Raw genomic sequence first — 72,089 nt, 5'->3', positions numbered from 1 at the left:
GGAAGACTGCTCTGACAAAACATAACAAGAAACCAATAGACTGGAATTGCATTTTTTAAAAGCACACACAGCTAAGAAAGAAAAAAACAACGTGTGGCTAAAAGAGGCTGAAATGCACATGAGAGATTATATACATATGCATATACATTTGGTTCACATGTATATAAGCATTCACATCATATAAGAATATCTGTGGATTATTTGCTTCTATGACACCTCCAGATTTTGTCAAATGAAAATGCAGACACTTTTTCCTTGTAAGTTATCAGTCTCACAAGAATAACACACACACACATTCCTCACTGAAAATTTTGCTTCCTTTGATGCAGTAGAAGGAACAGTAGTAGGCTACTAATGATTTGAGTTCTAGGTTTCTAAAACTCACATATTTATACATGGATTGATATACATATACTTTTCTTTTACAAAGAGATGTTGGGAGGATTTGATCTGAAATAAAAAATTGGGATACTAAAAGAGAGTATTAAATTCTTTCAATTAAGATCTGTACTACTCAATATGCCTTTCCCCTCTCCAGTATGTCGGACTCTGAAGGTCTTGTATAGGTTTTGAAACATGTATGCCATGGTCAATCTTGTGATACTGAAAGTACCTTTGAACCAATGTTATCTCATATTAAGTTATATATCAGAGGTAGGCATTTTAAGTTGTTAAAGTGCAACTTCCAGCATTCATCATCACTGGGCACACTGACTAGTAAGAGATTTGCATTTCAACAACACTGGAAGGACTGTGAGATTCCCACTATGTTCTAAACCAACTTCATATACCTTATAGCAGATTCCCAAATTGAACCTCCAGGTGTTCTGGACTCCAGCTCCCAGAATCCTTGATAATTGACCAAGATAGCTGACCCTTTAAGGAATTGAAGTCAAAACCTCTGAGAAATATAGTTTGGGAAGCATTGCCTTACAGCAGGTCTACTAGTGGAAGCTTTAAAATGTTAATGAATGCATATTTTTCTTTCAATTATCATGCTGCACTTCTAAATTGGCAATAAGAAACTTTGACTTGTATGTAGTTTAGTTATAGTGCATTAGACACAATAGCTTGTATCATTGTGGTGAAGGTTTGAGATAAAAGCCCCCTCTCACCATTAGGAGAGGGAAGCAGCAGGGAGAAAATCAGCAAACAGGGAAGATATTCCTTACTCATTTTCTTATCAAAGAGGCAAAGTTTAACAATTTCCTTCTCTGTATGACAGTCTTTAAAGACTACAAACACATTCTGGGTTTTAGATTGAATTTTAATAGAGCTTTCCAAGATGCTAAGCCACTAACGGACATCATAGTAGCAGTAGCAGCAGAAGTAATGCCAAGTTGTATGGTTGTCTATAGTCTCTTTCCCTTACCCAAAAATGGGTTATTTTGCATGACTTTGTGCATGATTCGTGATCATAAATATGTTTCAGATTCCCTTTTCGGGGGACAAAGATATCTGTATCTTTCGTAGCACTCCATTCAACCATTTCTTGTGTTATCAACCACCACTGAATTTCTGGGAAAGATTTACATTTAAAATTGCTTCTATCTCCTTTCCCACTTCTTCTTTCCTTCTACATACTAAGCAGAAACTTGCATTTGCCATATCTTTTGCTGTGTATATATACTGTGTATGTTTCTGTGTGTATTGGTAATGTGCAAATTCGTTAGTCATCGTAACTCATATCAAATTTATTAAATTTGTACTTATGATGACATGCGGACATGACCCGCATCAAAAACTTAAAAATCGAAACTTAACCAATTTTATAAATTTCTGAAACCTCCCAAAGTCAGTTTCATTTTCAGTGCAAGCAAGCACAGCAAAGCCAAAAAGGCAGCCTTTCCTTTTAAAAATTAATGACCTCTCGCCATTAGGCGAAGAGAAGCAGCAGGGAGAAAGGGAGTTCACTGGGAAAGAGACTGAGAAAGCAGAGAATTATGGGAAATGTAGTTTGGGAAGACAAGGAGTCCTATGTCAGAGAATTCAAAAGGCCCTGCCCTAAACTACATTTCCCAGAATTCCACTCAGTATTAGAAAACCCCAATAAGAATAGGGGAGAGATTTATCCCTCTGTAGCAGCAGCCAGCCAGAGTTCCCATAAATTGTTGAAATTGCAAACAGGAGGATTGACTGATACTTCTAGTAAGTAAATCTCTGGGCTGGGCTGGGCTGGGAAGAAATCCCAAAATTGAAGTTCTATTGGTTAATATGAGAGACATTCAATGTCATTTTGTGTCATTTTATAGAAAATTCAAGGAGATAGCTCTTGTTGTTTTTTTTAAAGTCGATTATTAAAAAAAATGAAAATTCCCCAAAACTAATGGATAAGTAAAATGTTCTGAAACTTGATGCACTGACAGGGATAAACTTGTTCTATCATTGAAGCAAGTTTCACCCCAATAGCTATAAAAATGAGGGAGAAAAGAGCCCCTAAAGTTTCCCCACTTGCACAATTGCTATAACGAAAAAGTAATGAAATTTCTTTACTCTCGTTATAGTAACAACATTTTCACTAATTACACTTTAGAAACATGTTAGAAATGAAACACAGCACCTCCTAATTTTGTAATAACTTTTGAAACACTTATTTTATTGATAGCACAGCCCTAATGCATGTGTATGTACATATATACCAGTACAGGAATGCTTTCTTCAGAATACGAATAAGATGGATTCCAGCATAACTTTTTAGGTCTACTTTCCATCAATCTGAGTACAAACCAGAATAGCTTTTCTGGTTTTCCCCTTCTCACTTTTTCATTGTCTGAATGCTGGTAGGACATACTTCCTTAATTTGAAAATAAAAACATTTAGCAAGGTACAGAATAGAAAAAATTTGCACTGCTTTATTGTAATAGGTACTTGTTTAAAATGTTTTAAAGTGCTTTTCAACACTAACAAGTAGAAAGAAAAGTTACAACTATATGTTCTTTTCTGACAATAACAGAGTAAGTAAAATCTGAATGCTAGCTCCAAAATGAAAGACTGGGGCCACACAAGACCATTTTGTCTGTACTTTGTCTCATAGCATTTACAAGACATAAAAGCCCTTGACTGTGTTTGAACTATTGTTAAGCCTTTTTATCATATCAAAGGGGGAGGTCTTCTTTGACAAACCAGAATAAAGCACTTCTGCATTTTTTCACCAAGATTTAGAAAAAAGTTGGTGTGTCAGTGTTCAGCACCTTTTAGATTACTATAGCATTATCAGATAAGCTTGAAACTTGGCATATAGGAAGTCATGTCTGAAGATCTGAGAAATAATGAATGTCAAGTTTCAGATTATGTTATTTATTTTTAACAGTTGAAGCTGAATTAATTTTTGCCATGTAAAGTAACTGTGAACCAGGAGAGAACCCAAGTGAACTACCCCTTTCTTCCAATCCTTGCCCCTTCTGTCTACAGACACCAAGAACTGGGAAGCCCTGGCCCTTGAGCTCTCTAACTGGAGGTCAGCTGTGGTCCAGCAATGCTGCAGAATTCAAAGAGGCATGAATGGAGTACAAAAGGGAAAAACATGCCAAAAGGAAGGTGCATCAAACCAACTCTGACCAGAACCGCCTTCCACCTGGAAACCGATGGTCTCATTGTGGAAGAACATGTGGATCAATAATAGGGCTCCACAGTCACTTATACTTGGAAGACACTATACTTGGAAGGCCACCATACTCAGACAACAAGAGATCGCTTAAGTAAGTAAGTAAGTAAGTAAAGTACCAGTCAATCAGGCATTGTCATATATAAACAGTTTCAGACTGTATGACTATTATAACACTAAACAAGAGAAATAAGGAAATTAATGCATTGCCACCAATATTAATAATTGAAACATTGCATTTTTTCATTAACTTGGCTAATCTTCCCATTTGACTGCAGAGCTTTATGGAAAAGAGAGTTAAAAAAAACCTGCCACATGGAACATGGCATTTCTACTTATCCTGCAATCACAATATGAAAATTGGCACTCTTGATGAGTTGGAAACCTCTATAACACATTGAATAACATGTAGAAATTCTAACAGACCATCATATGTGTCATCTGTAGTGCCATGTTATCACATGTAATTTATCACTAAATATGGTTGTCATCTGATATATGAACTAACCCAATGGTGAAACTTAACATGCAGATTTGCATCCTAGAACAATTATTATTTCTTTCTTGACAATTAGAAAGGAGCTGTAGTGGTGGCATTATGTTTCATAATAATATGAAGCATGAAACTGGGTTTTTTCCCAAATTGTATGCTATGTTGAAAAAAAATTGTCGTTTATAGAGTATTAAATCCACTTTGATGCCTATGGACACAGACTATAGGAAAGTGAATGAAGTCAATACTTTATGTTCTTTAATTAAAATAGAATAGTTATATTTCCTCAGGCTATAAAATTCAAAGGAGTACAGGTATTTCCATTCAAGATGTATTTGATCATGGAACTAGCCATGTCTACCTACAGCTAAATAGTGATGATATAATTGACCTAAGGTGCGCCATTGCCAGAGTCAGCAAATGTTAATGTGTGAATGCCCTTAGCCATATTTTTCAGTGACTTGCAGATGTTAACTCCCTCTCACTTATCTAATTAAAAACCAGTCAATTTTCCCAGGTCTCGCTGCTAAATTGTAAAACATTAAACAGGTCTTCATTACTATCTCCATGAATGAAAGTGATAATAAAGATAGACAAAGATTTATCCAAATGCTTAACATACTATGAGGATGACAGAGTTGTCAAAATCTCTACATCTACTCTTTAGTAAAGAACAACACAACAAAACAGGGAAAGAATTGTGTATGTAGTTCTCATAAAAATGAACAATATCTGAAAAGACACCAAATAAACATACCTTATTTATCAGTGCAGTTTAGTTAGTTATTGTTTTAGTTCCTAGGGTTTACATGCCTAACAATGGAGCACTGTTCTATGTCTTGGCACTGAAATCAGCATTTCACATTGAAATGTCTCACATTTTGTAATTTTATAGAAAATGTGTGTAAAATGTTTTAATATTTTGTAACACACTCTACCTGGGGCTGCCTTTGAAGAGTGTTTGAAAACTTTGGCTGATCCAAAGATTTGTGGCCAGATAGTTAACTGGGACCAGCTATGAGGAGTGCACAACCACCCATGTTACAATAGCTCCACTGGTTTCCATGTTGTTTCTGGGCACAATTTATGGTTCAGGGTAAGGCTACATGGCACATTCTATCTCCCTATAGGAGTCTGCCCAGGCACTGAGATCCCCAGGAGAAGCCCTTCTCTTGCAAGCTTGGTTGGTGGGAACAGGAGAGGGCCTTTTCTTTGCTGCCCCTAGGCTCTGGAACCCTCTACCTAGGGCCCATCCAAAAAGTACCTTTATTGTGGTAACTCCCAGAGTAAAGAAGGTGCTGACCAGAAAACGTTCTGGACACTCTCAAATTAATTCACCACAAACCAGGAAAACCCTGGTTAATTAGATAATGGATTTATTCCATGCCTTATAGTCTAGAAAACTGTGGGAATACCCACCCCCTCCCACACAGCCCCCAAACCCCTTTGAAAAGTAAAATAAACTTACCCAGCCTCCATTACAGCCAATAGAGCATGGGGGGGGGGAAGGAAAATCAGTGTCCCCCCCCCCCGCGCTCTCCTGGCGCATCATTTTTATACACCGGGAGAGCTGCTCCAAGACAGTTTACTTTTCAAAGGGGTCTGGGTGCTTCTAGGGAGAGGGTAGGGCCTCCAGATGTTCTCACAGGCCAGTCCCACAAGAGCATCTGAACACCCACCCCAGAAAGCACTCGCTTTCTGCGGTGAGTGTGAACAGGCTCCCAGGAAGATCAGTTTAAAAAATGTGGATTCTCCTGGGATAAAGGCCTGTCTGGAACCACCTCTAGAGATGCCAAAATGGCTCCCTCCTTTCTGTCCTTCTGACAGACTTTTAAAGAAGAATGTTCTGTAGAGAAAGCCAGAAGGGTGCTGTAGGATATTTGCTTATTTCAAAAGCCTTTCAATGTTTCATAGGATTTTAATTGATTATTTGTTTGATTCTATTTTAATACTTGTATGTTGTGGATTTAAAATGATTTTTAATTATGTGAGATTATATATATATAGTGATCCCCTGTAGCCCATGGATTATGGTCCTCCAAGTGTAGTGTCTTAGCGGTGGGTCTGTAACTGACTGTGGAGCCCTATTCTTTATCTGCCTGTTCTCCCTTTCGCCCTCCATTTGCACCTCTTCGAATTCTGCAGCACTGCTGCTCACAGCTGACCTTTAGTTAGATCACTAAAGGGCCAGAGCTTCCCAGTACTTGGTGTCTATGCCAGTTTTTAAGATTGGCTTTAAGCCCATCTTTCAATCTGTTTTTCTGCCCACCAACATTACATTTCCCATTCTTGAGTTGGGAGTGTAGTAACATCTTTGGGAAACGGTGATCGGGTATTTGGACAATGTGGCCAGTCTAGCATAGTTGATGGCATAAGAGCATCCTTTCAATGCTGGTAGTCTTTGCTTATTCCAGCATGCTGACATTTGTCTGCCTGTCTTCCCAAGTGATTTGCAGGATTTCTTTTGGAGGCAACACTAATGGAATCATTCCAGGAGTTGAATATGACCTTAATAGACAATCCACATTTTGCAATTATATTTTATTGTGTGTGCAATGTATCTAAACAATTTCATATAATTTGTAAGATTTTTTTAAACCAAATACACAAATTGGTGGTCATTGTCTAGAGAACTATTAGCATGTGTGTCACACTGAACACATATAAACAAATTCTGGTCTGCCAGTAAATGTGCCAAAACTGTATTGATGTCATGACTCCACAGATATTTAAGATAGTTGTCAAAACTGCAGCTCCTAGAGTCATTAAATTTATCCTGCCACTGAATTTAGAATAAGCCTTCCATCAACTCTAGAGATTTATATAATCAATAGGCTTGAATAAGCAATTGAAGAAGGAAATCTGTATAATAATTCGAACAGCAGCAAAAGTTCACTAGAGATGCATTCTTTGCATCACAATTAGGAAGTGTCCTTTGCTTTAAAGATTTCATGGTGTACCCATTATGGATCCAGAATTGTATATTTCTAGGAAGTCCTTCTTGAAGTAATTTTATAGCACTGAAACCACTTAAAGCAAGCTTTATTTTGACATGAAAAGGCGAATGTCCATTTTGAATATTTATAAACTGATTTAAAACTAATTATATAAAAATTTGTTTTGGGAAAACCTTGCCCTATTTCTATATCAGTCTGTGCTTTTAAAATTCCTAGTATATTTCTACCATAGTGTAAATTTATTATTGGCTGAAAGCAAATGGACAGAGTTCTTGGGGTGCTGGGACATATATCATTTATTTTATGCCATTTCAAAAATATTTTCAAATTGTTTTGTGTATCCCTCTCCACCCAGTCTTAACACAACTTCAGTAAGGTGGTCCTTTTACTGGTACTTCAGCAGCATATCTCTGGTGTGAGCATGGGATTTCTGAGTTAATTATCTTGCAATAGCTAGGCAGGCTCCTCAAGCACACCAGCTGCTTTCAAACAGAATCAGATTTTGAGTGGTGCCACCTAGATGGGAACATTAGCATAATGAGATCTATAGAACTAAATAATGTGAGATGATCTATTCTAATTCTTTTAAAAATGTCAACATGATAGGATCCTGCTGAGTTGGAAAGGAAACGTTTGTTTTTCTAGTTTCCACAAAACAGAATTAAATTCCCAAAGAGCCTTCCAATTGAATGAACAACGCTTTGCAAGGCATACGTTTAGACAGCTTCCAGAAATCATATCCATTGTTGATTAACTGGTGTCACAAATTCACATAGTTTACATGGAAGGATTAGATTGTGTTATGAATATGAACACTGCAGTAGTTTCCAATTGGCTTTGGGAATGAAGGTCAAAAACTACATGCTGCATATAAGCATGCTGTTACAAAATTTGCAAATCCAATGTAACTTCTTTGTATTTTAAATGCTGAATCCATATTTATGACCATAATGTTTCTAAATATTGAGAAAAGGTTGTCATTGGTTTTTAAATGCATTCATTCCAGTGCTGGCTTCTCTTAATTCCTTAATTTTTCCATTTATTTAACCCCCCCCCCCCAAAAAAAAAAAAAAGAAAAAGAAAAAGATCACGCCAAACTGCATTTCTGGAACAGTGTGGTCTTTCAGAAGCTTAAAAACTACAGACCTTTGCAGAAACATAAATACTGAATGTAAAATTTACTTCCTGTGGTTTTACATATCTTTGAAGGTCAGGCTTGGTGCCATTGCTTTTTTTCAAAGGCCAGAAATACTCTCATTCATTCTTTGTCTCAAACGTATGTGCCTTGTCTTTTCATAAAATGTTAAAAATGGTTAACAAAATGTAAAATTTATGCAACATTAACAGCAGAGTCATGTAGGTGTTAAAATGTTACTTAGAGCAACTTACATTATAAGAATCGGAATGTGACTTGTATTATATGGAGTAGGGAAATGAGAGTAAATGAGAGACATCCAAGTTAGCCTATCCTCAACAACCCTGTTCAGGTCTTGCAGATTCATGTCTTGATTGAGCCTATCCATTGGCTATGAAGTCTTCCTCTTTCTTCCTCCACTCTACCTTAACAAGCATTATCACTTTTTCTACTGAGGCATGTCTTCTCATGATATGAAAGTACGTCGGCCTCAGTATGGTAATCCTAGGTTTTAGGGAAAGTTCTAGTCTGACTTACTCTAGGACTCATTTATTTGTCCTTTTAGTAGTTCACGGTATCTGATGAACTTTTTTACAGCATTATTGACAATACATTGATTTTCTTCATATTAGTGTTTTTCACTTCCAGCTTTCACACTCATATATTGAAATGGGAAATATGATGTCTTCGGCCATTCAAATTTCAGTATTCAAGATATAGCTTTACCTTTCAGAATGTTATCTAATTCCTTCATAGCTGCCTTTTCAAGTCCTAGTCTTCTGAATTCATGACTACAGTCTCAACTGAAATTTTGACAAAGTATAAAAAATCTTGAACCATTTCAATATCTTCCTCATCTACTTTAAATATACGCAAATTATCTGGGTTTAGTTTTTTAATGTTTAATTATAAATCTGCCTTTATACTTGATTGTTGAAAGACTTTGCTATCATCTGCCAATAGCATGGTGTTATCTGGACATTTTTAATTGTTGATCCTACCTAACAAAAGGGCCTAACTCCCCTGTTGGAAACCCAAATCTGTTCTACAATTGTAGCATGTTTCATCCCAATAGCTCTAACAATGAGGGAGAAAGGAGTCCTTTAAGTTTCGCCATTGGCACAATTACTTAATGAAAAAGTAACAAAAAAGTGTTATATCAGTATAGTTATGATGTGGACCCATTACGATATTTTAGAAACACTTGACAAATGATTACCCCCTCCCCCCAAAATAGTAATGAATATTGAAACTTTTTTTTTCATTTATTGCACAGGCCTAAAAGATATGTGTTCCTTATTTTGGATAGGCAGACCTTCCAAGGTATGTCAGATACTAGATTCAGAGATGTTAGGGAAAAGAAACACATGAAATATAAATTGCAGGTGATATATGACACACGGAGTAATCTTCTTTAAGATACCACACAAAAGGGCATAGAAGTCTTGGTTTACTTTCAATGACTGTCCATTTAAACCCCTCAACCAGATTAGATCTGGAAGAAAACAGAAAACAGAATACAATTTTTAGACAACTATTTCAAAGTTCCCAGAAACAACTCTACTACAGACTGCCATTGTTGTTGTTCATTCGTTCAGTCGTCTCCGACTCAGACTACTAATATTAAATAAACATCACCCTATCTTGGTTTGACTTTGCAAACACTTTACGCTTCTCTTAATTGTATGGAAAACTACAAATGCAGGTGAAGTCATGCAATAGGGTGGAAAAATATCTATTTAGTTTCCATGCAGCAGAATGCTTTATCAATCAATCCTCCCTGTACCATAAATAAAGGAGTAGATGTGAATTCTAATTCACTGGTGTGTGTGAATAATGAGTGAATTTAGTATGCCAGACCACAATATCTGAGGAACACCATTTTTACATGCAAGTAATGTCAATGCAAAATCCCCCGGTGTTACAGAAGCTGTGCTCTGGTGACAGCTGGGCGACAAGCGGTAATTGAACATATTTAAAAATCCACCCCATGTACTGAACAGCTTTGAATGTCTGCTTTGTTTAAGATCCACTGAATTGTGAAATGGTTGCTTCATTCACACAGATGTTAATATCTCCGGGCTCTTCTCTGCTGCTCCTCATTTAAATACTTGCAAGCAAGTTTGCCATTCAGGAAGTGAAACACTGAATCTTGTCACTATTCTTGGCTGGAATAATGCATGTCCCAGACAAAACAACGAGAAACTGTAATTACACCTCATTAAGGTTTAAGGAGAAAAAATAATAAGGAACATACCAATAGGTGTTCAGTCACTGGTGCTTCATTAGTTCCTTTTCTGTTTAAATACAGGGAGCTGATGAATATAAATGACTTAGTGAAAAACAATAGCATATTGGATTGCTTTTGGTCGTTTCCTCTCTTTCCATCTATGAAAACATTTGAAAGTAATGATGTAAATGAGTGTTGAAAAACTATATGATGTGATCTATGCCAGGAACTCAGAGATATTGGTCTTTGAAGAATCTGTCCTACATAAGTAGGGGCAATGAAGTCTTCTGGTTCTGAAGTCAATAAAGTTTCTGAATCCAATCTCTTAGATAGACCTAGGATAGCTTCTTTTATTGTTTAAGCAACTTGTGAAATAGATTCACTGCTCCATAACAGCTATCACTGGGTAAATATCCCCAGTCATGAATGTGCACTCTTTAAGGTTACCTTTTATTTGGGAATGCCCAAAAAGTATGGTGAAAAACGTGGTAGCTTACAGAAACACAGAATGCATCTATACTATAGAATTTATAGATTGATGCCACTTTAACTGTCATGGTTCATTATAATTTTACAATATCTTTAGCTTTCTCTGCCAAAGAGTGCTGTTGCCTCCTCAAACTATGAATTGCAGGATTTAATAGCATTAAGTCATGGTAGCTGAACTAGTGTCAAACTGGTTCTACAATGAAGATGCACCAAAATAAAGGTTTTTGGTGGAAGAGACATTCAGCATAAGGAAGGAATGACCATGGCTGAATGTAATAATCTTGATTAAAGTAGCATTTTTTAAATCTTAATGTTGGAGGAGACTGTATGGGCCATCTAGTCCAACCCCTTGTCATGAACAAAAAGCACAATCAAAACATGTTGTGATCAATCCTTAACCCCTCCAGATTTATTGTTACACCTTAAGCATTTAAATATTCATGAGAACAAGAAGTATAACCAAACAATGTGTGTGATGATTGCAGATGGCTGTTAGCAATTAGAGTCATTCACAAGGAAATCATGCATTTTAATGTCAGATTACTACTATACAACAAAGTAACAAATCAAGAAAACATGGGAACATTCCCAGTTCAATTACCCCTAAAGCCCCACCCATCAGCTCCCAAAGGAACCTCCTTACAGCCTCCAGGTCTTCCAGACTGAATCAGTTCATCTTACCAGGCCCTTTTCCATACAGAGCTCCAGATGTCTCCACTCCATTTTCCTTTCTTGAACACACCAGATACAGAGTCCATGACAATGTATGCTGCCTACTCAGAAATAAGTCCTATTTAGCTTGATAGGACTTATATCAAATGCTAAGAATAAATGTAATGTGCCTTTATCTCCATTTTCCTTCTGAGACCTTACTGTACCTCTGTCTTAATGTCACCCATCCTTCTCCTCCAGTTCATAATAGTAAACTGTCTATGTAGGTGGCAAAAGCAAGACAAATCTGTGCAGCTGGCTTTGCTAGATTTCCCACTGATTATTTGAAATGTTTCAAAAGGCAGTTTTCAGCTGGATGGGGGAGGAAAACCCATTTGTATCATTTATGCCTGAAATGAGGCTAAATTATAGAAGAAGAACTTGCTTGGAACAAAAAAGAGATAATTTCACTTCACCTGCCGAAACCTTTCCTCCAGATCATGCTGGTATATATGAATCATCATAGTCTGGTATTGGAATGCATGGACTTTTTGACATCTTAGGCTAGATCTACACTAAAATACAACACAGTTTCAGAATTCATTTTAAAAGCATTGAACTGGATTATATGGCTGTGTAGACTCATATAACCCATCTCAATGCAGTTTAATCTGCATTCTCAAACTGCCTTATATAACAAGGTAGATCCAACCTTAGATATCTGTATTTCATAGCATAAGAGTTGTATCTCCATTTTGAGGGGTGGGGTGTTAAGATTCTCTCGAATAATAGTCGCATCCTTAAGTCAGGCAGCCTCCTTGTTGTAAACAGCCATCTGTCCATCGTCCCACCTGCCCAAAGACTCACACACCTACTTTACACACTCACCCACTCTGCCTGCCCAACCACTCTCCAATCCATTCACCAACCCAAAAATCCACTCACCGATGCATACACTCACTCACTTAGACACCTGTCCCTTTGCCGCCCACCCCCTTCTAGGATTGCTGCTTGAAGGTGATTCATTCTACATTTTTTTAAGATTCCAGAAAAAGAAGGTGGTGGCACATAAGAAGGCATGGAACATTTGATGCAAAATTTGGTATGGTATGGTATGGTATGGTATGGTATGGTATGGTATGATTCAAATCACCTTGTGAACTGTTGCACTGGCTTCGCTTAGTTGATGGAAAGCTGTATATGTATCCACAGAATGATATTTGCATGTTCCTGTTGACTATTGGTGATTTTATTTTTTGTGGGGTGTACTGAGTTTTACTCCAGACTTGACCTGTGAACTATTTACTTATCTGTAGCTGGGATATATTGCTCATTGTAATATTTTTTGGGATTAAATTCCAGCCATAAAAGTCATATCTCCTGTACCTCTTATCAATTACACCCCATTTATTATTCATATTTTTGCCTTGTATAGCTCTACTGTGCAGCATAAATACCTAATTCCACAGCAGCAAATGATGCATTACACTTTTTTCTGAAGCAATATCTGTGTAAAACAATGTGAGTTACACAGTTCTTGGACAATAAAATTAGTCTAAGATTAACTGCTTTATTTCCACCACTAAGAGAAAAAAATGGATGATTGATTGATTAAGTGATTAGCTGATTGATGGATAAAGTGTGAAAGAAATTTAAAATCAACTATTCTTTTCATTAGATTAATTTTAACTTCCTAACTTTAAGTCTTTACCAGAACTTGCTTTAATTTGCTGTAGGTTTTCTTGCTAAAATTAATACGGACAAGAGCAAATAGTAGTTTAATAATTCACCAATAAAAAAGAGGATAAAAGAATTGTAGTTGGCTTCAACTTTCGCCAATTAAATTGATTTTCTTTTACTTTGTGAAGTCTTAAAATACAATATTACTGATTCATTTGATTCCACCCTCCCTTTTGGAGTCACAAAATCAGTGCCTGTGTAATTGCTGTTCCCATGGACTCTCTAGAAAATAGACTCATCTCAAGATAATCAGTTTCTGATAAGAAGGAAGACTTACTACGAATTGCTTTGCTGTCCCCAAAGGAAGATGGCTTATCTAATTAGAAAGAGTGTGCAGAATCTTGGTTCTCATTTTGTTCATTGGCACACAAATAATTTTCTGAACACTGTCTACCACAACAAAAAAATTGAAAGCATTGATGGTAGAAACCTCCCAAATTAACATTCAGTCTTGAATTTGCAGCTGTAGCTTTCCGAGAGTAACAAGGAAGGAGGAGCCAGAAATGATGCAATGAACATTGGACTGAAGAAAGTTAGTAATAATAATAATTTTTAAAAAACTTTATTTGTAGACCACCCTATCTCCAGTTTCCAACACATATATGGCAAACATTAAATGCCAACAAAGACACACATTAGCAGCAATTACTCTGGATTTTGGTTCATGTGTGAGAGTATATAGTGTGAAACTCCTGCTTTTCTAAGTAATACTGCTTTTTAAAATCATTTTCATTCTCTAATATAGATCTCAGTATAGATTTAGGATGACTGTCAACACTTTCTTCAAAGGGCCAAAAGTCACATTATGCCACTTACGGGAAAATCTATCAGTTGCAATATTTCCGACATTCAAACTTACTGAATATCCAATTCCTGTTGGATTTCATGAAGAAATTCTGAAAAAAAAATTTAAAAATCATAAACAAGTAAATGAAATTTCTCAAGCAACTGCACAGGCCTAACTTCAAATAGGAAAAGTTATTCTGAGCACAAAGAGGGCCACGTTGTATTACATATTTATTAAAAATTAGGAATTGAAAATACTGTTGGATTTGGCTATTTTGATAACAAAAGTTATTTCACATTTTCTGAGAGTTATGAAAAAAGTGCACCAGTCCTTGAGAGTTTACTCATGTGTGAGGTTTATAGAATACTTTGGAAACAGAAAGTGCACATGAAACAATGAAAACATTTTAAAATATGACCAATTTTAAAAATCATACAGTAGTGTCTGCTTATCCAACATAAACAGGCTGGCAAAACATTGGATAAGTGAAAATGTTGGATTATAAGGAGAGATTAATAAAAAGCCTATTAAAAGTCAAATTACATTATGTTTTTGCAAATTAAGAACCAAAACATCATGTTTTACAAAAAATCGACAGAAAAAGCAGTTCAATACACAGTAACGTTATTTAGTAATTACTGTATGTACGAATTTAGCAACAAAACATCACAATGTATTGAAACAACTGTGGATCCGGGCAGGAGGCAAACTGCATTGGATAATGAAGAATGTTGGATGAATGAAGGTTGGATAAGCGAGACTCTACTATACTTGAAAATGTGCACAAAGATATATGTTTGTGCACAGTAGAAAAATGCATTAAAATTGCATAGTATTCCATTTGGGGTGGGAGGGCAAAGAAATAAAACTGTAATACAATCAAACTAAATGTTTGTATGATTTGAAGAAACGTGATAAAATCAAACATGATAGAATCCTGCTGAGTGTATGAATGGCACAACTTCATCATGGCACCAGCATAATAATACCACCAACTGATTAAGAGTCTACCCCTTTCTACCATATTTGAATCTGACTGAAATTTATTTGTAGGATATTTTTTGTGCTTTTTAAATCAAAATAAATATTATTGAGGTAAAGGGTTTCATAAATGTTGGCTTACTAGACAAATATAAAGCTCATCATTTCACAGTTTTTCTCCCTAAATTCTTGCAAAGATCTACATTATCCACATTCCTTGTTCTAATCTAGGACAGTTAAAAGCCCAGTGGAGGATCATCCACAAGACTGTCATGTTTGTGAAATTGGAAAAACCAAAAAAGTAAGCATCAGTGACTTTTCCACAACCACTATGAACTGTTTGTGATTGCAATTGAGTCACTTTGAAAATTGGAATCTAGAATTAGAGATAAAGTTAAATGTTTTGAACTATTGAGATGTAAAAGGATGGTTGAATTTTTCCTGTAGTGGTTTTTTCCCTTTCCCAATAATTCTTTAATTTTGCTTCCAGCTGAACTTCCACTTTCGGGGAGCTCTCCACAATGGCTCCCAAGATGGCCCTATAATATGGCCATGGCTAATTTAGAAGCCAACACCGTGTAAGCATACTGGCCGTTATATTTCCCAGTGTAGATCAATTTATACATTGAACTACTGCCATTAAATTTAATCTTTTGGTATGCTGTTCATGCCATCAGCCCAGTGGGAATCTGTGTAACTATTCATGGTTTGTTCTATCCAGCCTTAGCAAAATCATTTGTGAGCCATTACATTTTAAGCAATTTTATTTAAAGTTAAATTAGAAGTTTACTTGCTATGAAGCACAGATTTTTAACAGCGTTTCATACAATCAAGGAGTAAACAATAACTATACACAACTAGTTGCTTACAATGGTGTCCATAATAAAGATATGTTTATTAACATATTTTATGTTTATAAACAATGGATAATCTAATTTCTTTTAGTTGCTTTTAAGAAGCGAGACCTTGCAATGGAAAAAAATATGTATCAGTTCTGTCTTGGTGCAATCTTTTAGATCCAGAGTTTCCATGATAATCTTATGCTATAACCCAAAGTTTCCCCATCTCCTTGATCATTGTCCCACAGATCTTTCAAAAGGACATGCCAGTATGCACACTGACACTCAGAGTCATGTTTCAACCTACAGAATCCTAGGATTTATATTTTAGTGAAGTAGACTACAAGATTACAGCTGCTTTGTAGAAAAGTATGTGCTGTTCAGAGAGTTATAGCCCAAATAACTTTTCCAAGTTCTATTCTTCACAAACTGGGCAGATTGGATATTTTGCTTAGTCACTTTCATCCACACAGAAGTGTCAATCTTCATATATTTCATTCTCACACATAAAACCCCTCAAATAATTTCAAAAGTTTTCTGCCACTCAGGAGAGATGAAAATAAATTTGAGCATTTTTTTCATATTTCCAGAAAGGGGGTAGATAGAATTCCAGTGTTTTCTGTAGAAAAGAGTGGACATTGGGCTGTTATTATATAGTAACATTTACAACTTCATCAGTATGTCAAATTCACATTTATCAATGTGACACCATTGTTATAAACACAATAAACTCTAACATTTTTATAAGCCAGGCAGCCATACTATGTGAAAACGTTCTACAGCACTGGTGAGTGGGATGCTGAAGGGCGATGTGTCCAGCCACCTTGTGTCAGAGTGTCATATAACTGAATCCCATACAGTCTGGGCTCCATTTTCATGTGCTTTGGAAATGGAGTCCCATGGAGGTCATCATATGATGCAAGGGCACTTTCAGTGGTACTCCATGGGACTCTGTTTCCAAAGCACATGGAAACATAGCCAGGAATACCTAGTACTCAACTCCAAACTGCAAAAAGTAGGGAAACATGGGGAAAAGGACAAGGATAGGATGTGGGATGGCTTGCCATAACCGAAGACGGACCTTGGTAGAAGGGAGCAAAGTAAGACGGTTCCTTCTGCTTTCCTCCACTTTGTTGCCACTCATAGGATGAGGTCCATAATCTAATGAAGAGTTGTAACAAGTTCTCACATAGGTCCTTGATTCTGCTTGTCCCACTCTGGCTCACTAATGGGCAAAGGCTGGATGTGTTATCCTTTAATACCATGTTCACCAATGTCATAGAATTTCTTCATTCAGTAGAACTATTTGGCTTTTAAGATGAGTTATTGAGGGTTTTATTGTAGAACAAATTTAGCTGCAATATCACAGCAATGTTTCCGATGCATTATCTTGGCCAGTGTTTTCTGTGCATATGCATTTTTAATGCAAAATGACATGACTTGAACAAAATGTGTGTGTGTGTTTGCAATAATATGACAAAAAAAAACCCAGAAATTGTCTAGTTGATTAATACGGAGTCTTGGTGTGTTGAAACATTGGTTTTTCATTTCAATGAGGGAAATGTGTGAATGTTTTCTATATCCCTAATTATAAAAGATATCAGATCCTCAACAAAATAGTTAACTATTGAGGGAGATTATACAGAACTCAACCAATTGATTCAAGTTACATGCTTCCTTTTACTATTACTTTTACTTTCAATTACTTTTTTATTATTTATTTATTATTTATTATTATGAGTGAATATTCCCCAATACCATAATAGCAAATTATTAGCACACTTTATCATAAGGAGTGCTGTTCGTTCTTGGGGACAAATAAATAATCTCATTACTGTTATTTTCCTTTAAAACTGATTTTAGTTAACAAATCGTATAAGATGTGATCAAGCTTCAGGGAGATTTACAGATTACACACATGCAGCATTTTCGGGGACAGAGAAGTGACAGGGTAGAAATAGCATAAATAAATAAATAAATGTTATATAGTGTGACATGTAACATATTCTTCAAATTTTATTTTCTAGTTTTATCACAAATTGTTGCATATGTAAGACAATATAGCCTGTGTCTGCATGGCACAGCAACTGTAGTGGAAGGACTAATTTGCTGGTGTTCAATGGAGAGAAACCAGGTTTTTAAAATACAATGACACTTTGCAGGTAGAAGGTGAGAGAAGTAGTAGTTACAATGAACATCTTGGCACACTTTTGGTGAAAGGGAGGACTCTGGGACTATTTCTTTTGCTACAAGATGGGGTGCAGAAGGAAACTCCCTTGAGGTTGGCCTGGGATCTTTGTTATGACTTGAGAGGAGATTCCTTGGTTCTGCCTTCCAGTTGATGGACAGTTGGGAAACAACCCAGCTATTGGATTGTCCTTGGGGCTCAGGAGTGTTTCACTCACTGAGGACACCTACTTCAAATGATCCCACACTAGATCGCCTCCTTTTCTTGCTTCTTTCCAGGTTCAATGGAATTAAATATGTTCTAGGCTAAATGAAATGCTTCTTTTTCAATCCAATTAACTATGACATGAGAGTAAATCTTGTGATGGTGTGACTTATTTTCTAAGAATCTTTTTCCCCCTGTTGTATCAATCTTCATAAAACTTTGTAAGTTTCTCATCAAAAATTCAAAGATCACTCTTGCCACTGAATGAAAGTTTTTGAAGGATATGTCAAGTTGTCACAGTAGTTGTCCTAGAAAAGGTGCACCTGCAAGTCCGAAAACAACAAAAAACCACTTTTTTTTACCAGTAATCTTTGCATTTCAAAAAAGAAGTTGAAATCCCTTCAGGGATTTCAATTTTTGAAGACAAAACTCAGTATCTTTCATATGTGTTTCTTTTCCATACATGATGGCATATTAATTTTGCTTTGGAGCTTCAGTGTAGATAATCTTAATTGGGTATCAAATATGTACTTGGCTATATATTCTTATTTCTATAGTACACCAGCAATGTTATTCAAAGCTGTATTTTGACAGAGATAGCTGTAAAAATGTCATTCATTTCATTCTAAACCATAGGCATAGTAATAAAAAGTGTGTGTATTGCCAAGCATATTAACTTTATGCTCAGTACAGGACATGTAGCTTTCTTAGGCCCTGTCTATACATCACTGAAGAAGCTCACTTCATTTTTTTTAAAAATTGCATAACCTCATGAAAAAAATTAGAAAGTAACAAAGGTGACATATACTCTCTCTCTCTCTCTCTCTCTCTCTCTCTCTCTATATATATATATATATATATATATATATATCCAATTTAGCAATGAAGGAAAAAATAATTCATATATATTCACCCACTTGTGGTGTGGCCTATTGTTTACAACTTATTAGTACAATTCCCATCCCTTATTTATATCTATCCCCTTTCCACTGTTTCCCCCCTCCTTCCCCTCCTCCTCCTGTTCATCCCCCCAGGAACAGTCATAAAGCAGTGTTGAAGCTCACTTCAAACTGCACCAGCCAGATGACAACGCCACACCAAATTCTCAATCGAAACTCTGATCCTAACCACAAAACCTATGCTACTTACTTGTGTCTTTGGAAGGGAAATGGAACCCCTATCTTTGCAAATATTCTTCACATCACTAGTGGTCTTCAAAACGCCATTAATGTTTTAAAACAACTCTTTTAAGTAATTTCACTTAACAATGAAGGCATTTATAATTTGTTATGCATCATAAAAATGAGTAGGCTAATAAAAATAAAATAATAAAATTAGATGGATTGGTAGTACAGATCCTGAATTTTCTTATGCCATGGAAGAGAGCTCTATGTGCACGGTGCATATGTTTGCAGAAGCTTCATTGTATATGGAAAGCAGTTTTCCAAATAGGGAGCTGTGGGTGAGGAGTGGTGGTGGAGAAATGTGGGAGGGGAAAGAAGAGAAAGAAATGTAGAACTTGCATCATTCCTAAACAAGAATATAGTGTATGTGAAAGAAGGTATACTCCAGGATCCATATTAATTTTTTCTGAAGATGCTTATTAAGCCACAGTCATACTATGGCCCCATATTTCTGTCTGAATATCTGTCAGTATGAGTTCCAGCAGCAGTCACAGCATGTAGACCTGACAAGATATTCCATAAATGCAAGCTACTGCTGAGAATGCATCTGTGCAGATTCTCAAGAAGTACAATGATACTTTACCATACTATAAAGTTGTAACTGTGATATGTGTCTTGCAAAACATTTTAACACTTGGGCTTTGAATAAAGGGATTTCAGTTCCTGTTACTCTATTATTTCATTTTGAAAGTGATCTATATTTTTGATGCCTAAGAAGGCATCTTGGTGTCAAAGAGAAGTAGACTAATTGGATAAAATCAAAAGGCTTCACATCTCTGTCTCTTTGTGTTCCCTAGAGAAGAGAGGGGCTTCTGCTGAATTTAACCACTCATAATTTCAATTTCAATTTCAATTTTGATCATACTGATCCAATATGAGAAACAACATTTTATCTGATAGTTCCCTCATTTTAAAAGAAACAAATGTTTTGTGCCTTCCTTTCTCTTTATCTGTGTCATGGGGTAGTTCTATGCAGACACTTTATCCCAAAGTTTATTTGGAGTGCTGAATTCTGGATTGCCCAGGAGTGGTTTTTATTATCAGCCCCTGGGCTTCTGCAGAGGCAAAGAGTCTGGCTGTCCAGCAACACTGAGTCCAGTTTGGCACTGCCGGACAGCCCCCCTTACCATTCTTCAACCCATGCCTTTGTTAACACAGTTCAAGATTACTGCAAAGCTGACTCTCTCCTCCAATTGGGAATAAAGGATTCATGTAAATGTTCCCATGGAGAGTTTTTTAAAATGTTGCCTGATTTTCATGTTTTCAGACTGGATTTGCAAGAAAATACTAAAGCCAAAATGAAACCCATAGTTCCTTCTAAAGTCAACTTGCTGATTTGGCAAGTCTTCTCCAGTTTGGAGTTACAATTCACTTTACACCTAAATCATCCTCTCTTTCCAAATTACATCTGATACTGCAATCCAGGAATTCCTTTACTGAAATATATCCAGCAGTTCAGTCTTGTGAAATAAGTGGGCATTATACTGTTGTAAACCTTCCAAACCATCTTATTTACTAGTTCACATCTCTTGTGATAAAAATATATGTAAATACTCTGAAGATATAATTTTTCTTTTATAGTCTACATTTATTTGGGAAAAATCATACAGATTTTGCACCAAGTAAGTTCACAACTAAAGAGTTCTGGGTGAAATGTAGGTTATAGATGAAATAAGAAATAAAATAACATAACATACATTACATTTTTGCAAAGACAATGCTGTGACTATGCAAAATAAACATAAATGTATGCCTTCATAATTAGTCACAAACTGTGAACTATATTTTAAAGAAGTTTGAAAACAGATCATTAAAAAAATTCTCACAAAAGAAAATTATTTTCTTTAAGAATGGGTTTAGAAAAGAATTACATTCCAAGTCTAAATCCAGCATTCTTCTGAGTACCAGTCCTTTTTGAAATAAAACTTTCTTCTCATCCTTTTCCAAATGCAGCCATTCATGACATCTGAAAATCAGCTCTGGACATTACTAGAGCATGTTTGGGGAACATATGGACAAGTGATGCAGTAGGGACAGGGGGATTACTTTTCCTTATTCAGCTGGAAGTCTCAAGCCTTCTGTTTTACTATTAGAAGTTTTATTTTATAGCTTTCCATAGTAGTCTTCTTTTAAAAAGAAGTTCCAAACTTATCCACAAATATGGAGACTTATGACCACAGAGTTACATGCATTTAGGCCCCTCCTTTGACATTTTCATGTCTTCCCCATTACAGTGGGAGGGGATAGTCATGTTGTGGCTGGAGCTACATGGTGTGGTGATGCTATGGACTTTTGGAGTAAAATATTGTTTAAAGAACTACTTATATTATGGTCATTTGTTTAGGTATGTGCTGTATATAATACAGTAAGACACATCACTTGGCGGAACATCATCCTTGGACTATGAGGGATCACCTAAGTAATAGAGTAAGGAGATGTTGGGGTGCCAGAATGAGAGAATTGTGGTTTAAGGTTAAGTGAGTCAGTTTTGGAATTAATGTGTGGTGTAGTTTGGTGAGGGGCTTTGCCAAAAAGCTCTTGTTTCAGATATTGATGGGGAATTCAGGGTTCCTCATGAAACTATAAATCCCATCATTCCAACAGACATAGCCAAGACAGCTAAAGTTGTATCAAACTGTGATAGTTAGACTATGTGAAAGCACCCTATGTTAGATAGGAGTGGGCTGTGTGAGAGAGTCTGAGACAGTGAGGTGTTTTCTCAGTGTAATAAAATGGATCTGTTTTGTTATGTCAGCTTCTATTAATAAAGTATTGTTTTGTATTTATATATTTTTTGTTCTAATGTTTTGTTAAATATTAGAAAGATTGGATTCAGACAAGGTGTCTGCAGTGGCAACAGTAAATAAAGCGATCTAAGTTGTGTAATATCTCATACTGGGTAACTTGAGGGCATCTAAGAGGTCCCCACAGTTGGTCCCCACAGCAATAGAAGGTGAGGGGTTTTTACATTGATAGCAGAAATGTAGACAGTGTAATACCTCAATTTTTGGTAGTAACAGTGAGGTTTATGGAAGTAATCCCATCGGGTGTTAGCTGAGCCTCATACCTGGTGGAAAAGTAGTTGGTTATGTAGTAAGCCACAATGGTGGCCTCTTTGACCATTTCTAATGTCACAATTTACATGCCTATATAGGGTTATTATCTTTATTTTTTCAAGGTTATGGCTCATAAGAGAATATTATACTCATCACATTATAGGAAACATCCTCTAACCATATCCACATCAACCTGATATTTTACGCCTTCATGGTAAATAATTATGGCTGACTTGCACTGCAATATAAACACGCTAATGATATGACTGTCCTAGATATGTTATTTTACATTTATTCTAATGCAAATTTAAATCAGGACTGTGCACTTATAAAAACAGAATGTGCTGCAATAAACAACTAGGAGTAAACACATCTAGGAATTTGTAATCATATTTTCTAATACAGTGATGCTTATATAATGCACTCTGTGATGTATATCTAATTTTATACCTCATTTTAAATGTAATATATGAGCTTTAATTTCAGCATCATTGATATTAAAAGTGTACCCAGAAACATATTGCAAATTAACATAATTATATCAAGAATTCCCTGTTGCCCAAAGCATTACTTCTCAGATTGCATTATGCATATGCAAATCAAACACTTCTGGCTGAGGTCATTTGTCACTGATACTAGGAATTCTGAGGTTCTGCTGTATGAACCAGTGATGGATGAAGAAGGAAGTTTGGGAGCTCACCTTGGCTTAGAGAAATCAAGTACTGAAAATTAAAAAATGCCTACATGAGGCTAAGCAATCATGCAAATGTGTTTGCCCTTTCCCCCCACTGGTTCCTCATGATTGAAAACTAGCTGTGATCATTCTTCTATTTCTTTACCTCCCATATTATAATTTTAAATAATAATTTCAAGACCAAGATTTTTTCCTCTATTCGGTGTTTCATCTGCCATGCACCAGAAAGGTAGGAATTCTGCTATTTCTCCATAGTTTTTTTTCTTAAGTAGCAATCTCTAAATTCACCAGAGCTTGTTGCTGTAAGAAAAACTCAGTTGAAATGCCAGCCCCAGGATTTGTCCTCTGAACTGACAATCTGTAATCTGTTCCTAATGATTCACCATATCATGTTCACAGCACAAGCTCACAAATAACCAATATTAATGTTTATGGTGATTTTGAGATAGAGAAGTACAGTATCACACTGGGAAACTTTACTAAACTTATAAAACTTTCTCTTTTGGAGGAATTTCAGTTGATGGCTTCAGTTTGTATGGATAGAAAGCAAACACACACATACACACACACCAACACCATACAATTATGCAAAGGATAATTCAAATGCAAAGGATATCAGTGGACTGATACATAGGAGCACATAGACATTGGAATGCTGACAGATGGAGATTGACTCTCAAATCATTGCATGTACATATGAGTCAGTAATAAAATTCATGCAGAATGTATAAAGTTTGTTTTGGGAACGATTGTGATAAAAGGACACAATGGCATATTAAACTAACCTTGTCTCTTTTTCTGATGGAATAAATAGTTGATAGATCAGCAGTGTGCTATAGATTTACAATATCTTGATTTCAGTAAGGATTTTGGCAAGATCTGTATTTTTCGTGATGAAAAACTAGTGAACAGTGGGCTAGACAGTGCAGTTGTTAAGTGGAGTTATGATTCTCTGTGACCAAACTATGGGATTACTCACCAATGATTGCTTTTCTGAGAAGCCACTAGTGAACTTCTCCTAGGCGTGGTTTTACTCAACATCATAATAAGTGACTTAAATGATGGAATAGAAGGCATTATTAGATGTCACTAATGACAGTGGCCCGAAATAACCTAGAGTAGTGGTTCTCAACCTATGGGTCCCCAGATGTTTTGGCCTTCAATTCCCAGAAATCCTAACAGTTGGTAAACTGGCTGGGATTTCTGGGAGTTGTAGGCCAAGACACCTGGGGACCCACAGGTTGGGAATCATTGCCAGAGAAGAAAGTATGAGAATTCAGATTCTCCTTAACAGGTTGGAGAGCTGGGTGAAAGCTAACAATGTTGTTGTTGGGTTGTTGTAGGTTTTTCCGGGCTATATGGCCATGTTCTGGAGGCAATGTTGTTGTTGTTGTTGTTGTTGTTGTTGTTGTTGTTGTTGTTGTTGTCATTTTCATAGGTTAGAAGTATTCCTGAGTAGATAAACAAATAAAAAAATTAAAACCATACAGAAACTAAAAGAATTTTAAAAATACATTAGAATGCTCTTCAAAAATCCCTAGAAGCAGTTTCAAAAGCAATCCTAGGATTTTAAGACAGGTAAAACATGTTTTTTTCAACAGGGATAAATAAAAGATACAACATCCAAGCAGGAAAGAAAAAGGATGGGTGGCATTTAATTTGATAGTAGTTCATGTGAAAAGTATTTAGGGTTCTTAGTAGACCACAAACTATGAGCGAATACATTTTTAGTTTCAACAGACTGTCTCTAGGAGTATTTCAGAGGTTGTTCAATAGAGCTAGCTTGACCATATTTCAGTAGTGCTCTACTTGTGTATTTCTGCACAGCAGAAGAATTGACTACAAAACCCCTACAATCCCTTCCATTGGCCCCAAAGTATTATTCTACTATAGATTCGATTTCATGTATCATATCTAATGGCATGATTGTTCTTAGAAATAATAATATTGGTTCATTACCATGTAGTCTTAACAGATAGTATTGTTATATGAGCATTTAACTAAGGTTTGAATCCCCACTTGTCTATGGAAATCCACTGGGTGGCCAAGAAAACCCTAAGATAGATTCACCTTAGGAATATCATATGTTAGAAATAACTTGAAGGTACAACACCAACAAAACAGTTTTTTTTAATCCAAGGCCATGAGCTAACTCAGGTTTTCAAACAGAAAACTATTTATCCTTAGTCCTGGCCAGGCTAAGTAATATATACTGGAGCAATAAATGGATCAGTTGCAAATGAAAGTCAGATATGATGACATAGATATTACCCAGACAATCATAAGAGTGAATGAAAAGAGAAACAAGAAGAGGGATGTACCAATTCAGCGGTGCAGTTTTGATGACATTTGGTAGGGCAAGAAACAGGTGCTCATAAAAATAACCTTCAGGGACTGCATATAATCCATATTTTGCTGCACATAATTCAGTTTATTACAGATGGGTACAAGCATATGTATTTAAAAGAATAGCAGTTTTAAAATGAGTATTAGCTAGTAAGTGTGATATCTGTGCTACTTGCTAACTGAAATTATAAAATTATAAAATACTGCTAAAAATTACAATTAATTAATTGTAATTTTCATTGTAGATTAATTTTAGAAGACTTTTAGATAACATGTTTCTATTAAGAAACAACATAACTGACCCATGTCAAAGATGTTTCTGATCTAAATGACACACTTCTTTTCTACATTTATTTACCGCATTTATATACCGCTTTTCTCAGCCCGAAGGTGACTAAAGGCGGTTCACCATCTATGAAAAACTAAATTAAGTATTAAGTATTCTTCAAAGGAGCCATACATGAGTCAGCCACTGATTTTCTCACATCTGAAGTTGGCTATGGTACAATTTTGCTCTTCTTGATATTTGTGAAACTTCCTTACAAATCAGATACTAAGAGGGATGGACTAAGAACTAGGCTGTACTTTCCTCCAGGTTATTGTTAATACATGCACTTTATGGTTACGGCTAGTCTAAACATGTAAAAGTAGACTAATGCACTCTTAGCTCTAAACTTAAAATGAAAATGGCACTTATAAATGCTTTTAGCATATTGATGAAATGATAGGGGAGTGCATCTCTGTTCTTTAATAATTTCTCATAAAAATGCATTATTAATGACTGCTTATCATGTGATGCTTTCAAGAGCTGTTAGACAACACCCTGGCACCACGAGCTTCCACACAGAGAATTAGTTCAGAAGTGGGGGGAAAGTGTACAAAAGTTCACCCAATGTAAAATGTTCAAGCATCAATATACTTTTTGTCTATATAGATTGCCTGGTAAATATTTTCATAATAATGACTCATGTTAAGTAATATCATACTTTACAAAGAAAATTTGATAGTCAAATGTCAGATTTCATGCCATTTGGCTATCTAATCTTCCATATAGTTATACTAAGCTCCATAGCATTTTCTTTTTGCTTTCCTTAGCACATTGTGCCTTGCAAATCATCTGAGTGTAAATAGCATATAAAGTGTAATGATGTTCTATTAGTTCATAATTGGCTTTATGCAGTTCACAATGGCTCAATAGATATTTCATCCTACTGAATGGCAACAGACTTCATAGTGTACATCAGAGACAGTGACAACTGGTGGCTTCTATGTCAGCGAGAAGCAGATACACTCTTTAGTGTGGAAATTATTGTTTTAAGAGACAAGGTTCATATAGGTCCTTTGATTGTTCTTTTACATTTCAGACTAGAGCTCAAAGTGGATTCACCATCTCACTGGTGTGTACACCAACAACTGGGTTTTGATTAGCCCAGTGGTTACAGGATGCCCACCATATACTATGTCATGTGCAATGCTCCATTCTAGTATAAAACAATTAGAAATCCCAGATGACTTTGTTGTTCATTCATTCAGTCGTCTCCGACTCTTCGTGAACTCATGGACCAGCCCACACCAGAGCTCCCTGTCGGCCGTCACCACCCCCAGCTCCTTCAAGGTCAGTCTAGTCACTTCAAGGATGCCATCCATCCATCTTGCCCTTGGTCGGCCCCTCGTCCTTTTACCGTCTACTTTCCCCAGCATAATTGTCTTCTCTAGGCTTTGCTGTCTCCTCATGATGTGGCCAAAGTACTTCAACTTTGTCTCTAGTATCCTTCCCCCCAGTGAGCAGTCGGGCTTTATTTCCTGGAGGATGGACTGGTTGGATCTTCTCGCAGTCCAAGGCACTCTCAGAACTTTCCTCCAACACCACAGCTCAAAAGCATCTATATTCCTTTGCTCAGCCTTCCCTAAGGTCCAGCTCTCACATCCGTAGGTTACTACAGGGAATACCATGGCTTTGACTAGGCAGATCTTTGTTGCCAGTGTGACGTCTCTACTCTTTACTATTTTATCAAGATTGGACATTGCTCTCCTCCCAAGAAGTAAACATTTTCTGATGCAGCCTGTGTCTTCTGATTTCCTGGACACCGTCTGCATCTGCAGTAATTTTTGCACCTAGAAATACAAAGTCTGTCACGGCCTCCACATTTTCTCCCTCTATTTTCCAGTTGTCAATCTGGATGACAAATATGTCTTTATGATACTACAAAAATTATCTTTGGAGGAATTAAAACTCCACTCATTGAGTAACAGGCCCCTAGTTGTGTTGACGTGTCATCCCCACCCTACCCCAATACTATTGCATTTGTGATACTAGAGTTATTATTTTTGTCCCACTTGCCTTCATTGAATTCAGCAAGAATTACTTCTGGTTGTACATGTGAATTACTTCTGGTTGTACATATTCAACACGTTAATTCAGCTAGTTCAAATCATTTCAAAAAACCAGATCTGGACCCAATTGTTTCTTTTTGTATTGGAAGATGGAAATAATAGAACAAGAACAAGTTTGAAACAAATTGTCTTCTCTATTTTTGTAATGCTGATCTGTGAGTCAGGTTGCTGCTGTTTTTTAAATGTAGGAATCATAATATTCTACAAAGTGCCTACCTTTATACAGCATTGATGCACACTCATTAAGTCAAAGAGAGAACACACTGCCAAAACGCACCTAGACTTCTAGAATCCCAAGGCTGTCTTTACAAGCCAGATGTTAACTGCCATTATATGCTCACACTTGTGTAAAATGTTGTAGTCTGCAATTGCTTTATGATGGGCATCCATTAACTGAATATCCATCCAATGAAACATTCCTAGTAGCAAAACATTCTTATTGATGATTTGCTTATACTTTCAAATCTCCAGCAGGTACATGAAAAATGTAGGTGGCTTAATAATATAGCACAGTTATTCATTTTGTATGAGACAACACAGCAGGATCCTTGGTCCCCATGTAGGCTGTTCTTCTCTCTTCTAATCCATCACCCTGTGTGTAGCTAGAGAATTCACTTTAATTCTAGATCACAGTGAGGGATAGGCTGTCTCATGCGATCCAAATTAGTGCCTCTGTCAAATGACTTGCTTTATTTATTTGTTTTGATGTCTCATAGTTTCCCAATTTGCATTCATTTTTATTTCAAGCCTACTTTCTTTAAATAATGTGTTTTTTCTGTGATTTAAAGTCTCCATAACAATATTCTATCTATCTATCTATCTATCTATCTATCTATCTATCTATCTATCTACACAGCAGAGGGGAAGACCCAGATTTTCTGTGTCTGGTCTATCATTATTCTGTGGCTGGTCATCAAATTATGCTGAGAGAGGGCTCATCTACACTTTTGAATTAATGCAGTTTGACACCACTTTCACTTCTATGGCTCAATGCCATGGAATCATGATGGTTTGGTGAGCCACCAATATACTCTTTGGTAGAGAAAGTTAAAGACCCTTTGAAACCTGAATTCCAATTATTTCTTAGCATTGAGACATGGCAGTTAAAGTGGTGTCAAACTATAGAGATGCATGCTTACTGTTGTTTGTATCTTCAAGTATTTATGGTATATGAAATAAAGTATTTTTGCAAATTCACTGCATTTACCAAAATGTGAGCAGAAGCAAGGATTAATCAGCATACCATTAGAATTATTACCATTAGATCAGTCTTTAGACTGGACAATGGCAACCAGTGTTAACTCTAAGTTTCTAATTCTGAACTGGGATCATTATGGGCTTTGATAAAGAATGGAGAAAGATGTTGTAAGGATATGATTTCTGTTAGTTGCCTGCACCTTGTCCTCTTCTTTTCTGTCTCTACACCAGTATTTTCCTTATGTGAAAATTTTGAGAGCGAAATCTATCTTTTTGAAGAAAAAAAATAGATTTTTAGATCCCTTTAACTCCAAAGTGTGTCAAAATTCAAATCTGAAAGAATTTAGCTGGGCACCACAATTCAAGAAGGTGGAATATGTCCAAAAAGAAAAAGGAAATCAAATGATCAAAGGTCTGAAAGTCAAGACCTATGCGGACCTAAGGAGCTGGGTATGTTTTAGCTTGGAGAAGATAAAGTTGAGAGGGGACATGATAGCCGTGTTTCAATATTTGAAAGAATGTTGCATTAAGGAGGGGGGCAAGCTTGTTTTCTGCTGCTCTGGAGACAAAGACATGTATCAATAGATTCAAATTTCAGGAAAAGCGATTCTCCCTAAACATTAGGAAGAACGTCCTGACAGTAAAAGCTGTTGGGCAGTGGAACATGCTACTTTGGAGTGTGGCAGACTCTACTCAGAAGGTTTTGAAGCAGTGGCTGGATGGCCATCTGTTTAGAGTGCTTTGATTGTATTTTCTTGCATTGCAAAAGGTTGGACTAGATGGATCTTGTGGTCTTTTCCAATTGTATGATTATATTATCCACTTATTCTATCCCAAAATTATTCTATAATAATTATATTATAATCTTTACCAAACCCTGTAGAGTGAATAGAAATCAATCTCAGTTGTTGCAATTATCAATCATATTTCACATGAAAGGCTTTTGCAGAATGCATCCATCTAATATTAACATCTGAAAACATCACTTTCCAGCTACTGATGTTGACCTTGTGCATTATTATGAATTGGTTTAAGAAACGGATACATATAAAGCAATTCAAAAACTTCATACCTTTGATTACCTTACTTATTATATTTATGAGATTTATGATTACAGAAGATACTCAAAGAGATCTGCTTCAATTAAAAATGGAAAAGCATTAAAACTTCAAAGTTTAAACTCCTAAAAATGCAATAAGCACAATGAAATTATGGAGTGAGAAAAGAAAAACAAAATCATGATCTGAATATCAAAATGATACATTATATTAAATAACAGTACAACATTCATCCTGGTGACATGTCTGATCTGTGTCTGGTTACATCCTTTTTGTTAATAATAATAATAATAATAATAATAATAATAATAATAATAATAATTCAGATTGTCAGAAAATGCTGCTAGAACATGGTCATACAGCCCGGAAAACACACAACACTCCAATAATAATAAACTTTTTTTTTTTAAAAAAAAGTGTGAATGTTCATGCATAAATTTTAAAGTGAACACATTGATTTAGTGCATTCTTATTGACTGAAATGTCTTCAAACCACATTTTGTGCTTGTTTTCAAATATGTGCACTTGGGGAGAAACATCCACAACTGTTCTTCAGTGAGGGGAATCTGCAAATTTGTATGCATTGACTTTGGCATTGTCCCTGCCAACCCAAGTGTGTTATATGCCTCCAGTTTGGCAAGGAACATGTTTTTGAAAAGATGAAAAATCCCTTGTGTTGAGTTGGTAGAAAATTTTCAACAAATTGGGGCTGGCATAAAGAATTTAATTCCTGTTTTCTTCTAATGGGAGGAAAATTACTTGAAAGAATGGGCAGAAGGAGTGAGACTATACTATTTATCCTTCCTTTTTACCATTCTAGGAGGAGCTCAGTAGGATACTGGATAAAACACAGCGTTTGACAGCACAATGTTTTTACTTGAGTGGCAAAATTGTCCTGTGAGACAATTCTGCCACTCAACTTTGTATTGATCTAAAGTTGTGTCATATTGGCCGTTTTATCAAGAATAACTAAAACATCTTTCTTTTAAATTCAGTATGAAAATTGCAGTTAATTGCAAAGCGTTTATATCTATATGAGAGAAAAATCAGTTTATAAACAAATATTATATTATTGTCATCATCATAATTGTCTATATAACGGTTGGACATACAGTGTAGCCCTCTTTTTCCATGGATTCATTATGCACCATTTCATGCTTCAATCCTCCTCCGCCACCCTCTGGAATTGTCTATGTCTTTAGGTCAGGGGTCTTCAAACTAAGGCCCGGAGGGCCAGATGTGGCCCTCCAAGGTCATTTACCCGGCCCTCGCTCAGGATCAACCTAAGTATGAAACTACTTGAAAGCACACAATAATAACAACAATCCTATGTCGTCAGCCAAAAGCAGGTCCACACTTTCCATTGAAATACTAATTTATATTTGTTAAAATTGTTCTTAATTTTAATTATTGTATTGTTTTTAAATGTTTTTGCACTACAAATAAGCTATGTGCAGTGTGCATAGGAATTCATTCATGTTCTTTTCGAACTATAATCCGGCCCGCCAACAGTTTGAGGGACTGGCCCTCTGTTTTAAAAGTTTGAGGACCCCTGCTTTAGGTCCTTCCCATGTGAATCTATGATATACTTCTGACCAGGTATGATATGCTATCCACTGGGTATTTTCAAAGATATATCAAATATGGAGGTCATGCTGCATTTATAACATTCAGAATTCAGGTTTTCTGCCTCATATTTACAACATTGATTTTTATATAGCCTTATGGTTGCAAATAATAGTAAAGTTCACCTACATCAGTGCATTGAATCAAGTACCTTTATTTGGTTTTTTAAAATGATCACTCAATGTTCTCTGATATTACTATACTGACATGGTGGAATCCATATTGGAATTAATAGTTGCTGAATCTTGCTCAAGGAACAACGGTTAGGAAGGTGATTGATTTTAGTTTGTTTGTTCATTTAATGAAGAGTGCTGTGCCCTTCAGCAGCCCTTAATGAGTTTCCAAGGAAGGGGAAAATATCAGCTTTGATAGCATGTGAACATCTGCTAAAATAATACACTTTTTAACTCACAAAATATTGAGCATAGCAAATTAAGTGGTCTTAAAGCTGAGGGCATACATAGAAAATCCAGCTCTCCTAAAATTCTGGGTCAAATGAAGCTGGATTGGCAAAACTGTTTGTTTCCTGTACAGGGAAGAACAGCAGCAACAGATTGACTCCCGAATCTTTCTGAATACTGCAGAAATGCAGAGATTTGAAGTTATGTGGTGAGACTATGAGTTCTCCTCTAATCTGGCTGTTAACTAAAAAATTGAGAATGAGAATTCTTTCATTTTCTATGCAAGTGTTTCCAATATGAGGTTCCAATTGGTAGATCTCAGGGTTGTACTAAAAAAAGTGAAATAGATTCTGCAAGCCTGAATTCTTTTATCATAGAATGTCTTTTGATTTCACTCGATATATGAAGCAATTACATATTGATATTGTTATTGGCTTTCTCTCCCCTTGATGAATCCACCTATCAGTATGATATATTAGAGAAAGGGGAAAAAACACTTGGAAAATATGGCATGAAGAGATCACACTAGCCCTGTAGTATTTTTGCTCCTTATTTTAAATCAGAGTAGCAATCTGCTCAGGCTATCATAAGCATCTGTTATTTTTGCACAGTATAATCCAGCATTGAAAACCATTTGCCCCTTAACCCCTGAAATAACGAGACAGACAACAAAGGTATGGATTCAAATTGGGCAACTTTATTGAATGTTACCTATTTAACTTTACCTGAACTAAACTAAGTGTCAAGGAACTTGGTGGCAAGCTGAAGCAGCGTCCCCAGCTACTGAGTGTGTGATGTCAGTGTGCCCTGGATCCCCAACCGGGCAACCTGAAGGTAAAAGTCTGGAGAAGCCTGTCCGATTATTGATATCAGCTTCTCTCTTAACTGGGCCAATGGATGTCCCCTCACCCATTTGTTGACTTCTAGGTGAGTGTTTGTTGTACAATGCCCCCCACCCTTACTGGGTGCCATGTGTATACCTCCATGTCAGTGTTTTCCTGAACTATTTATGCTGGCCTAGTTAAACCAAACCACTCCATCTAGCCCCTAATAACAGTATAGGGTAGGCGAAAAAACCCCCCAGAACATGAGAGGCAAAAAATTCCTACCCGGCTCCAACGGGCAACCAAATATACTGTCAATGGGCGGGAGTGGCGGGCCGAAAGTCTGACAAGACTGAAGGAGGGGAGCTGGCTCACGTGGTAAGCCAGCCCCCGCCCCTTTTCCAGGAGGTTCTAAATGGAACCTCCCATTGCTCTCCCTTCAGGGGGTGGGGCAAATCGCTCTCCCCACCAACTGGGTTGGTGTGGAGAGTCCCTTGCCCCTTAACCCCTGAAATAACGAGACAGACAACAAAGGTATGGATTCAAATTGGGCAACTTTATTGAATGTTACCTATTTAACTTTACCTGAACTAAACTAAGTGTCAAGGAACTTGGTGGCAAGCTGAAGCAGCGTCCCCAGCTACTGAGTGTGTGATGTCAGTGTGCCCTGGATCCCCAACCGGGCAACCTGAAGGTAAAAGTCTGGAGAAGCCTGTCCGATTATTGATATCAGCTTCTCTCTTAACTGGGCCAATGGATGTCCCCTCACCCATTTGTTGACTTCTAGGTGAGTGTTTGTTGTACAATGCCCCCCACCCTTACTGGGTGCCATGTGTATACCTCCATGTCAGTGTTTTCCTGAACTATTTATGCCACAGATTGGGGGCAAATGTCCATTTCGCCCCCATCCCCCACCAAGCCCCTTAAAACTTCCTAAATGCTTAACTGCAAATCAGCTAAAAATTGTGTGTTACCCAAATCCATTAAATGTACACCCTCAGAACGGTAAAACTGTGTTTTGTCATGCGTGATGTCCTTATGAGGAATGTAAGACCCCCTGCCCCGTGCTAAAGCTGTGCGCATGGCCCGGTTCACACGCTTTCTGGCCTTCCCGAGCGTCCTGACATCACCGCCTCCTGGCCACCGAAGGCGTGGAATGATAGCCGACCAAGCAATGTGAACCCGGGGCCATGCCAGCCAGAACTAACATGCCAGCACGGGCTTGTAGATACCGGGCCCTGCTGTTAAGCAGGCCCAGAACGTTACCTCCGATATGGAGCACCGGCCCACCGAAGGCCACGAACACCCTTCCACTCGCCAATGCAGTGGAAGCGCGACCCGGCCCAGCGAAGGCCACGAACACCCTTCCACTCGCCAATGCAGTGGAAGCGCACCCAGATGCTGGCCAAAGGATGAGTTCCTGGCGTATCTCTCCGCCCCGTGGACATAATTATGCCCACAACAAGGATTCTCCATCTATGCACCAGCCTGGCAGTTCCTGCAAAATAAACAACAAACAAACAAGCGCAGGGCGAACCTATCGCCGGTAATCGACCTACTTCCCCCCACCCAGTAATTTAAAGGACAGAACACTATAACCCTAGCGAGCTGCCAAAGATGCCGCCCCTAGTATGAAAGGAATGAGTGCCAAATTAACCAATTCAACCGTTCCTTCTGGTGTAATGTGAGAGACCGGGGACCCAACACGGGAATATAAAAACCCTCTAAATCCTTCCCTAGGTCCTTAACTGCCCCCTTATCTGAGCACCGATCCACCCAAACTCTCAACTGATTTAACCTAATTAGGCTGAGGCCCCTGAGCCACCGCGGCCTGTCCGAAAGGTTTCTTAACGAACTGAGTGTCCCTCGTATTACCTCTCACAGCTCTCCCCTTGGGGCAATTTCGGGATGGGTGAGACCCATAACAAATGGCACACGAGTGCGCGAATCGACAGTCCTTCCGTGAACAGGCTCCCTGAGCCACAAATTCCCAGCATAAAGGCTTTTGGCCCTGGGACTGCAGCTGGGGAGCCCCCTGCCGAGAAGGCTGTCCCGCTGTGTTCTGAATAGTGTGCCCACTGTCCGCCTTCAAGGCAGAGGAAGCCCTAGATGGATTCATCACTTCAATCCAAATTTGATCATCAATCAAGTCCCAACGCTTATCCGGATGGGAAGCCGCCTCGGTTCTAAACCGCCTATCATATTCCAACCAAGCATTAGGGGGGCCGCTGACATAAGCCTTATTAATGATATTCTGATACTGCCACAAGGCTGTAGCCCTTTCAGGGGCAGCATCAGAAAGCAGGTTCGCATACATTGTAAAGCAAGGGAGCCAATTCTCCCAATTCTGCTCAACCTTGCGCTTTTTGATCCTCTCCTTACTGTCCTCATCTAGCTCATCCTTCTCTTTCTTATCCATATCCCTAAAATACAGGGAAAAGATATCCACATATTCATTTCTTAATATCTTTTCCATTGTCTTTGAAGCTAAATGAGAGCCCAGACCAGAAAGACTGACAGTAGGGGTCGCTTGCGGAGGCCATTTGGCCGTTCCCCAGAATTTATTAGCTTCCCCCGTTCGGGCCGACTCTAAGGTGACAGTGACTGGCTTGATTGCTTGAGAAGTGGCATCATCCGTCTTTTCCCCCGTCTTGGGGTCCACACCACCCTCTAACTGATTCCCAACGGTCCCCTGTGATTGCACCCCCACCACCGACTGAGCCCGTCCCTGGCCCCACGGCCATTCAATTGAAGCAGCCGTACTAACTGATGTAACTGCAGGAGATGTGGATGCTAGTGTGGTGCAATTACCTGCTGGGACAGCCGACACCAATTGCTCGCTCCCCACGACACCGGAGGAAGCAGCCATCGACCCAACTACCTGAGTGGACCCGGCCGCAGCACTGGACCCCGAGACCAATGCCGCGGGCTGACTAGGTCCGGCCCCAGCAGCCGCTGAAGACTTGGACGCGGCCTGCACAACTGGACGCGCCTCGGTGCCGGTAACGGCCTGCACAGCTGAAGATGCCAACGAAGAGCCCTCAGCAGCCCCCGGAGCAGCCAATTGGTCAGAAAGCTGGACCGCCCTTTCCGCCCCCACGGTCGATGCCGACTCTAAAATAGAAACACGGGACAACAAAGACTTGAACAGTTGTTTCTTGCTTGCCCGGCGAACAGATGAACTAGTCCCAGCTAAACCAACCCCCCTACTCCTTTCAACTTGATTAACACGCTGCAACAGGGCCTCTAAGTCTTCCAAAGAGACGCCATCCTCATCCGACGATGACCCGTCCTGTCGCAAGGGCCGCTTGTGACCCGACTTCTCCGCGGGACCCTTCCCCTTAGGGCCCCCTCTGTTCTTCTTTGAAGGCATTCTAAAAAGAAAGATCAGAAGGCACCAATAAGAGCCAGCTCCACCCTGTACCCCTACCCCGTTGGCATGCACTCCCGCAAACCTAACGCTGAGTCGGAGCTCCACCAGCCCCCATGATCATAGAATCAAAGAATTGAAAAAACACCCCCTGTGCCATTCCACATCTCTCCCTATGCTGACTTAGCACCATAGAATCAAAGAGTTGGAAAAGAGCCCTAAAAGATTAGCAGCAGGAGGAGAAGGTAACAGCACCCTAACCCCCTAACACATAACAGACATAAAGAGTTGCTACTGCTATAAGTTGCAATGTAAATATCTGATATGCAGGACGCATTTCCCATCACTAAACCAAATTGGGCACGACACCCCAATATGCACATCCTTTGAATGCATTAGTGACTCCCCTCATACTGCTCAATGAAACATTCATGTATTAACTTATGTCCTTAATGCATTATTATTAGTTTTATTATTAATCTTATGTATTTAAATTAAGTTCTTCCCTCTCCCCCCCTTTTTGTTTTGTTTTGTTGTTTTATTATTATTATTATTATTATTATTTTTTATTTATTTTTTATTTATTATTATTATTATTATTATTATTATTTATATGTTTTAGTATTAATACCATTATTATTATTACTACAAATATATATACATATATTCAAATTTTCATTCAGTTAAACATTGACACAAAAACACCTATGGGACCGCCAGTTGAAAGATGCACGCATATGATAAACCGCCCCAAAAGAGAAACACACACACAATTAGCCGAATACTGCCCCATAACCCAGCCAATTGGCAGTGTCCATTTTTCTCACCCACAAGGGAGAGGGGGGGGAGACATTGATCACTGAAGATGTCCTAGTGTTTACTCATTTAAGCATTAATTTTATTTGTATGTCCGTTATCATTATTATTCCCTCCTTTATTCCCTATAGCAGGGATCAAACTACACCCCCGTAATCATGGCACAGGGCCAAAGGCTCTCACGCCTATGCCCCACAAAACTGCGTCACATAGACTCCCAAGATGGCGGCCGTTAATGCACAAATGGAATCCGGCCCTAACATACAAAGCAAAGATGGCGCTGAGAAATTGTGTCCCCAAAAATGCCAGCCGTGGGCGCGCAGCAAGCGCCCTGGAGCAGCCATCACTCGCGCTCCTTGCAAAAGACGCGCCGCGCGTCGTTTGGTTCACGGGCGCTGCTAAAGCGCTCGCCACAGGCACGCTGCCAGCGCCCAGGAGCACCCCTGAAACCCTGCTCCTAACAAACAGGCGCGGCGCGCTCGGCTCAAAAATGGCGGCAAATGGCAAAAAACGGCCGCCGAAAACCGCGCCCGCCGCAGAACGTAACGCGCAGCCGCGAACACCGGCGCCGATCGCGCTGCGCGCCGCCTGCCCAGAGCGCCGATCGCGCTGCGCGCTGCCTGCCCAGAGCCAGGGGCCTAACGTCCAGCCCACGCCACTCGACGCCACGGACAGGCCCTGGCCCAAAGCGCGCCGCTTCAGAAGTGCAGCCGAGCGGCACCACAGCCCCCGGCGAACCGGAGAGACTCTCGCCAAGGCCTCCAACCTCGAAGGGGAAGGAGGCACCGCACCCTCCTTCCCAAAGTGCTCCCCACCGACCTGGAGCACAGCTGAAACGTGTCTTGTCTCTCCGAAAGTCTGACAAGACTGAAGGAGGGGAGCTGGCTCACGTGGTAAGCCAGCCCCCGCCCCTTTTCCAGGAGGTTCTAAATGGAACCTCCCATTGCTCTCCCTTCAGGGGGTGGGGCAAATCGCTCTCCCCACCAACTGGGTTGGTGTGGAGAGTCCCTTTCTTGACACTCCCATAGTTCAACCAGAGCACTAACAATATAGTAAATCAATTTTCCAGGCCATATCATCATCTTGGTTCATTAGTGATAAATGATGGATAGTTTAAAATAAAAAAAACAACCTTTTTGTTAATCACATAATAATAATAATAATAATAATAATAATAATAATAATAATAATAGTAATAATAGTAATAATAATAATAATAATCTTTCATTTGTATACCATTCTATCTCAGGGCGGTTTCCAGCATTGGTAAAGCATTGCAATTGCCAACACACAAACATACAAAATAATCATTATAGAACATTGACATAATACTATATAACAGTTGTACATATTTAAAATTAAAAGCCAATTCAGTACTAATTTCCATCAGGCAAGTTCAGCTTCCAGTGGCCAGAATTCCAGAGTGGGACTCGACAACTACGAGAGGGGTGGGCTAGTATAACAAAATAGACTAAGATCCGGGAGTGGGTAAAGTGAAAGCGTGGTCCTGCCTGATGGTCTGGTGGGACTTGGAGCTATTTATTTTCAAGGTCTGCTGCACAGCTATAAGAGAGCTGGGCCAACGGGGACACATAGGGCCAGGGAAGTGGATAAAGTGCAAAACAGGGCCCCAACTGATAGGGTAGTGGCTGGGGCTATTCATTTTCAGGGCCTGCTGTAGAGCTATAATAGGGCTGGGCCATTTCTCTCCCCCCTCCCCCCCGCTCTCTCTCCCTCTGTAGATAGATAGATAGATAGATAGAGCTCTAAATCTAGATCTCCAGGGGTTATCTACATGTTTCTTGATCCCAGAACAAAACTGATCTCCTTTTACATTTCTCTCTCATACACATTCACACATACAAACTGATTGTGGGTCATATTTCTTTTAATACTCAAAGTAGTATAAAATCACAATTAACCGTTAATGGTATCTTTATCTTTCCTGAATTGAGCCAGTTCTTCACTTAAAGCTATGCAATTTAGTGACCATCACATGTTTTCTTTCTTTTGGTGATAACAAATTCCATAATTGTGTCTTGTTTGAAGATGTATTCCCTTCTATCTAACTTGAATCACCAGCCTTTTCAGCCTCAGTGAATTACAGTACCTTGGATTTGAATATAAGGAGAAATGATGTATTTTCAATTACATAACTATAGAACTATACAGGGCCGTAGCCAGAAAAAAAATTCTGGAGGGGTTGAAATTTTCAGGGGGTGGGTGGGTTAGAAATTTTCACGGGGGGGGGGGGGGTTGAAACCTGCCTATTAGCTCACGCTGAAGCAAAGAGCACAGCAGAGGGCAGAGCAGCCTTCCATAGCATGCAGCTCCACCCCTGTCAACCACCTCCACCAAGTCTGGCCTCCTTATGAGAACATTCAACACACACCCAACTTGGTTGCTTCACTACATCGGCTATTGCTGCAAGTAATGACAGTTTGAATAAATTGTCAATATTTGCCTGAGATAGTGCTTGCAGTTCTGGAGGGACTCTTTATTTTTTGCATCTCATAGACTTAGCATGGGGATTTGGTTAACCAGTTAAAATTCATGAGTAAACCAGGTTTTTAAAAAAATCTGAAACATTTCGGGGGGGGGGGTGAACCTCTAAACCCTCCCCCCTCGCTACAGGCCTGGAACTATATACCTATATTTGCAACCATATAATTAACCAAAGTCAGATATTGTGTTTCAGGCCTTGAACAAAATTTGTGTGGCTTTTGAAAAAGCCAGACTATAACATAAAATCTGGCATGGCCTATATTATGCTTTAATGTAGTTCAGTTTAGAGTCATACATATACCAGTGTGTGTGCACATGAATTTGTGAATTTCAACATAGATCAATAACCTCAACAGTGGGTATTTTAAAATGTTATGACACACAATGCATTTTGCAAAATGCATGTCAGAGTATTCTTTCTCTAGGAGCATGAGAAGGAAAAGATAATCTCTCTGAGTGACAGACTTGCCAGAGGTGATTATTTCTGTTTCATCAGATACATTTAAACAACTATGTTTAACGTCCCTTTAAAGCATTTTCCCCCATGTTACAGAACAAATTAGTGAAGTCTAAATTTCAGCTCAAGGCTCTGTGTATCATTTCATAGCTGCAACCAGGAGAAAAAAAGAATAACACCCAATAGCTTCCATTAGGGACCCTGAATCTTCTCATTTACATGAGAATGGGAAGTTAATTGTATTATAGATATCCCAGTTCCCCCTAGGAGTTCATTAAGCCTGCTAAAACATGCTGGGAATATAACTTAACTGTGAACATTCAGTCAAGATCATGAAAAAAATCAGCTTGTGATAACCACAAACATAGGACATAGTTTAATATGAATCAAATACAGTATTAAACAGGTTAAGAGGTAAACTACTGAAAGCATTGGCAAAAATCTATGCAAGACTCAGTCCTTTGAAATGTCCTAACACAATGAATAAATCAGAATCATCAGGATTTGTGCTTATCAACTGGTAAGAGAAGTAAAACTAAGACCCCTCTACACTGTCATAAAAATCCAGATTATTTGCTTTAAACTAGAGTATATGGGAGTGAAGACTCATATAATCCTGTTCAAAGCAGATAATCTAGATTATATTGCAGTATAGATCCATCCTTATATGGTCTGGGGCCATGGAGAAAAAGAATTTGGATTATTTGCTTTGATAATCAGGATTATATGGCAGTGTATACTCAGATAAACCAGTTCAAATCAGATAATGTGGATTATCTATTTTGATAATCTGGATTATATGGCAGTGTAGAAGGAGCCTACGTTTTGTTTATAATTTTTTTAAAAAGAACTATTTACATTCACGGGAATCTCAGTTACATACAATAATGTTCCAATATAATAACATGAATAACAATCCATCTTGTCCAGGCATCATTCTTTTCAATCTTATCAATTACATGACAGAGATAAATGTTTTCAAGTAGCAAATTATCCATCTTTTAGCAGTTAAAAGGGCACCAAAATTAATAATACATTGGCCATTTGTTAATTTCCAAGAATTAGATGAATAATATAAAAGAACTTGCACATCCCTGGATGTGAAGTTATTTCCCAAAAACAAAGTTAGTTGTATGATTACTTCCTCCCGAAATGTAGCTATTATGGGACAACTTCAAAAATATGTGTTAAGGAAGCATTAACAATATTACATCTCCAACATTTTTCTGACCTTGACTTATCTTGAATAGATGCTGTGGTAATCAATACACCAGAAACTACAATTTCCTGCACAAGAGGTAGTCCTAGATCCGTAGTCAGACGACTTACAGATGTTAAATTGATCATCATTGGTCAGTCAGATATCCAAATTCTATATTTCATTCTTGCTGTAAAGGTCTGATGTCATATTTACCATGAGTGTTACCCCCCCCCCCCCCCAGACAGACAGACAGACAGAGTTTGGATACTTGGTTGGTCAGATTAAATGCCTCTAATGTCTTGGATGCATGTAAAGCTTTTGGCCCAAATCTGGATTGCAGAACAAATGTTTTAGCTTTATATGCTACTATTTAGCTGGTAAAGGAAGCTGAAACCATTCTTGCACAACAGAAAGAAAGCAAAAATGTATTGTTAACATGACATTTCTGATTTAATTGGACCATATATTCCATAAAAATGTTTCCTTACCAATTTTCAGATCTGGAGTCACCCATAAAGCCAACTTGGCAAAATCATGTGAGTTATATTGGAATTGATAGGACAATATTTGCCACATAATTCTAACTTCTTAAATTGTTGGCAAAACATTGCCCCTTCCACCTTATGTAAAAATGAGATCCAGTTTACTGTACATTTGAATAGAGATGCCTAAAAGGAAGTTTCCCAAACTGACCATGGTAAATTACTTACCTTAAGTAGTTATGTGTGCATATTAATATGCCTGATATGTAAGATGATCTGGAAGGTGAAGCCCACCTATCTTGACTGGGACATGTATCCTTTCCATTGAAGTTCTAGAGGCAGACGTTCCCACCACCACCAATTACTTCTGGGTTTTTTTTTCTGAAAAAAATGTAGAGGTGCCAAAAAAGAAAAGAAAAAGGCAATTAACCAATTAGACATTTGAATACCCACTACGAAGTGAGGTCAGAAAACAGTGATATGGTATAAAGGGGACACTTTTTGACCTATTTATTTATGTATTTGTTGAACTTCTGCAAAACTTACAGTAGTATTAGTAAATCCACCTGGTAGGTATAATCGAGGGACAGGTGTCACGTCACTGACTACCTCCACAGACTACCCTGGGCCAGCACCGAGGGCAATCAAAACTCTTTTTGGTTGCTTCAGTAGCCCACCCTTCACCCACAAAGGGGATGCCATGGTGCCTACCAAATCAAATGTGAACTTTTAACATGCCAGTGACAACATATTTAATTGACACCACCTCCTGCAAGTTTCCATTTCTAACAGAAATCCCCCACAAGTTTAAATATTGGGGGGGGGGGGAGTCCTACCCAGTCCTTTCACAATCAATTATAGAATTGCACTATCCTGATGGTGGGTCATACAACTACAAAGAAGAAGATGTTGTTGGTGGGAGGACACCATTTTAAACTTCCCAAAGCCTCCTTCATGTGAACCTTCAAAGGATTTGCCTTTGTGGCTTAGGTTGGGCTTAGGCTGCATGTGTAGTCCATTGTTTACATTTTAGTTGTTTAACTGTTTATGATATATGTTTTTGTGCAATTGTGTTTTTAGTGCAATTATGCTTTATTTAATTATTTGTATTTTTATTATTTTAATCTTGATTTTTGGTTATAACTTTTTTTCTGTCTACTTTGCATTTTTGATATTGTATGATCTCAATATTGGCATTGAATGTTTGCCTTTTATATGCCTGTAAACTGCCCTGAGTCCCCATGGGGAGAGAGGGTGGTCTAGAAATAAAGTATTATATTATTATTACATTGTGAAAAAAAACATTTCCTCCTCCCGAGAAAATGATTGCCCATTTTCAATACAATAATCAAATCATATCAATCACGTTTGGAATATATCTGAATTAGGCAATGTAATTAATGTAACTTTATTTTCATATATACATGATTGTGCCTAAAACAAAGCTTTGGATGAATCATTGCTTGAAAGGAAAAAATGGCAGTGGAATTTCTTGCAATAGAAAATCTGCCAACTATTCGGTCATTGTAATTCTTTTCCTTTTTCAAGAGTTATTATTGAAACTCTCACATCAATAGCAATTTTAATCTTTTTCAGTTGTCCTGTTTTCGAATGTATTTGATTTATACAGACATTGACAGTAGTGGCTGGATATAGGAATGGTGGTTATTGGTTGTTGGCTTTCGTTTGTTAGATTGTTTTGTTTCGCTTTCTTCCTTTGTATAGTAAGCATTCATCTGGGAAAGAAATTGAAAATTCAAGGTAAATAATACCTATGGAGCACTGCAAACATTATTGAAAGTATGTGCCAAGATGATAAATAGAGTGCCAAATTTTGTTTTTTTTTTATGTCAAAAAGAGGCTGATCTATCAACCAACTCAAATACTTTAAGGCCTCCTCAGGCTAGAAAATTGTTCTGCCCTCATTCTGAAAAGGAAGTGTGGAATTCACAATGGAAAATGCAGAGAACAGCAAATACTATACAGATTATGAGGGCAAGCCCAAGACACTTTACCTGCGAGATACCACAGTCATCCACCCTTCACTTTCGGACAACACATGACAGATTGTGTGATGCATATAGTTCTGTTTCTCAAATAGGAAGGGTGACCCTTCTTCTTTAGTATGCCAATGCTATCTCAGTTGTGATATCAAGTAAAAAAAAAAACATGAGCTGAGATCCTGCAACATCAGCTGTAACTGTGCCATTATAGCTACTTTGGATGGTGCCGCACTCCCAAACCCTACTTTTTCTGAAGCACTACAGGGTGGTGGGAATTATATCTGAAGTGCTTCCCTAGTTGTGAAATATGTTCAGTCAGAAAATGAAGGGTGCTGTGGGGTTTTCCCACAGCCAGTTCTCTTGACAGCTTTTGATTGGGAGGGCACTACTATTGTGAAAACACCATAATTCCTCCATGACAGTTCAAGACCAGAGAGAGGCACCAGGGAGGAGAGAAAAATAACACCTGGACATCTAGGAAACTTCTCTTGGGAAAAGGCTGATAAGAACTGCTGTGGGGAGGAAGGATGAGAATTGATTTGAACTGACCTGTAATAAATTTGAGGGGAGGGGGGCTTGGTTTAGGAGTAAAGAAAAATCAGTGTTTTCACAGGCAAGCTTCATTGGCAACTTTTTGCTGGTTGTACCAACTTAGAGCAAAATAAAGATTAATTTCCAAGATACCATCGTGAGTGGTCTGCATTTGCTGAAGGGGTTTTTGCAGTACATTACAACTACAGAATCATTTCTAAGTGCTCCAATCTGCAGTACTTTGTAAATCTTTTGGTTGTTGTGCTACCAGATTAAAATGTAGATTTTAAGGAACACATTTGATTATTCATAACTGTAAACGTGAATCCCAAAAATTACATGATCATAACCACAGTTTTCAATTATATAATTGCTGAACAGGCATTACCCAAATATTGTTTACTAATGTATCTGGTACTTTATTCAAATTTTCACATGCACAACATTTTTTTAAAAAAATGTTAATTGGGTGAGTAAATGTAAATCCCTAACAGTTACAGCGATGTTTAGCAGTACATAGAATAATATATTTTCTGTGCAAAAAGAGCAATTTCTGCACAAAAAATGTGATTGAAAATTACAAAACTTTTGAGGACGTTTTCAAAGTGGGGAAGAACAATTATTTGTCTTGCCTTCAAAAGATTTGCATCTATAATACTTTGGAACCAAAGAAAGCTACCCCATGGTAAATAATTTGCTTTGACTTTCTAAAGTCAGTAATATGCATCTTATTAGTGTTGTATGCCAGTCACTTAATTTAGTGCTGGTGGTGGTGGGGGGGGGGGGAGTGAAATCAGGGTACCAAATGAAAATGTGCATCCAAGTATTACAGTGCTTGTGAAAATCTGGCTGAGATATCGACATTAAAAAAAAGATTGGTAAGATCACAGTAAATGAAATATGATATTTAATCTTCCAATGTTATATACCAACAGTTTTAAAGAGGCACACATAGAGGCCAAAAGGAAGGAAAGTGCTAAGAAAAATGTGCATCAAGCAAACCCTTGTCTGGATCACCTTCAGATGGAAATGTCAAAGTGGATCTAGACTAGGTCTCTACAGTCACTTATGGACCCACCAAGACTCTACCCTTTGAAGACAATCATAGTTGGCCACAAGTGATAGCCTATGATGATGATAATGCATGTGATTGCTCAGTAGCACCCTGGATGCAACATGAGATATGTCATATCCCACCACCGGTTTTTCCACTACAACCATGAATAAGCAGTTATCTCTACCCTCTTAAAAGACATTTTGATTCTAAAGGACACAGTATTCCAAAAACAATGACATTTCCTACTGAGAAAACACAATTATCAATCATGGACTTAAGGTGATAGATTCTATACATTTCATGCTTACATCATTGAAATTCTGTAACAACCACTGTATGCTTGATTCATACAAATACCTTTTATTAAGTAATGTATTTTGTTTTATAATATTATTCAAAGTTGTTATCTTATTAAATTTATCTAACTTTAATTAAACATATTGTAATTACTGGGCTCCAGATTTTACTTGTAAATAGAGTAAGGAATAGCTGAATAAAACAACCAAATAGTATTCCACTTCATCACACTAAAGAAAAATCCACTTAAAATCCATTTTCTGCCTCCTGCAGAATTCTGGGGTTTGTAGTTTAGTGAGGTTGTTAAAGGCTCTTCCCTAAACTACAAACCCCAGAATTCTGCAGGAGGCAGAAACTGGATTTTAAGTGGATTTTTTCTTTAGTGTGATGAAGTGGAATAGTATTCAGTTGTTTTATTCAGCTGTTCCTTACCCCAACTCTGAAAGGAAAACAATAATTCAGAAAGTTATCTATCTTAGTTCCTGACACCCGTAAAAGCCATTTGACCCCTTTAAAATGGATTTGGACTCATCTCAAATACTACCTATGCAAGTGAGCATCTGGCACAGCTTTCCTTTGCCTGAGATCTTGATCTCTTCACAGCAGCAGTTATTTTGTTTGCTCTCCTGGAAAGCATTCAACTTCTCATTAATATTCTCTGAAAAGCAGTACCTCGCATTAATAAGGGGTTGCAAAAGTCAAAATTGTAAGCTTCCCCTAAAAGTAGGAAAGGGCAACATTGGCTAGGTTTTCAAATAACGTCTTTTATACCAGTGTACTGTTCCATCCTATAAGCAAATTAATCACAGTTGAAATGATCTGATCCAGAACATGTAAAGATCCACCTTCCCTTCAGCCAAGCTCCTTTCCTTTGGCTCTTTGGCTGCTGATGTTATGAATATTGTTGTTTTCTGACTTGGAACTGGGCTTCTGCATGTAGGGATGAATTTAATTGCCATAGGTTTCGAACTCAGTAAGAATGATTTAAACTCAAATGCTATCTTGATCTGAGAGTTTTTGCTTAGATGAATGATTCCAGAATTTTTTATTGGATGTTTAATATAGAAATGCATGGAAAAGACAGATAAAAGCAGAAGCTGTAAAAAGGTCAAGAGATGAATATGGCAAGAATGTGGGAAACACAGATATATTCATATGAGCGAATTGCATACCCACTTCCCCAAAAAGCAAGCAAACAAACTTGAGGCAGATTTTTGTACTATTCAAATTGATGTGTGGTTAAAACTGTAAAGGTCCTTTATCTGTCGAATGAAGCATGGTGAATTTTTCTCTTTCCAACCTTGGAGTATGAGTCTTTTAGCTACACTAAGAACATGAAAGGTATATCAAATACTTTCATGTTAAAGTAAAATAAATCACCATTTCACTGATCTGTGAAGAGATATCCATGGCATACATTTCTCCTTGCAGATCTGTGTGCACAAAAGAGGGATGAGAGAATTTTCAGTGATTCTTCATACCTTAGACATAATTAAGGCTAGAGCACTGACTCAGTCCAGGAAACACACCCATTTATAAGGCTGCTTTAAATGTAACCATCTCTGTAGGAGCATGCAATGGAGAAATGTGTGGTTGGTGAAATACATATCCTGCCACAATAGCTTATTTGTATGTTATTACATTACTATGTTTTTTTATACCCCATTTTTTTCTCTCCACAAGGAGACTCAAAAAGGCATACATTACAGTACAGAGTTATGATGTGATGGTGATTATGATGATGATGTACTAGTTCAGAGAAACTCATTAGGTGATCGTGATACTTCATGATATGAATAAAACCCCATGATAGGGTTGGTGCAGGGTTGCTATAAATCAGAAACAAGTTGAAGGAACACTACTACTCTACTACTACTACTACTACTACTACTAAGGATAAGAATAACTAGAAAAAAATGAATGCAATACATTCAGCTCATGTATTTATGTTAGTATAGAAAACTATTCAATTGTATTTCCCAAACAATGCTGGAGTAGTTACTGTGTGCTAGCACGCTCCTTCTTTAACCATGGTATCATTCATAAATGGGTGTTTACAGTGCACTCTGCAGAAGATGCTTCAACTGTGCTTTGTAAAAAAGAAAATCAGCCAATTTGGCAAGTTTTGCATATGCTAATTTGCTTTTTAAGGAAATGTTTGGTTTTATACCTATTTTATTTACCTATATACCTGGAGTCATGTAAAATATTTTCAAGCTGAAAAGGATTGGGAGTGGAATAGTATAAGAAGCCTTGTGATAGCAGATCAAATAGCTTGATATGTTACTCTGAAAAAATAAAAATCCATATTTACAAGGTTTACCAGAATTTGTGAATATGGATTTTGTTTATCAGTAAGAGGTGGTTTGATTCAGAGCATATTTGAATACTTTCAATGCATTCAATGTATTCAAATATGTGGAGTAATAATTTATTGTTTGTTGCTTTCTTTTTGGAATGATTTAATTATCATTATGAGTTTATTATGCTACTACCATTATTTATTAAACAATTTATTATTATTATTATTATTATTATTATTATTATTATTATTATTTACTGTATTTATATACTGCTTTTCTCACCCCAGGGGGGACCCAAAGTGGCTTACAACAAATAATGGCAAAATTAAATGCCTCAAATACATATAAAACCAAATAATAAATCTAAAGTAAACAGAAAATTATGCATTAAAATCAACAAAACAATTAAACATAAGATAAAACAACATTTAGACACGAGAACATAAAAATTAAGGACTTTTAAACTGTCTTAGGGCCTCAGAGGAGAAGGAAAAAGCAGAGCTTTAGAGAACTCAGTTTATCATTTTTAAACTGCCTTGCCTTTGAAGAAAAAAGGAAGGAAGGATGAGCCTCAAATGGGGGTGCAACTATTATGTGAGGAAACAAAAAAAACCCCCTATTTTTGGCACACCAAAAATGGAGGTGAAACTATGATGACTGTTATGTGATGAAATTGGAGTTCAAAATGGGCAATGGCATATTTAGGGTTCAGATTCTGGAATTTTAGATGTTCTCATCCACCCACCACTGTCATTTGTAAGATGCACATGAACATTTCAGTACCACCAACAGGAAAAAACTATGTGTCAGATACAAGTGGGTTTACATGGAAGGCAGAAGAGACAGGCCTTGTCTATTCACGCGACCCATTTTTACAGATGTTGATATGGGAAAAAGTGTGTTTTAGAATTAAAGAAATACAGTATGTATGTGCCTTTTAAATCAACTTACAGTGACCCTGTACATTTCATAGGGTTTTCGTAGGCAAGGTGGTTCTTCAGGTTCCTTTCTCTGAACTTCCCCATTCTCTGAACTCTCCCTATGTCCCTTTTTAGAGTTAAACCCCCCTTGAATGGCTCACAAATCAAGTCACCACCAAAAATAAGAGACTCCAAATTCAAGCAGTTTTAAACTTATTATTCCATGTAGGCAGTGTGCTTCCAAGACACAGCTTGTACCCTGAGAGAACTTATCTCCAACATTCTCAACATTCACTCCCCCATAAATTGTCCATTCTTGATTTCCTGGAAACCTTAAGGTCAGATACAAATGGGTTTACATGGAAGGCAGAAGAGACAGGCCTTGTCTTCCTGGGACCTGCGTCACCTCTCTCAACCAGCACTCTTCCCATTTCCATAGGATCCAGTCCTTCTCCTCTTCCTCCTGACACTGATACACAATACTGACACACAACAATTTTTAGATAATGTACTCTTGTTATGTTCCAAAAATTCCAATAAAGAAAAACAAATATACTATAGCTATGAATTTGGCCTGAAGAACAAAATCATTTTGTTTGGTTTTAGGGAGTTTTTGAGAGATCAATCTGTCTGCATAACCCATGACCCGAGAGTTTTACCATTGTCTAATCTAAATTCTTTGAATGTACACTGTAGATGTCATCTATGCCAGAAAAATGGTTTGCAGGAACACTGGCTTCTTGGAATTTTCTCAGTGGATTCATGACTTGTTACCTGAGGACCTTATGAAGGGTAGCAGAATTCTTAATAGTCAGAGGTCAAGCAGTGAATTGCCATTGAAATGTAAGGTGTGTGTGTGTTTGTGTATGTATATAAAAATTTCCATTAATTACATTGCCCCTGAAAGATACTATTTTCTTCATTTCAAAGAGTTCTTCTGTTATCATCTGAGGGCTGTGAAAGGAAGAACTTGAAAAATGAATAATAGGCTATCCAAGAATATTTTCGAATACTAATTCATTTATCTCATTTGAGAGCAGCACCCAAACAAGACAAGTAGATAAATATGGGTGGAAATCAAACACATTTAAACATGGCCTGGAATCCTATTGGGGATTTATTGTGTATAAATATCATAGTTATGGATCTATGCAATGAACCCTGTACTGATTCCCTCATCTCAGTCTTAACTCAATGGGAAGCAGCCATTGTGATTGATGAAAATATGTTCTTCTAATGATCAGGAAGCAGACGACTGATGTTTCCATCAATAATCTCAAGCATTTCCACAAACAATCCCTTTTGCAATTATCCCTCATGCCAAATACTGCTTCAGTGAGGAAATCCAAATGTATTTCTTGAACTAGGAATTATGCAGGGGTCAAGGAAATGAGACAGCAGACGTGCATAACTTTAGGTTACACATTTATAACTGCTCAATAGGATTCCACTCAAGTTTCTCAAATGATGGGAAATACTAGCAAGGATAATCCTGAGTGGACAAGAAGTTTTACAGCAGGGGTTTTCAAACATTTGAAGCAGAGTGCCAGTTCATGGTCCCCCAGACGGTTGGGGGGCGGCGACTATAGTTTGAAAAAAATGAACAAATCCCTATGCACACTGCACATATTTTTGTAGTACAAAACATTAAAGAACAATGCAATATTTAAAATGATGGACAATTTAAACCAACATAAACTTATCAGTATTTCCATGGGAAGTATGGAACTGCTTTTTGCTAATGAGATAGTCATGTTAGTTAGGACAGTTGTTGTTGTGTGTAAGTCTAGTTGACAGGCCTTAATTCGAATACTACTTTACAGTTTTGGAATTATTGCCACTCAACCCTTTCTTTTCACAAAAAAAACAAACGAACATCATTTTCACATAAAACCAAACATCATTTTGTTTGGTTTTAGGGAGTTTTTGAGAGATCAATCTGTCTGCATAACCCATGACCCGAGATCTATTCTGAGTATGAAACACCTTTTTCTGTACAAAATAACATACATGTTTCTGCACAGAAAAGGTTGTTTTCTATGTTAAAACATTTACAAAATATGTGCATAAGAAGTCTCTAAATACAATATTCATTGCAGAAGGTAGAAATTTTATTTTCCTTGAAGAAATTGTGCTTTGCAACCATTGTTGCAGGTACTGGTGTTCACAAAAGAAAACACATGTAAAATTTATATATCCTTGACTGTGATTTTCTGAATATGTGTGCACAAGGGGGGAAAAACTCATACCTGTTGCTTCTGTCAGAATAAAACTATTGGAGAAGTAAATATTAATGAACCAGCAGACATAGATCTTGGTCCTGGTAAGGAATTCTGTACCTGGTGTACTCGTAAGCATGGATAAATTTGTGAATTATTCATGATGATTACACGTATAGATCACAAGTTATTTCCACTATATATATATATATATATATATATATATATATATACACACACACACACACACACACACACACACACACACAGCATTTATATTCTGCCCTTCTCATCCCACAGGGGACTCAGGGCAGATTACAGTGTAGACATATATGGCAAACATTCAATGCCAATTTTGACATACAGACATACACAGAGGCTATTTAACTTTTTCTGGCTGCCAGGGGAGCTGTCACTTTCATCGTCCATCTGCAACACTGATGAAGTACTTCCGCATTCCCCGCATGCTTTTTTGCTGGAGTGCTTTGCTGGAGTCTTTTTTATGGCCTCATAAATTAGTTAATTTAGCCTCCCCACACTTTAAGGTGGTAACTAATTTTCCTACTTGACAGTTGCAACTGTCTTTCGGGTTGCAAAGGTTGACAACAGGCTACACAATTGGTTGGAAACCCACTCCAACCCGGGCTGGCTTCAAACGCATGACCTTTTGGTCAGAGTGATCGTAATGCAGCTGACACTCAGCCAGCTGCACCACAATCTCAGATTACATAAAAATGAATTAAGGAAATATTTTCAGCCATCTGTGCTATTCACATTTGATAGGTATGTATGTCTTAAAGATGAAGAACCTATCAAGGAAATTAAAAAGAAAGCACAACAAACATGATGATACACAAATATCTTTTGGTTCTTGTGTTTTCCCAGTTTGTTCCCAATTTATGGCAACCCTAAGACAAACCTCATGGTGTTTCTAAGGCTAAATGTTTATGACTTGTCCATGGTCACCCAGTGAGTTTTCATGGCTGAGAGGAAATTTGAACCCTGTCCTTCAGAGTCATAAGCAACATACAAACTGCTATGCCACACTGGTTCCATGACAATCAAATTAATGTTGATAGGCAGACATTCTATCACACTCTGGCAAACAAAACTCAATTGGGTGTTGTTGTTCCTGCTGTTGCTTTATACCCCACATTTATCTCTTGATTGAGATATATGGAGGCTCACCACATTACAAAGTAAAATTTAAAACCCACAACATACACATATTAAGATAGAATTAAACAAAGCATTCCATTGGGTAAATCTAAGATGGTGTGTATACATTTTCAATTTTTTTAATGTAATGATTATGGAACAGGGGATAATTTTTACATCTATTTTTATGTAGCATTGAAAATTTCACTCAAGTGTCGTGGATTGCAAATCAAGCCAGAATAAAAAAGTTCATAGTAGCCAACCTTTTTATGACTGCTCAAGAAAATGTGCAGACTTTTATCTTTTAATAAATATACTTCCCTACTTCCATTTCTTCCTCTCTGCTCAAAGAACAATTCCCCAAAGACTCCTTTAACTGTCAGCTCTGGCAGCCATTCCACCATTTTACAGCAAGGGAAGATGTGGTGGGAACCAGACAATGCCACCAGACAAGGCTATTTGTTTCATCTCTCACTTTCTATTCAAACTTTTTGTATAATGACTTCGTAGATTGTAAGCCTACAGGGCAGACTGCCTTTTATTGATTGCATGTAAGCTGCTTTAGGAATCTTCTTAGCTGAGGAGTTGGATAAAAATACATCAATACACAGAATAAAGCAATTGTCCTATATTGTAATGAAGTGAAGGAAGATGGTGGCACATAATATAGATCAAAACATTATGACCTAGTATCTATTCCTTTCTTGACCCATTTGATTCTTAAGTACTTTTTCTGGTTGCCTCAGTATCATTGGAATGGTTCTGAAAATTATCCTAAAAGACTGACTCTGTCTTTCAGATTATCTTCTTGAGAAATCTTGTAACAAAACCAGTGCACCTGCTGAGCCATCACGTCAAAGCTGCCAAAATTTCACATTGTCCTCCAGGTCAGAAGCTTGATACTCCTTTGTGATCCTTCTCCCTGCTCTCAACTCAAAAAAATGGTGTTCTCAAATACCTGGCAGGCTGCAGTACCCAGTGGTGGGCTGCATTTGACTTGTCAGTCAGAAGTTTTACCAGCCAGTTTTAGCAGACGGGTGTCCAAAATGCATTATTTGTGCCCTAAGCAGCACAGGTAGTAAGGAATGAAACATTCCTAACAAGGCAACTGGTTGAGTATGCCTTAGCTGAACGCTTGAAACCAAGATCATTCTGGATTTTTTTATTTTGGAATAATTGTGTTTGCATATATGTACATAATGAAGTAAATGGGACATTCATTTCAGTTTCATGTGTATACTTTAAATAGTCATTTAGATACAATCATTTTAATAATTTTTGCAGGAAACAAGGTTTATGCACATTGAACCACCTGAAAATAAAAGTGACATTATCTCAGCCCCCCCCCTTTGTGGACAGTTTAGGATTTTGGGGTATTTTGATCTTGTTCTAATCTCTAATCTCTATAAAATGATACATAGTTAATCAAGATTTTAGAGCAGGAAAGCATGCAGTCCCCAGAGACTGATTTTGCAGCCTCAGATTCTCCCAAAGCCCCCCAAGTTCACAAAAGCTTTCTAAAATTGCACTGCTGGTCCTAAACAGAAAAAAATGTCCACGATTCCCAATCCTTCCACAATGCCTCACCCTTTCAAAACTGGATGAAAGAAATCTGGAAGTGATGTTATACCATCCATGGTCATGTCCAAAGTGAAATTGTGCCCCCAGTCTGGGGTTCAGCCTCCTGAACTCCTCAAAATTGCTCATCTTTTTTTGAACCTTTATTCTTTATGACCATCTTGTATGACTTTTATGATTTATTTATCCACATGATTACTTAGATAAGGCAGGAGTAAACAGAACTGCCCAAATGAAGTAAATGATATTCTACAGCAGGTGCCACTTCCATGAGATTTATCACCATCTGTTCCTCTTTTTTTAAAAAAAAAAAAGATATATTTTTGCTTGTTCAAACAAGGAACACTCATAAATGGGGAGAGAATTCACTTGTACTACTAATAAGCAATTCCAGTACCTAGTGGCCACCTCTTCAAAATCAGCAGCAATAATGATGTAGAAAAAGGCTTAATCATATCACTATAGGTTATCCACTGTTTAGTTAGGTAGGAAACTAATGCTTTATTTACTGTTATATTTAATCAGCAAATGTAGACTGTTCTTATTTGAAAAAAAGGAGAGAAATAAAATCTATTCTTTATGCATCACATAAACTATACTATTGTGCCCCATGGTGAACAGGTTATTCTCATGTTTGCAATCAGAAATTTGTATGTTAAGACTCTCTGTGGTCTGCTTCTACCAGTAGTTGTTAATGGCTTCTGTACAGGGAGACAAATTTTAAACAAAATAGGTCCAGCACTTTGGTTAGCTTCTTTACAGATCACACTAAAACTCAGAGTTGATTTGTCCCCACATTAACATGGGAGCTAAAAACTGCTGCTGATTTCAACTTCAGTGCTTAAGATATTTAGGAAAAAGAAGAATATGAAAAGAGGAGAAATAGAGAAAGCAAACATTTTCTTGCTTATATTTAAATTCTACATGACTGTAGTGAAAACTAGGAATCTTAGCCTATAATTTTAATAATTTCTTAAAAGCTAATAATTGACAGTTGCTGGAGTGCTTTCTCCAAATCTTTGTGGAAAGAGAGACATTAATAATGGGTGATCATCATTCTCTGAGGTGAGAGTTTGTATCTCCAGGGGAATGTTGACAACCCCCCTCTCCCAATCCCTGAATAGTTTTCTCCCCGTTCCACAGCAGGCAGGTTCTTATAGGACTCCAGATTTTGAACAATAATCTGTCTATTTTTTTAAAAAATGAAGACAACACAAGATCGTGCACATCTTCTGAATGGAATAGTATTATCCTCCCCACCAACAAGATACTAGGTGATTGTGCTTGCATGGTCTTTCAGTGGTGTCCAGTCACATAGATATCTTTCCAGCTTGTATTCACTTCACTTTTAGTTAACAATTCTCCTATTATATTTTCCCAGCTCATTCCCAGATTTATAATAATCATTCCCTTTAAAAAGGCATGAAAGCAGTTCAGCAGAACAACAGCAGCCATTACAAGATCGAAGATGTTGGAAGCAAATATCTGGAGTGAAGAATTCAACCCCCCTCCCACTCTGGTCTTAATAAACACACATCTCCAGATAGAAGAGGTCAAACAGATGGCTGGAAGGGAGCACTTGAATCCCCCCCCCCCCCCCGGTGAAAGATCAGTTATTTCCAGCTCGCATTCTCACCAGTCAGCAGAGGAGAGGGCCCCTAGGAACCTTCCTACAGGTAGCTCCCTCCCCTCTGCATTTGACAATCCTGCAGGTGATCCCAGAAAGATACCTGGCCTCATGTCATTACCCATGTTACAGTGCTTTCCCCACAACTAGTCAATTAACTCAATTATCAGTTTTCTAATTAGGTCAATAAATGGCCCATGTATTTCTTCACATCTTGTGTCTGGTCTCTTTATTTCATGGTGGGGATTTAAAAAGATAAACATCCGATTGATTTCTACAGACCAGGTAACCATATTACCTCATTGCCAAGACTTTATTGAAATTTTAAGTGTGAGTGTTCTTTCAGATCAGTAGAAATGATGCCAAGGCCAAAATGTTGGGATAGTAAAATAATAAAAGAGTTGGATTTAATTTACATACTATAAAAATTACATAACATACACATCATATCACAGTATTTGGGGAACTTGAATGTTGTAATGCTATCTTGAAAGAGAAGGAGAACTTTATTTTTCTACCCCGCCTCCATCTCCCCGAAGGGACTCGAGGTGGCTTACATGGGGCCAAGTCCAGGCAACATACAATTAAAAACAGAACAATAACAAATTACAAATCAAAATAGCATAAAACAGCATAACAATAATAAACAAGCATCAAGCAACAACAAACTAATTTTGAAGGGGGGAAGGAGGCCAATATGCAAAATGGTTAAAGGGTAAGTGGTTCAATAAGGTGGATAGAAACATATAATAGCATAGGAGATATCATGGAAACAGAGTAATTAAACAGGATCAGGATCAATTCAGCTTAACTTACAAATATGAATAGTAATGTGATATAGGAATTCAGATTAAATCATGATTCAGGTCATGATACAGGTCGTTTGTCATAGGAGCCGTCAGTCGAATGCACGACGAAACATCCACGTGTTTAATAATAGTGAATATTTCCATACTTAGCTATTCAGACCACACTCATAACAGAGTATGCCTGTCAAATGAGGTGAAGTCAATATAGGGGCTGCATTTTGTAGGAATTTTTTAAAATCCCTTACCTATATGACCCTTATTTAAAATTCTGTTTCTCTATGAAAGTGTTGACAGGACATGTTCTGACTGACACTTGCTCTTTGATCACAAGATAAGGTCATGCAAACCGCAATAATTGGCTTTCTGAATAATGACTATGTACATGTCACCTGAGGACAGTGCATACGTGGAACAAACTATAAACACTTTATCTGATGTGATGAGTAATGACTTATATAAGTTACAAGGCAACTACGCATGTCCAAAAGGATTGTAATAGTCAGCAAATTCCATTGTTAGTTAGCTCTCTGTGCATGCTAGTGTAAAATTCTATAAATTGGAAAGCCGCTAAAGGCAAGGTGTGGCAGTGCATTTTCTGGGCATTAGCTAACTGTCACCTGCTCTTGGCCAAAAGTAAACTATTTTGAAGACAACTTCTGCTGTTAGTCTGCTTTCTTCACTCGCGTCCAAACGAAATCCCGCAACATGAAGACTTCAGGATTAGGGATGTAAAGCATATACAAAATGTTTCAAATATTAGCCTAATAATAATTTCTTGAGTGTGAGAAATGCTGTCATGAAGAATTCTGGACTAATAAGAATCTTCACAGTTCACCAGTTATTCCATACAAAAAACATGTATGTGGTTGTTTAGAAAACAGGGTTTTTTTCTTTTTGCAATGTAAACAGCAGGTTGTTTTTACATGAAAATACATTCCTATGCAGAAAATGTTTATTTGCATATGTGTGTTTGTATGTGTCTATGTGCGTTTTGTGTGACTATTGTGTGACTATGTGCATTAATGTGTGACTATTACGTAGAAAAGTCTTCAATAGTTCCAAGAATAGACTTCATGAACAGTATTGGTTTTTAAATGCTAAAATTGCTAAATTACAAAAACAAGTTAATTTCAAGAGAAAAGGGCCTTTTTAGTGACACGGCCTCATTGAGATGAATCCTGTGCTTACAGTATATGTAAACATTTTAACAGTAGATACAGCATTTGATTATTCAAGGCAGTGATCTGCCTTGAATAATCTGCTCTCTCTCTCTCTTCTCTCTCTCTCTCTCTCTCTCTCTATATATATATAGGTTTTATGTGTAGAGTTTATTTATGTTTTATGTTGAATTATCACTATTCATTAACATGCTATATTGTAAGTAGATTCTAAAGCTCTCAGAGTCTAAATGGGTAGTCTAAATGTTTACTAAATGATTCATAAATGTTTGCTTTTATTGTATTTTCTTAGAACACAGTGCCTATCTCTGGCACTTCAAATGTTTTCTCTGACTTGATTTGTGTTCAGACTTTAGATTTTTTTAATTGCACAATTTACTTTTATGAAATATATTTATAAATACCACACTTTTTATGAAGAAACTTTTAATTTGGCATAATAAATAGGAATCCATCTGTATGAAAATACAGGCCTTCACTTATATGACTTTGAAAGTTTAGGCAATGCAATATATAATTAGTATAATATTAGCCAAGAAGATTCAGTAATGTATTTAATCTTTAAAAAATAGACATGGGTAGGTATTTGGTGTAGGTATTCATCTTTGATTTCACTATATTTCTGAATAGTTATTCTAAGACATACTTTTCTCTTCTTCAGAAGGTGTTTTATAAGTTTTATTTCAGGAAGACTCTAAAGCTTTGAAGCAGCTGTTTTAGATGTGAACAACAGCTCTATCCTTTGAAGTGAAGAAATGAATTTACAGCAGGTTTTAATATGTCAATTTTTGTGTTGTAAGGAAGCCAGTGATTATGAGGGATTACTATGCTGCTGTTTACTTCTAGATGGTCATGAATAAAGATATGTGCAAAGTGGAAGAAGATCAGCATTATGTAGAAGTGTTTGGAACTGTCTGAAGATCTCTGCTGGACCTTATAATACATGGATTCCAGATTGCATACATGTCTGCCTATTAATGCTGAAACTTGAATCCATTTATTGGTTAGATTAATAAATCTTTCAAGGCCAAGAGAAAGAGAAAGTGAGAGAAAAGAATTGCTAAATACTAAGACCAATTTATCTTGTACCAACAAGTTGGCAAGTAGAGAGATGCCACATTTTCCGACTTTTTTCTTCTTTTTTCCCCAGTCTAAGATATTTCTTTTCAATTAATCCCAGTTGCAGGTGGGAATGAGCAATGTGCAGCCATTTCAGATGCAATGGGAGACTTTGGTGGTGTTAGATAACACATATCTAAACAAACCCCTTTTACAGGCAGTTCTCAAGTTAGAAACACCAGACTAACAAATGACCCTTAGTTAATAACAAGGGTGAGACATCTAGGAAGTGAGAGAAATCTACCCCTAGGAAAGGAAATTCACCCCGTAAAGAAATATCTTGGGATAATGTGTCTCCACTGAAGCTTTATCACTAATTCTTGTTTCCAGAAGCCAAAATTTTCAAAATCCAATTCTCACAGGGACAGAACATGTGGTGAAATCTTCTGAACAGGGGAACAGCAAAACAAACACTAACGGGTTTTTTTCCCTATGCGATATTTGGCTGGAGTTGCACTTACAAATGTACCTGTTCTGACTTACATACAAATTCAACTTAAGAAGAAATCTACAGAACCTATGTGTTTGTAATATGGAGACTGTCTGGACACTTAATACCACCATACATGCATTAGTGAAAGAGAGAGGATTCTGCATCTACAAGAGGATTTGCAACTACAGATCCATCTTTCGCTCATAGACCTGCTTTTGTCAGTATGGGGAGCGGGGGGGGGGGGGAATCCATTAAATCCTATCATCTTCATGACACACCATTCAGCAACCAACATCTCTATCAATTAGTGTACAGTGTCCTTGGTCTTTCCTAGATGGCTGAGTTCAGAAGGTAATGATGTGGGAATTTTATTTGACACTGCCATCAGTGGTCCCTTACATTTGGTTTGGTCTCCCATGCTACTCAACACATACCCTGATACCATTGTGGGAGTTCCCCCCCCCCCCAGATCTTAAGAGTTCAGTGACAATTATCTCAGATTCCATTTGAATCCAAAAAACTCATTCTAGTTGCAAAGCTGTGTTTAATGGACTGGATGATGGCGAACTGAAACTATATGATATAATTCAGGAAAGAGATGTTTAATCTTGCATAATCACACTTCTCATGAAAAACAAGATTTATTCCTGAGTGTATAGATATCTTGTCTCAAGTAATCAACAAAGGAGTTTGCAAAACTGAGGCTATTGTGATAATGTACCACAATACATTATTGTGATACATTTCCCTTAATGTGCAATGTTGATCAGGGCTAGGATTAGGCACTCACAATTACAACAGCTTCTTTTTTAGGACTGGTTCAAACTGAAATAATTAATAGTGGTGCTTATAAAGTTGTACATAACTTTTTTCTAGGTTATCAGAAAGTTTTCTCCCATATGAATCTTTGGGCCCTTCCACATAGGTCCAATATTATGCCTCAAGTTAACCCTGATTAATCTAGATCAGTAGTTTTCAACCTGAGGTCTCCAGAAGATCCTTACAGATATCACAATCCCAGGTAATGACCCTAAAACCCTAAAACAGTAGGTAAAACATTATTGTGATACATTTCCCTTAATGTGCAATGTTGATCAGGGCTAGGATTAGGCACTCACAATTACAACAGCTTCTTTTTTAGGACTGGTTCAAACTGAAATAATTAATAGTGGTGCTTATAAAGTTGTACATAACTTTTTTCTAGGTTATCAGAAAGTTTTCTCCCATATGAATCTTTGGGCCCTTCCACATAGGTCCAATATTATGCCTCAAGTTAACCCTGATTAATCTAGATCAGTAGTTTTCAACCTGAGGTCTCCAGAAGATCCTTACAGATATCACAATCCCAGGTAATGACCCTAAAACAGTAGGTAAAACATGGACCTTCACAAGCTGGTAACAAAGCAACTGTATTTTTGGAATTTGGTTTTCTAACATAAAACAAAAACACGGCGGTGAATTGTTCCACTTTTCCATTGCTGTTGATATTTAGTTGTTTATCATTAAACTCATTTATTTCACTGTTACATATAATTTCGTTGGTTGATTTTCAATTATTTTTGGAGTCAAGGCTACTAAACTATGGACCATTATGAACAGAATGAAACATTGAGCAAGAATAATCATACTATATTACATTTGGATTTTAGAGAGCAAGAAAGATTAGAATTTTTTTTAAAAAATGTGGCAAATGTGTTTTAATTGGGAAAAAACAAAATGTATCTCTCGATTGCCAAAGTTTATTAATAGTCAATTTTTAGAGCTAAATGGCAAATTAATGTCATCATAAATCAATATATAACTAGTCATAACTCCTAACTTTTATGATCTCTCTCTGTCTGTCTAACTCAGTGACAGACAATGCATTTTTAAAATATGAAGCTATAAATGCTTGGCCCAACTTCACATTATACAGTATTTTCTATGGTCTTCTTTGGTGGTATCTACAGATTTGACTTTTGATAGATAGATGGAGATGTTCAATTCATATACTCAACATCTGCCAACATATTTGATTTCCACCCCTACTCCCTATGCATTGCAACTTAACCTTGAATAGCCATGAAATCATGGATGAATCTGTGCAAGGATGAATAATGAGAACTGATTTACTCCCCAATGCAATCATGACATCCTCTCTTTGGCTTTCTCCTATATACATTGCCAGATTGAGCTTTTCTTAATATGTTGTAATAGTTACTCGGGCATAAGTACTCCCAAAGACAGATTTCTCTTCCTCTTCCTTCTATCATGAAAGCAAGACAGCCAGGGGAAATGCCAGCAATGCTTGAATCTGCCTATAGCTTTCATGAGACATAATAAATGACATTGTGTCATTATGTTTCACTGCTCCCAGAACATTATTGACTGGCAATCATGTGTGTGTGTGTGTGTGTGTGTGTGCGCGCGCGCATGTAATTGGAAAGGTGACCCTATGAGACAGATGTTGAAATGAAGGTGTTATTTTTTTCTTTGAATCTGAGTTGTAACCCATCAACATGTTAATTTTCAAAAAGAAAAACAATTATATTATTTATTACTAAAGTGCACTAAGTTAACCAAGAAGTTAACAAAATGAGCATTATTTATGTATTATATTTTTATGTATTACAACTTTTTTAGAAAATTCACAAAAAAGAAAAATAAGAAACCAAAATGACCCTTTAAAAGTAATAACATGTTTCACACAAACAAAGCATATTAAGAACCTTAACTGTTGCAATCCAGAGCAGGGAACGAGGCCCTCAGATAACTATCCACCACACTTGGCTGTGAAAACAATCCTTTTTTATTGAAGAAAAATGATTACAAAATAAAGGAAAAATGCAAGTCAAAAGCCACTGCAAAATCAGCAAACATGAATTTAAATGGATAAAGCAAAACCAAAAGCCTCACTGGGAAAATACTGGACTCTGTTAGCAATCCACTAACCGTACTTGATATCCTAGAAATCTTCCCAAACTATGGCCAGGGAACCGGGAGAACTGCCAAGGTCTTCATCAATTCTGAAACGATGCCTGAACTGAGGCAATCAGCCTGGCGTATTGCAATTAAAACTCAAGAATCGGTTCTGTGAACCGCCCTTCTGTTTTGAAGCCAATGTTTTTAATTCTTGAATTCGGGAAGATCGACGCAAACTGAGTGTTTTACTTCTGTCTTCCCAAATTTGCCCCCTTCTGTTGTCATTACAGTTAACAGGTGCAGAAGGGAGGGAAAGTTCAAGGTCTCCCTCTGAAACATTCTCAGGACACTGGTACTTCCATTTTCCAAATCTACAGAAGTTCCTTCCTCACTAATTTCAGGAACATTGGCATTTTCCAAACCTACAGCAGTTTCTTCCTCACTAATTTCAGGAGCATTGGCATCAAAAGGTACATTTCCACTAGCATCAGTAAATATACTTTCATTAGCATCAGGAGGAACAAACAGAGAATCAGGTTCAAGTTCAAACTCAGGCTGAACCCCAACATTAACATGCATAGTCAGCAGCTTTTTTTGGCGCATGTGTGTGTTTGTGGGGGGGGGGGGGGGTTAAAGGTAATAACACTGCATTTAATGTTCAGTTTACAGATTACAGGCTGACCAGGCTGCTTAATTTAAGCTATCCATCTCAAATCAAACAGAAGAGGTCATTTGCTAGCTAGGTAGCAAGAATCTATCTTGCTTGCTAGACTGTGCAGTGACATGCTTGAGAGATGCCTTTGCAGGCCTTTGAGGGGGAGGGGGACAAGTCAAACTGCGTAATAATAGTGTGAGCAATTAAAGAGAATGTATGGGATTGGGTCAGAGAATTTATATGGTCCACCTGCCCCCTCCTCTCTCTTTTTGCCTAATTGAGGGATTATAGTGCAGATCAGTGTACAGCAGAGGTCCTCAAACTTTTTAAGCAGAAGACTGGTTTATGGTCCTTCAGACTGTTGGGGGACCGGACACATGCACGACCACACATTCAGTCATGGGGCAACCATGCACATTGCACATGCTGGGGGGTTTTCCTCCATCTTCTTGGTCTCCTTCCCTTTCTGGTGCCTTGGAATTCCAACTCCCCGAAACCCTCTAGGCCTTGTCAGCTGAGTCTGAAAGTGAAAACAAACTTTGAGGCTGTCTATTTCAGTGGGGAAACTGCATGTTTTGTTTCCTTTTGTTTCCTTTAGTTGCAAAAGACAGGAGGAGAGTTGCTGTTGGGAGGGGCCTCATTGAAAATGAAAAGAAAGTGGCATCGGAGCTGCCTGAAGCTGTGAGAAATGAGAGGAGGTCAGGAAAAAGAAAGAGGGGAAGAGAATAAGATAAAAGAGAGAGAGAAGTGTCCTCTTCCCATGCACTTTATTATGTTTTAATCGGTAATGTTTAAATTTGTTTTATTTCTTTCATATGTGTTAATTTGTTTATCTGTTTTAATTGTTTTATAGTTTGATATGGATTGTTTTATGATACGGCATTGATTTTTTTTTGACAGTTTTTAAGCCATTTTGAGTACCCTGCAGGCTGAGAAAGATAGGGTATAAATAAAGTAAGTAAGTAAATAAATGTGTGCATGCAGGAACTGTGCATGTGTGCAGTGGGTGTGTGGATTTGCACATGCATGCAGCAACAATGTGTGTGTGCAGCAAAGGCAAAAGTGGTAGGCATGGTGGTGGGGGACAGGGAAAAGACCTTGGCAGGCCAGATCCAGTCTGCAGGTTGTACTTTGAGGACTCCTGGTGTAGACTCATATAATCCAGTTCAGTACAGAGATACATTATATCTATTTAAATATCAATAGCTCATCCCCCTGCCCCCGATTTTAGGTTATGGCCAGTGCCCTGATTTGGGAACACAGCATAGACAAAGTACAGGTGCATAAAGTTATCAACTGGAATTGAGAAATCTGGATATGATCAGAGGGGTTGGGGAATGGGGCCTTCAGTGGCATGGCCTGCTGCCAGTGTTGTTCAAGAAGCACCATGGGCCTCTACCACACATCCTAGTCATCAGTTTTGGGATCAATGAATGTCCTATGTGTTTTTGAAGGGTAACATCCTTTCTCAGCAAGACAAACATCCTAGAAAGTTCATACAGTACAATTGGTCTGTCATTTTGCCCTAATAGGTGTTTCAGGGGGAAGGGGACCTGTGATGCACTGACAGAGCACAGAGAATGGTTCATAGGAAAATCTGAAATGCCTATTGAGGAGGTTCAGCCATTCTGCCAGTTCCACAGATAATTTCTCATAAACCTGAGATCTACAGAGCTGATGGGTTTACTTGTGTGGTGTAAATAATATGTTTTTCCTGGGAAATGTGCAAAAGTGTGTGATTGACCTTTTGGCAACCTTGTGGGGGATAAGGGCTAGGTAGACCCTTGCTCCTTATCCATGATAGGTAGTGTGGAAATAGAAAGAAGAATTGGGTGAACAGCTCTGACAGATTTTGTTGAAGAGCAAGAGTCTATAAGTGGGGAATCGGGGGAGGGAAAGAAGAACACTTTCCTTGGAGTTGGTCTAAGAGCTAAACCTTCACTTTACATCATGTGACTGGGAGGTGGGCTTTCAGTTGCAGATTGACAAGAAGCAATCCAACTTTTGGATTCTCTGTTATGTTCAGAAAAGTGGGGATGATGTATGTGCATCACTTATTGCAGCTGTTAGCAATTAAAGGATAAATAGATTAAATCAAATGATCCATTTTAAACTCTGTCTCTGTGTCTGATCTCATTATTTGCCTCCTTGGCCAGTGATAGCTAAGAATGTAAATATTTATGTGCTAGGTCAGATTTCTGCACCCATTCTGGGGGCAAATGTGCACAAATATTAATAAATATTAATATTCTACTCTAGAATATTGTGTGGCAGGCAGGCACGCACACGTTCTGGGCCTGCACACTACACATGCACTCCCTTTTTCCAAGGCAAGGAGTCAAGTTCTGACTTTCTTAAGAAGGTGCTTGGTTGCAGGCAATCATGTACTGCTGGGCCTACAGCCACACAAGCACTTTTTCTTTCTTCTTACTCTAGAGAAGGTGTTTGGCTGAAGGCAGACAGCTGTGCTGGGCCAGCACGCCACACACACACTTTCTCTTTCAAAGGCAAGGAGGCATGGAGCGCCAGGTGCTCATGAAAGCAGAGGAAGAGCCGGTGATCAGTTCCCACTTTCTTTCATGTCATGCAGGGTTTCGTGCCAGGATCACCTTCCCGTTATGTACTGCTGAAGATGCCAGAGGTGCCACAAATATCGAAGGAAACGGGATCCACGCACAACCCTAATGAACATGTGTTCATTTTTTTCTATGAAATATTTTTATTTGTATGTTTCAAGTATATATTTTGTCTTGTGAATGGAATTATAACTTTTGAAAAGTCAAATATAGAACCACATCTGTGCTCATGCCCACATAATATTTCAGAAATTGCAGATCCAGAATGTTCATATCAATATTCAAATGTATGAAAATTTATAGCCATCCATGCTCTCAACCAACAATATTTTTATTTTTATTGGGGAGGGGGTGCTTCCAATACTTTCTTTTCATTTGTAAAGATCACTGAAGGGAAAAAGACTGAAGAGATATTTGCAATTCAATCTTTTCCAGATTGTGCAAAAGCAATTATTGAATGCAAATATTTATAAACAGTGTATTTATGATCTTCAATATTATTTTCAAAACAAATGTTATGTGTTCAGGGGATTTTTTTAAAAAAAGGGAAATCAATATACAGTTCTTATTTGCAAGGTGCAGCTGCTCAAACAAAATGAATAAGTATCCAGCATTCTGAGACCGCAGTTTACACTTCTGCCAAATGAGCAAATTAAAGCACTATTTCCAATTAATTCTTTGCATTTCCCAAACATGCCTATTGGGATGATTTAGCTAAGAGTACTTTCTCCTTTGGGAAATTTTGTGCATTTTATTTAAAACCCTTTTTATAGCAAGCTTTAGGGCAACCAACAGACAATTAAAAACATATATATTCGCACAAACAGTAAAATTGCAGGCTGTGTGTGGTAGAAAGGAGGGTGGAATTCAGCCTTCTTATTGTTGAAGCTTGGGCATAATAGCCTTTTAATGTTACAATGACTGTGAGACCAATCATATGAAGACAAGATGTGTTGTTTAAAAGTTAGTGTAACCTTTCCTTTCCATCACATGACTGTATCAAGGAGGAGCTCCACCGTGATTTCCCAGTAGAACTCAGGATAGAGGGGAACTGCATAATGTGAGTTTACATTGACCATATTATCCAGTTTCGAAAAGCATTATATGGCACTGTAGATGGGACCTCTGTAATGGAAAGAGTATATACTGCCACTGTTCTCCCACCATTTGACCTTTTATGGGAAGAATATTATTATTACCTACCAAAAATACTTTAGTGCAGTGAATGTATTATATCACAGGGGAAAATATGTGGGGGGAACAACTCTTTCTCCCAATTTATCATTAACTCCCCTAATATTCCATTTTTCAGAATTATATTGAGATCAGCTCCCACTTTATTTTTAAGTTTGAATAATTTCAGATTCAAATACTCTCTGATTATTGTGTCCCCCTCTACCTCCTTGTCAATTTTCTTAAGGGTTTTATTAATGATTTGGGGCATAATGATTTTGCTTCTGATCTGGGATATAAAGACTACTTTTTCTGACAGCCCATTGCAGAAGTGCCAAGAAGTCCTGACCATCTCCTCAATGATCTTGTCATAGGGCAGACATGGCTGGTGGCCACTGCTTGTCATCTTGACTGACATTGGCCAGGACAGCAGAACAACATAGTAGAGGGGAGGGGAAACATAGGACTTCCCCCCTCTCTTCCCCACTCGCTTCTCTGACTGTCCATTTATCTCAGCTGACATCACTCCAAGCAATAAGTGATGATGGCCATCCATGTTGTTCCTGGAGGCCTATTGCTACAATGAGGCTGCCTTAGACTGTGGAATATGAGGTGGCCAGGTAAACCTTCGTGGCTGTTTCTATCTTGTCATTAGACCAATGGTTTACATGGGATTGAAGTTTCTCTGGGTTATCAGGGAAAATTGGAAGCAACTAGCAACTTTGGTTAACACGTTTCAAGGTTGTGTTAACCCAAATCAGCTCTGTTCATAGGAGCCCCCGGTGGCACAGTGGGTTAAACCCCTGTGCCAGCAGGACTGAAGACCAGCAGGTTTCAGGTTCAAATCCGGGGAGAGGCGGATGAGCTCCCTCTATCAGCTCCAGCTCCTCATGCGGGGACATGAGAGAAACCTCCCACAAGGATGATAAAAACATCAAATCATCCAGGCATCCCCTGGGCAACGTCCTTGCAGAAGGCGAATTCTCTCACACCAGAAGCGACTTGCAGTTTCTCAAGTCACTTCTGACACGACAAAAAAAAAAAAGCTCTGTGCATTATGCAGCTGATATACTTCTCCACTTTTGGGATAAGATGTCCATGAAAATGTCCCCATAGAGAGAGAAGCAAGGGATGTATCTACACTCTAGGATTAAAGCAATTTGACAACACTTTAGCTGTCATGGTTCAATGGGAATTACAGTTTGATAAGAAACCAACACTCTTTGGTAAAGAACAGTAAAATTACAATTCACATTATTTCATGGCATTGTGGTATGAAACTGCATTAATCTTACAGTATAGATGCACCCAAGGTTTCTCTTTCCCAACATTTAATATTTTTATTTAAAATTTGTTATTTTTGTCTGCTCTTTGGTATCCAGAAAAAGAGGGGCTATGCCAGTATTGTGTATGAATCATTAAATTACCTTAAAAGAGGAGCCCCTGGTGGCACAATGGGTTAAATCCTTGTGCCAGCTGAACTGCATACCTGAAGGTCAGTGTTTCGAATCCAGGGAGCAGGGTAAGCTGTCGAATGTCAGCTCCAGCTTCCATTGTACGGACATGAGAGAAGCCTCCCACAGGATGGTAAAACATCCAGGCATCTCCTGGACAATGTCCTTGCAGATGGCCAAGTCTCTCACACAAGACTTGCAATTTCTCAAGTCACCCTTGACATGAAAAAAAAAGTTCTTTAAGCCTTTGTACAATTGGGTTTTCCCTTTCCCCTTTCTTCTTTAAAAGATAAGAATGCTTTGTTATTCTGATAACCTTTCTTCACAGCTAGTTAACTAAGTATTGAATTTTATAGATAAATTAAGACACTGGGTGTTTGGATTAGTAGTGTTTGCCATCACTCATACTCAATAATTGAGGTCACTGGGATTATAAACTGTAATGTGTCAAATTGAATTCACTAGCAAGGCATCTAAAATCCTTTAATTATCAGCTTTGGGCCCGACAGATTAACAGAATTTGTCAGTAGCAAATAGATATCCTGTCTACTTTTTGAAGCTAAAACTGTAGATGTTTTCTTAGACTCATGAATGCAAAGCAGTCTAAGCCCAAACTCATTCATTCAATAACAATGGCATGTACTAAGAAAATAAGTGATAAAAACAATATTATACTCTTATACACTATGATATCTTTAGACTCTGCGTAAACAGTTTTCAAGAACATCTATATCGGAAGAAACTGGCAGTCTTTCCACCGCCCCACCCACACAGTAATCGTGTATGTATGGAGAAACACAGATATTTCTTTAGAATGAATAACGCTCTATATTTTGTTTCCCTCAACATTCCTCTAGAAATCTGCCTCATATTTTACCATCAGCAACATTTGGCAAAATGGCAAAACAAGGGTGTGAGACTCTTTTTGAGAAATGTTATTTCTATCAATATTCATTTACATTTATTGAAATGCTTTATCTGAGAAAAAAAAGTCTTCAAGAGATTGTGTGGCAGAGTGGGTAGTGCTCAGTTGAATTGGGGGATGTAAGTCCTGGGATGAAAATAATATTAAATAATGTTATTTTACACGGAACCTAAATGATATGAAATCATCATTTAAATGGCCAATTTCTCATGAATTTGGAAGCCATACAGTGGGCAAAATTATGCCCCCCCCCCCCATGTCCCTGGGCCAGCTAATCCAGGTTATCTGCTTTTGTGTGTGTCAGGAGTGACTTAAGAAACTGCAAGTCACTTCTGGTGTGAGAGAATTGGCTTTCTGCAAGGACGTTGCCCAGGGGACACCCAGATATTTTACCATCCCATGGGAGGCTTCTTTCATGTACCTGCATGGGAAGCTGAAACTAACAGACAGGAGTTCACCCCGCTAGCTGGATTCAAACCACCGACCTTTAAATCAGCAGTCCCACCAGCACAAGGATTTAAACCTTTGTGCCACCAGGCTTTGAACTGGATTATATGAGTCTACACTGCCATATAATCCAGTTCAAAGATGATAATCTGGATTTTATATGGCAGTGTAGATGGTGCCCCAGCCTCAGCCTCTCCTCATTTGTAACATAACATTTTGCATTATGTGACTCTTAGGGCCTTTCTACACTGCCTGAAATCTCAGGAGGAAATGGGTTATTTTAATCCAGTTCATCACAAGATTTTGCCAACACCCCCTACCCAAATCCTTTTTTTTCCCCTTGGGGGTGAGTGGATAGATGTCATCCCGAGTCAACCAAAGGTTGACCCTGGAAGACATCTAGCAACCTCCCAGCCCCTATTTTTCTCCTCAAAAACTTACCTGATAAGCCTGCCGGTAGTGCAGGCTCCTCCAGAGAGTTCTGATGCACGAAAATGCTGTTTTCTCCAGATTCATCCATTCTATATCACAAGTTTTAGGCCAGTGTAGAAGGGCCTTTAATTGCTTCTTGAGGTAACGTAGATACTCCCTTGTGGAAGGAAGGTCTGATGAAAATAAAGTAAATAATAATAATAATAATAATAATAACAACAACAACAACAACTTGTAAAAAGCCCTACTAGTTTAAAGATTGTTTCCTTGAATAATTCCTTTTAAAATACAATAGCCCATGATCTCTGAGGCCAGAGATGCTCAGCATCTCTTTTTTCTACAAATATGTTATATATAACAGAAAAAATATTCTTAATTTTAATATTTTTCTTTTCCTTTCACTTCTGATTTTTTGTGTGTGTGCTTATTTTAGAGATTTCCATAATCCTTATATGTTAATGCTTAATTCTTTTCTCAACTCCATCCCTTTAATTTATTAATTCTTAGTGTGTGCCAGAGCTGCAAAGTGCCACAGGAAAGAAATTGTCATTTGTAGTGAAGGAATATTGGACGAGATGTCTCCTTACTTTGAGAAAGTCCTTTTTTCCTGCAGATATGTTATTTGCATTAACAATGCAAGCATACACAGATTGACTCAGAAATCTGTTTAACGAAGTGCAGTGAGATTTAGTCTTTGGTAAATGTGTACAAGATTGGAACCTGAAACATTCTAAAAGGCAATTGGAATGCACACATTTATTTATGGTAGTAAGGTTTGTCCTCCTTTGCTAAGTCTATTGCTTTTATCTCCTAAAGCTAATAGCATTGCACATTATTTTCACCTACTTCTACACATGTTTAGTCTAAGAACAACCCTTTGAAGTCGAGTAGGCAATAAGCTACAATTGATTTAGACTGACTGCATGAGTTTTATGTTGTAAAGAAACTGGGATTGACCTAATCTATAATGTATATTCATATTGTGCAGAAGATAGGTGTATGTGTGAACACAGTTAATAGAACTAATATGAAAGATACAGTTTTGTGCAGTTTGGATAATTGCATTTTTATTCTAGAATAATTGATTTTGTAACATCACTCTAGGGTCTCTGTGCTTACATTAATAGTTTTGTGTGTTCTTCCTCGTTAATATTTTGCTATCTTGTTTCCTGACCACACCCTTTCAATCACACTCATATTTTTCAGCCATGTATATCACGGTTGTCAGTTATGAAAACTTGGATGGTGTGTGATATATCAGCCTAATCTACCATGCAGATAGACTGTGAAGATAAAATGGAGCTCAAAACACAAGTATGCCACACTATATTAATTCCAGGATTCTTGCTCTATAAAAAACATAAAGTATGAGCAGCATAAAGCCATTTTAAAAGTATTGTTTTATGATCAACACTGAACTAAAAGAGTGGAATACATTTTTCTAGCTAAAATTCATTACCTGTATCCATTTCAGATGAGCTTGGGACTTCATTTTGATCTGGAAACAGCCTTGCTTTCTCCTTGCAGCTAGATGAGGCAGGCCATCTCTATTTGGGGCCTCATCACACTTGAGTGTTTTTCCACATCGAACCACTTTAAATGTTGTGACTGCCTCCTGCAGAATTCTGAGACTTGTAGTTTGGATGAGTTGTTTAAAGAGCCCTCCCCTAAACTACAAACTCCAGAATTCTACAAGAGGCAGCCACAGGATTTAAAGTGGATTGAAGTAGGAAAATGCTCAAATGTGATGAGGCCCTTATTCTGCTGGGCTCTTAATGAATTTTGATGTCATGGGGACTGACATCAAAATTAATTTACTGATTGGGGTGGGAATCATGTCCTTGTGTCTTCAGTGCATTTCAGCTAAGTCTAGTTAAAGATATGGCAGTTCTATACTGCCAAATAAAGCAATGTATGTCACATTAGCCTGCATGTGTTCACATAACACACAGAGGCTGATTCAAGTTAATCTGGGATAAGCCACTAAATGGGGCTGCATCACAGGTTTGAAATCCAGGGGGAAAATCCAGGTCCTGCTTCATGATTTGGATCTTCCCTCATGTTGGGGCAGTGTGGACAGCCATTCTAGATTCCTATGCAAGATCCAGGATTGTGTCCCCACAGCCATCATTTCGTCCTCACACTCAGATATCTGAGGGAAACAAGGTGGCTGTCCCTTGTGTCCCCCAGCATAATTCCATGCAAGAAAGACAGAAAACAGCACTTACTTTGATTGGCCAGCTCTCTACTTCCTGGTTTTCTGCAATGTGACTGAACTGGGTAGCTTGAGAGGGGAGGAGGGGGCTGCTCCTCTCAGGCTGCTTTGTTCAGTCTCATGAGGCAAACCAAGAGTAGAGAGCAGTTAGATCAACGTAAATGCTGATT

General features: G+C 37.8%; 1 long non-coding RNA gene across 1 annotated transcript; it reads right to left on the bottom strand.

Annotated features, from left to right (window-relative positions):
* Window positions 1-22,992: 22,992 nt before the first annotated feature.
* On the bottom strand, window positions 22,993-42,283 carry LOC137096646 (uncharacterized). The gene is made up of 2 exons (XR_010909578.1): window positions 42,138-42,283; window positions 22,993-24,683 (listed from the first exon to the last, which is right to left on the bottom strand). It is a non-coding gene; the product is annotated as an uncharacterized lncRNA (long non-coding RNA).
* Between the last annotated feature and the right edge of the window lie 29,806 nt (window positions 42,284-72,089).

The sequence above is a fragment of the Anolis sagrei genome, chromosome 3 (assembly GCF_037176765.1).
Source record: "Anolis sagrei isolate rAnoSag1 chromosome 3, rAnoSag1.mat, whole genome shotgun sequence".
NCBI classification, from domain to species: domain Eukaryota; kingdom Metazoa; phylum Chordata; class Lepidosauria; order Squamata; family Dactyloidae; genus Anolis; species Anolis sagrei.
This window is presented reverse-complemented; position numbering and strand designations above follow the sequence as displayed.